This window comes from Jaculus jaculus, chromosome 14 (genome assembly GCF_020740685.1).
Source record: "Jaculus jaculus isolate mJacJac1 chromosome 14, mJacJac1.mat.Y.cur, whole genome shotgun sequence".
Taxonomy (NCBI): domain Eukaryota; kingdom Metazoa; phylum Chordata; class Mammalia; order Rodentia; family Dipodidae; genus Jaculus; species Jaculus jaculus.
In genome coordinates, this window is record NC_059115.1 from 16249077 (window position 1) to 16320112 (window position 71036).

The following is a 71036-nucleotide window of genomic DNA, read 5'->3' on the forward strand; positions in this document are numbered from 1 at the left end:
TGGGTCCTTGGGCTTTGCAGGCATATGCCTTATCTGCTAAGCCATCTTTTCAGCCCATTTCAAGGTATTGGTTTTTTTTGTCGTCGTCGTTTTTCTTCTGGAAATTATCTAATTTTTTTCTCAATCAGACCCTCTTTTATTTTCATATCATGATCTTTTCCTCCCATTATGATGGTCTTGTGTAGGTAGTGTCAGGCACTGTGAGGTCATGGATATCCAGGCCATTTTGTGTCTGGAGGGAGCACGTTGTAAGGAGTCCTACCCTTCCTTTGGCTCTTACATTCTTTCCGCCACCTCTTCCGCAATAGACCCTGAGCCTTGGAAGGTGAGATAGAGATGTTACAGTACTGAGCACTCCTGTCACTTCTTTCCAGCACCATGGTGCCTTCTGAGTCATCCCAAGATCACTGCCATTTGAAAAGAGAAGATTCTCTACCAAAAGCAAGAGTAGCATTAATATAAGGGTATGAACATTAAGAGAAGTGCTTACTGGGCAGTTTGGTAAGCATAGTCTATACATTTACCCAGACAGCAGCAGACTTTACACCCCTAGAGCTCATGACTACCCCTGTTTTAAGTTTTCAGTATCAGGGATGTATTCTCTCCCATGGAGCAGGCCTCCAGTCCAATTAGAAGGCAGTTGGTTTCCACCATGACAGACATGCCACTATTGCACCCATTGGCTCATTTGGCCTGGCTGACCAAATATAAGGTTTGCAGTGTCCACTGTTGAGTATCTTCACTGGTGTTTTCTCTTTCTCTCAGGGTTTTGTTGTTGTTGTTTTTTTTTGTTTTGGTTTTGGTTTTGGTTTTGGTTTTTGTTTTTTGAGGTAGGGTCTCACTCTAGCACAGGCTGACCTGGAATTCACTATGTAGTCTCAGGGTGGCCTTGAACTCATGGTGATCCTCCTACCTCTGCCTCCCGAGTGCTGGGATTAAAGGCATGCGCCACCACACCCAGCCTTTTTTTTTTTTTTTTTTGAGACAGGATCTTATGTAGCTCAGGCTAGCCTCAAACTTGTTATGTAGCTGAGGATGACCTTGAACTTCTGATCCTCCTGTCTCCACCTCTTGAGTTCTGGGATCACAGGCACATGCCACCACACCTGGTTGATGAAGTGCTAAGGATCAAATTCAGGGTTTTGTGCATGCTCAACAAACATTCTATCCACTGAGGCACATCTCTGATCTTACAATTTTTTTTGAGACAAGGTCTCATGGGGCCCAAACAAGACTCAGACTCATGTAGCTGAGGATGACCTTGAACTTCTGACCCTCCTGCCTCTACCTACCAAGTGCTAGGATTGCAGGTATGCACCATGCCTGGCTTCACTTCTATGCAATTTTTAATACTTTTATTAAACAACACCTATTGACAATGTATGGTAATATTTATGCTATAAAAATACATGCAGAAGAGAAAGAAAGGGAGGAGGGTACTTAATAGGTTGATATTGTATATATGTAAGTACAATGATTGTGATGGGGAGGTAATATGATGGAGAATGGAATTTCAAAGGGGAAAGTGTTGGGGGGGAGGGAAGGAATTACCATGGGATATTGTTTTATAATCATGGAAAATGTTAATAAAAATTAAAAATTTTAAAAAAAATACATGCATACCAAAGTGGCAGAGGAGTTCATTTGCAGTGGCAAGAAGATCATTCACTGAGATAAATAATGAATGAATGAATGAATGAATGAATGAATGGGGCTGTAGTGGTTAAAAGCACTTGCGTGCAAAGCCTGAAGGCCCAGGTTCAATTCCCAATACCTACATAAAGCCAGATGCACTAAGTGGCACACGCATCTGTAGTTCATGTGCATGGCAGGAGGCCCTGGTGTGCCCGTACTCACTCTCTGTGTCTCTGTCTCTCACAAATAAATAATTTTTTTAATTTTTTTTAAATTTATTTATTTGAGAGCGACAGACACAGAGAGAAAGACATGTAGAGGGAGAGAGAGAGAATGAGCACGTCAGGGCTTCCAGCCTCTGCAAACGAACTCCAGATGCGTGCACCCCCTTGTGCATCTGGCTAACATGGGACCTGGGGAACCGAGCCTCGAACCGGGGTCCTTAGGCTTCACAGGCAAGCGCTTAACCGCCAAGCCATCTCTCCAGCCCACAAATAAATAAATTTGAAAATAAACTTTTTGGTGGTGTTGTTTTTCCCAGCAGGGTCTCACGCTAGCCAGGGCTGACCTAGAACTCACTAAAAAGCCCCAGGCTGGTCTCAAATTCCTGGTGACCCTACCTCGGCCTCCCAACGGCTGTGATTAAAGGCATGCACCGCCATGCCCAATGGAAATAATAATATTCAAAAATAAGTGAAAAGTACATGCATACATACACATGAAATCTTACACATTCCTTACCATTTCATCTGGAAAAGTGTCTTAAATTAAGTTTTATCCAAGCTGTAGATAAACTGTGGATCTGTTAGGGATCTGATTTTGTGCGCAAGTGTGTGTAGTATACACGCATGTGCATGTGTGTTCATCTATGTGTGAGAGCATGAGCACATGGCACATGTGTGTGCATGCATGTGGTGGCTAGAGGTCAGCATCGGGTGTCCTCCTCAATTTCTTTCTTTCTTTTTTTTTTGTGAGTTTTATTTATTTATTCATTTATTTATTTATTTATTTATTTATTTGAGAGCGACAGACACAGAGAGAAAGACAGATAGAGGGAGAGAGAGAGAATGGGTGCGCCAGGGCTTCCAACCACTGCAAACGAACTCCAGACACATGCGCCCCCTTGTGCATCTGGCTAACGTGGGACCTGGGGAACCGAGCCTCGAACCGGGGTCCTTAGGCTTCACAGGCAAGCGCTTAACCGCTAAGCCATCTCTCCAGCCCCCCCTTTTTTTTTTTGAGATAGGGTCTTGCTCTAGCCCAGGCTGACCCAGAGGTCACAATGTAGTCTCAGGGTGGCCTCAAACTCATAGCGATCCTCCCACCTGTGCCCCCGTGAGTGCTAGAATAAGGACATGTGCCACCATGCCCAGCGGGGGGGGGGGAGAGAATGGGTACACCAGGGCCTCCAGACACATGTGCCACTGTGCATCTGGCTTTACATGGGTATTGGGGAATCAAACCCAGTTTGTAAGGCTTTGCAGTCAAGTGCTTTAACTGCTGAGCCATCTCTCCAGAACAATTGCTCTTTTTCTTTTTTTTGTTTTAAAGACAAGGTCTGTCACTGAATACAGAGCTCAGTGATTGAGTTACAAACTCGTTAGCAGGCCACCAGGATCCTGTCTCTGCCTCCCAGGCACTGTGATTACAGACATGTTCCACCACACCCAGCTGATTATTAGTTTTTGCTGCTGCTGTTGTTTTGTTAAGGAAGGGTCTCACTCTAGCCCAGGCTGACCTTGAGCTCACTGTGGTCCTCCTTCCCCCGCCTCCCAAATGCTGGGATTAAAGATGTGCACCACCATGCCGGGCTTCACACCCAGCTTTTACGTGGGTGCCTGGGATCCAAATTCAGAGTCTCATGATCAGGCACCTTAAAAACTAAGCCGTCTCCCTAGTAGGCTCCAAAGTTTCTATAGGGCAATTTCTACTTCATGTATTCCCTCCTGCATCCTTAGCTTAGTCTAGTCTCTTGGATGGAAGTGACAAAAGGAAAAATTCTACTTAGAGAAACGTACGATTAAAAAAAATAAAAAAGCAAAGCCGGGCGTGGTGGCGCACGCCTTTAATCCCAGCACTCAGGAGGCAGAGGTAGGAGAATCGCTGTGAGTTTGAGGCCATCCTGAGACTACATAGTGAATTCCAGATCAGCCTGAGCTAGAGTGAGACCCTACCTCAAAAAAAGCAGGGCTGGAGAGATGGCTTAGCGGTTAAGGCATTTGCCTGCAAAAACCAAAGGACCCAGGATCCATTTCCCTGGACCTAAGTAAGCCAAATGCACAAAGTGGCGCATGCATCTGGAGTTCATGCGCAGCAGCTGGAGGCCCTGCTGTGCCCATATTCATTCTCCCTCCCTCTCTCCCTCTCTTTCTTTCTCTCTCTCAAATAAATAAAATATAAATGACTTTTCAAAAAATAAATAAAGCAATAAAGCTCATTTTAGGCCTAGAGAGATGGCTCAGTGGTTAAGGTGCTTTCCTGTAAAGCCAAAGGACCTAGGTTCGATTCCCCAGTATCCATGTAAAGCCAGATGCACAAGGTGGCACATAAGTCTGGAGTTCGTTTGCAGTGGCTAGAGGTCCAGGCGTGCCCATTCTCTCTCTCTCTCAATCTCTCTCCCTCTCTCTCCATCTATCTGCCTCTTTCTCTCTCTCTCTCAAATAAAATAAATAAAATATTGTTTCAAAGCTTACAATAAAGAGCGAAGAAGGGATGGGGGAGGAGGAGGGGAATTTTGTCACCAAAGTCAGGAGAAGACAGAGGCACAGAGGCGTTCTCAGATGCCTGCGCCCACATAACCAGGCAGCGCTCAGGCCCTCCTCACACCCCTCCCTCCACTTCCACCTTGCTCTTATGGTTTCCAGACCGGCTGCTCCATGCACCTATGCTGACAGGGCAAGTCCAGGCCTGCAGGCCGACTGCCATTTAGCAAGAGAGGAAAAGTAGTGGGGCTCTCACTTACTAGATCTTTGGTGGGGGGAGCATTCTTGACTACCGTTAGAAGAGAAAACCAACTCATGGGCTGGAGAGATGGCTCAGTGGTTAAAGGAGCTTACTTGCAAAGCTTGTTGGCCAGGGTTCAATTCCCCAGTACTCATATAAAGCTAGATGCACTAAATGGCACATGCACCCAAAATTTGTTTGCAGTGGCAAGAGCCCTGGTCTGCTCATTCTCTCCTCCTCTCCAAGTAAATAAATAAGATAATAAAATATTTTTAAAAAGAAAGAGAGAAAGCCAACTCACAAAAGCATTGACTATTCCAGGTGTGGCGGCACATGCCTTTAATCCCAGCACTCGGGAGGCAGAGGAAGAAGGATCACTGTGAGTTCGAGACCAGCCTGAGACTACATAGTGAATTCCAGGTCAGCCTGGGCTACAGAGAGAATTACCTCAAAAACAAAAAACAACAAAAAAAAAAAAAAAAAAAAAAAAGCCAGACGTGGTAGTGCACATCTTCAATCCCAGCATTTGGGAGACAGAGGTAGGAGAATCACCATGAGTTTGAGGCCACCCTGAGACTACATAGTGAATTCCAGGTCAGCCTAGGCTAGAAGGAGAACCTACCTCGAGAAAAAAATAAAGTGTTGAATACAACAGTAAAAATAATCAAACATTTATCTTTTTAAATTTGTAACCTGTAGTTCATGGCAAGCAGCTGAAAGGAAGTTTCTATGTATTTTACTACAATGGATCTTTAAAGAGGAGAACTTGAATATGCTCCATGTGGTGAGGACAAGCTCCCATCATTAAGAATAACAACATGGGCTGGAGAGATGGCTTAGCGGTTAAGCACTTGCCTGTGAAGCCTAAAGGACCCTGGCTCGAGGCTCGATTCCCCAGGACCCACGTTAGCCAGATGCACAAGGGGGCAAGCATCTGGAGTTCATTTACAGTGGCTGGAAGCCCTGGAGTGCCCATTCTCTCTCTATCTGTCTCTTTCTCTCCCTCTCTCTCTGTCACTCTCAAATAAAGAAATAAAAATGACAAAAAATATTTTTTAAAAAAAGAATAGCAACAGAGGCTGGGAGTGGTGGTGCACACCTTTAATCCCAACACAGGCAGAGGCAGGAGGATCACTATGAGTTCCAGGCCAGCCTAAGACTACATAGTGAATTCCAGGTCAGCTTGGGCTAGAGCGAGACCCTATCTCAACCCCCACCAAAAAAGAACAACAGGGAAGGGTGGCTAAACAACCTGGGTTTGATTCCCCAGTACCCATGCAAAGTCAGATGAGCAGTTACACATGCGCCTGGAGTTTGTTTGAAATGGCTGGAGGCCCTGGCACACCCATTATTCTCTCTTATTCTCTCCTTTCAAATAAATTTTTTTTTGGTTTTTATTTTTAAAGAATAACAGGGCTGGAGAGATTGCCAGTGGTTCAAGGCACCTCCCTGAAAAGGCTGATGGTCTGTAGTGGCAGAGCCCCTGGAGTGCCCACATTCTCTCTCTCTGTCTCCTTCTCTCTCCAGCCCTGTTTTTGGGTTTTCGACCTGGAACTCACTCTGTAATACCAGACTTGCCAGAACTCAGAGCAGTCCTCCTACCTCTGCCTTCCAAGTGCCCCACCACGCCTAGTGATTTCATGTTTGGGTTTTTTTTTTTTTTTCTCTCCTCCATCATCAATGACAAAATGTTGACGGGTCAATATTATACACGTCTTGTGCAGGCAATGACAGTCTGAGGTCAAAAAGGCAATGACCACTTCATGTCAGGCAGACAGCTTTCCAAGACACTCCTGCCCATCCTGTGGCTTTCACATTCTATCTACCTCTCTCCCACAAAGTTCCCCGAGCCTTCAAGGGAGTGCTATAGATGTCTCATTTAGCACTGAGCATCCAACAGCAGTCACTTATTCTCAGCTCTTTCAGTTTTTAGTCTCCCCAGTAGTGGCCACCAATATTTGCAAAAAAAAAAACAGGGGGAACTGGGGAGATGGTTTAGCTGTTAAGGTGCTTGCCTATGAAGCCTAAAGACCCAGGTTTGATTCCCCATTACCCATGTAAGCCAGATGCACAAGATGGCCATGCGTCTAGAATTCATTTACAGTGGCTAGAGGCTCTGGTAGTACATGTATCTGAAGCTTGCTCACAGTGGCTAGAGGCCCTGGCGTGCCCGTTCTCTATCTGCTTCTTTCTCTCTCTCACTGTAATAAATAAAATATTTTTAAAAGTTTTTCTGGGGCTGCAGGGATGGCTTAGCTGTTAAGGTATTTGCCTGCAAAGCCAAAGGACCCAGGTTCAATTCCCCAGGACCCACGTTAGCCAGATGCGTAAGGGGGCACATGTATTGTTTGCAGTGGCTGGAGGTCCTGGTGTGCCCATTCTCTCTCCCTCCCCCCCCCTCTGTCAAATAAACAAATAAATAAAAATTATTTTAAAAAAAAAGTTTCTCTGACCAAAGGAGAGAGCAACACTAATCTATGGGCATAAACATAAATATTTAGAGTTCAACTTGATGGGCACAACATATCCATTTAGCCAAATAACAGTAGTTGGTTCCCCACTGGGGCAGATGACCTTCCCAGGCATAGGTTTCTGATTAACAACTTCATTCATAGCCAGCACACCAGAATCACAGAACAAAAGTCATACAGATTCATACCACACACAGAGACACGCATGCACACACAAACATGGACAGACAGACCAATATCCTATAGCCTGCATTCCCGTACTTACCGTTTCCAAAATCAGAAGCTCTTTTTTTCCTAATATTTTATTTATTTACTCAAGAGAGGAAGAGGCAAATAGAAAGAAAGAGAGGATGGGCACACCAGGGCCCACAGTCACTGCAAACGAACTCCAGATGCATGCATCCCCTTGTGCATCTGGCTTACGTGGGTCCTGGGGAATCAAACTGGGGTCCTTAGGCTTTGCAGGCAAGTGCCGTAATGGCTAAGCAATTTCCCCAGCCCTGAGGGGGTTTTTTTTCCCAAGATAGGCTATCCAGGGTGTGACCTCCGAACCATCACCCCCTCCACCCCTGGACCTGAGAAAGGTTCAGGTCATAAGGGGCTAGGAGAGTGTTTTAGTCCATCTAGGTTTCTGTGACAAAGCATTCATAGATTTTATTGGGCTGAGGAGATGGCTCAGAGGTTAAGGCACTTGCCTGCAAAGCCTGACAACCAGGGTTCCATTCCCCAGTACCCACGCAGAGCCAGGTGCATAAAGTGGCATGTGAACCTGGAGTTTGTTTGCAATGGCTAGAGGCATTGGCACACTCATATTCTCTCTCTGTCTCTCTCCCTCTCTTTCTCTCTCTCTGTCTGCTTGCAAATAAATAAAAACTAAAAAACATTTAAGACAAAATTCAGGGACTGGGGAGTTGGCTCAGTGGTTAAAGGTACTTGCTTGCCACACATCTCCAGCCAACCACATAAAGCAGGACGGCCATGCATTTGCAGCAGCAAGAGACCCCGGCACATCCACAGCTGCCCGCCCACGTGCACATGCATACACACAACCTTTTTTTTTTAAAAAAAAAACGTTATTTCTTTTATTTTTTTTAAACCTAAATTTTTTTTAAAATTATTTATTTATTTATTTGAGAGCGACAGACACAGAGAGAAAGACCGATAGAAGGAGAGAGAGAGAATGGGCGCGCCAGGGCTTCCAGCCTCTGCAAACGAACTCCAGATGCATGCGCCCCCTTGTGCATCTGGCTAACGTGGGACCTGGGGAACCGAGCCTCGAACCGGGGTCCGTAGGCTTCACAGGCAAGCGCTTAACCGCTAAGCCATCTCTCCAGCCCAACTTTTTTTTTTTTTTTTTTTTTGGTTTTTCGAGGTAGGGTCTCACTCTGGCTCAGGCTGACCTGGAATTCACTATGTAGTCTCAGGGTGGCCTCGAACTCTCGGCGATCCTCCTACCTCTGCCTCCCGAGTGCTGGGATTAAAGGTGTGCGCCACCACGCCCGGCTTCCAACTTTTTTTTAAAGAACAAGAAAATTGATTGCCCATATACTGGAGGCTGGAAGCCTGAGATCGAGGAGTGATGGATTCCATGTGCTTGGTTCAAAAGTGGCATCTTTGTGTACTTTTTGGTTGAGACGGGTTCCCACCCTGCACCAGGCTGTTCTGAAAGTGATGATGATCCTCCTGCCTCCCAGCTTCCCAAGAACTGAAATTACAGGCATGAGCCACCACGTCCAACTTCATGCCTGTGTCCTCACATGGTGGAAAGTCTCTAGGGACTCTATTTAGGGGAAAAATGAATATTATATTTATTTTTATTTATTTGCAAGAAGAGAAAGAGAGAGAGAGGAAGGAAGGAAAGAAGGGAGGGAGGGAGGGAGAAAAGAAAGAAAGAGAGAGAGAGAGAGAGAAAGGGCATGCCAGGGCCTCTCGCCACTGCAAATGAACTCCAAATGCACTTGCCCCCTTGTGCACCTGGCTTACATGGATACTGGGGAATCTAACCTGGGTCCTTAGGCTTCACAGGCAAGCGCCATCTCTCTTCAGCCCCCCCCCCCCTTTTTTTTAAGTTTTTTTTGTTTTGGGTTTTTTTGTTTTTGTTTGTTTTGTTTTGTTTTTTTAATTTTTTTTTCTTTATTTATTTGAAAGCGACAGACACAGAGAGAAAGACAGATAGAGGGAGAGAGAGAGAATGGGCGCGCCAGGGCTTCCAGCCTCTGCAAACGAACTCCAGACGCGTGCGCCCCCTTGTGCATCTGGCTAACGTGGGACCTGGGGAACCGAGCCTCGAACCGGGGTCCTTAGGCTTCACAGGCAAGCACTTAACCGCTAAGCCATCTCTCCAGCCCTTGTTTTGTTTTTTGAGGTAGGGTCTCACTCTAGCCTAGGATGACCTGGAACTCACTCTGTAGTCTCAGGCTAGCCTTAAACTCACAAGGATCCTCTCTCTGCCTCATAAGTGCTGGGATTAGAAGTGTGAGCCACTACCTCTGTCTCCCAAGTACTGTGACTAAAGGCGTGCACCACCATGCCTGGGTTTCAGGGCCTCTCTGATAAGGGCACCGATGCCATTGTCCACCAAAGGTCCATCTCTTAACACCCCCACATTGGTAGTTACGTTCCAACATGCAAATGTTGGGGGGGACCCACACACTGGGCTGCAGTCATGCACTGGGTCCTCCAGCTTTATGCAAAAGCTCCAAGAAAGTAGTTCCAAAAGGATCTTCCTTTCTCCCTCCACCCTTCTCCCCCTTCCCCTCCCCCACCCCACCCCTGTCCCCATGAAAAAGTCCAAGGCCCCTCAGGAGGAGTGGGGGGGGGGGCGTGGGGGGACTATGTGCTGCTCCTGCCGCTCTGTGCGGTGATGCTCTTGAAAACTCAGAGCCCTGGGGACCATCTGTGCTGGGCTCGTGGAGGAAGCCGGTGCCCAGAAACACAAGGCTGACTCAGAATCTTTGGGAGGAGGGGGTGGCCATGCCTGCAGCTCCATTCTCTAATTGCCGCCACACACGGCTCCCCGCAGCTGCCTCCATCCACCGTCCTTTCTCTCTTTCTTTTTCATTTTCTTTTTCAAGATAGGGTTTCACTCTAGCCCGGGCTGACCTGGAATTCATTATGCAGTCTCAGGGTGGCCTGGGACTCACAGCGATCCTCCCACCTCTGCCTCCCGAGTGCCCTCCGTCTATCCTTTTTTTTTTTTCTTGTTTCTGTGCTCATTCCTCACCTGTCTTTTTTTTTTCTCAATTTTTATTAACATTTTCCATGATTATAAAAAGTATCCCATGGTAATACCCTCCTTTCCCCCCCTCCACTTCCCCCTTTGAAATTCCACTCTCCATCATATCCCCTCCCCATCTCAGTCAGTCTCTCTTTTATTTTGATGTCATGACCTTTTCCTCCTCTTATGATGGTCTTGGGTAGGTAGTGTCAGGCACTGTGAGGTCATGGATATCCGGGCCATTTTGTGTCTGGAGGGAGCACATTGTAAGGAGTCCTACCCTTCCTTTGGCTCTTACATTCTTTCCACCACCTCTTCCGCAATAGACCCTGAGCCTTGGAAGGTGTGATCGAGCTGTTACTCAGTACTCCAGTCACTTCTTTCCAGCACTATGATACCTTCTGAGTCGTCCCAAAGTCACTACCATCTGAAAAGAGAAGATTCTCTACCCAAAGTGAGAGTAGCATTATTGTAAGGGTATAAATATTAAGAGAAGTGCTTACTGGGCAGTTTGATAAGCACCATCTATCCTTCTTGACCAAAACAAAACAAGCAAGTCTTTTTTTTTTTTTTTGTGGTGTAGCCACTGGAAAGCTGCTCTTGCTCAGGTAAATAACCCCCACCGTTGCTCATGAGAGCGGCCCTAATTAAACTCATTGGGAGCCAGGCGTGGTGGCACATGCCTTTAATCCCAGCACTCGGGAGGCAGAGGTAGGAGGAACATGGTGAGTTCGAGGTCACCCTGACACTTTGTAGTGAATTCCAGGTCAGCCTAGGCTAGAGTAAGACCCTACCTCAAAAAAAATGAGGTACCCAAAGAAAAAAAGACCCCAAGGGGCTGGGGAGATGGCTCAGCAATTAAAAGCCTGAAAGACTGAGTTCTATTTTCCAGTGCCCGTATAAAGCCAGATCCACAAAGTGGGAAATTCATCTGGAGTTCATTTGCAATAACAAGATGCGCTGGTTTGCCCATTTTCTCTCCATCTCCCCCCACTTTCCCTCCCTCCCTCCCCCCCCCCCTCTCCTTGCAAATAAATTAATAAAAAAAATTTTTTTAAGACCTCAAAATACAAGGGACTAGTTGGGAAGAAAGCTCAGCTAGAATGAAAGGTGAGCAACATAGATAATGGAGGTGAATGTGGTGAAAATATAGTTATGCGGGCTAGACAGATGACTCAGTGGTTAAAGGCGCTTGCTTGCCAGGGTTCAATTCCCCAGTACCCACATAAAGCCAGATGTACAAAGTGCACATCTGGAGTTTGTGTGCACTGGTAAGAGGCCCTGGTCTACCCATTCTTTTTCTCTCTCTCTCTCCCTGTTTCTCTCAAATAAATAAAAATACATATCTTAGAGCTGGGTGTGGTGGTGCACGCCTATAATCCCAGTACTCGGAAGGCAGAGGTAGGTGGATCACCAAAAGTTCCAGGCCACCCTGAGATTATGTAGTGAATTCCAGGTCAGCCTGGGCTACAGTAAGATCCTACCTCAAAAAAACAAAACAAAATACCTTTAAAAAATAAGCTGAAGTGGGCTGGAGATATGGCTTAGCAATTAAGGTGCTGGCAAAGGACCTAGGATCAATTCCCCAGTACCCACGTAAAGCCAGATGCACAAGACGGTGCATGTGTCTGGAGTTTGTTTGTGGTGGCAAAAGGCCCTATTGTGCCCATTCTCTCTCTCTCTCTCTCAAATGAATAAATTATTTTTTCAAATTTTTCTTATTAACAACTTCCATGATTATTTTAAAAATCCTATGATAATACCCTCCCCCCCCTACTTTCCCCTTGAAACTCCATTCTCCATCATATCCCCTCCCCATCTCAATCAGTCTCTCTTTTATTTTGATGTCATGATCTTTTCCTCCTCTTATGATGGTCTTGTGTAGGTAGTGTCAGGCACTGTGAGGTCATGGATATCCAGGCCATTTTGTGTCTGGGGAGGAACACATTGTAAGGAGTCCTACCCTTCCTTTGGCTCTTACATTCTTTCCGCCACCTCTTCCACAATAGACCCTGAGCCTTGGAAGGTGTGATAGAGATATTACAGTACTCCAGTCACTTCTTTCCAGCACCATGATGCCTTCCGAGTCATCCCAAGGTCACTGCCATCTGAATAGAGAAGATTCTCTACCAAAAGTGAGAGTAGGGCTGGAGAGATTGCTTAGTGGTCAAGGCACTGGCTTGTGAAGCCTAAGAACCCAGGTTCGATTCTCCAAGACCCACGTAAGCCAGATGCACATGGTAGAGCATGTGTCTGGACTTTGTTTGCAATGGCTAAAGACCCTAGCATGCTCATTCTCTGTCTCTACTTGCTTCTATCTCTCAAATAAATAAACAATAAAATAATTTAAATTTAAAAAAATAAAAGTGAGAGTAGCATTAATATAAGGGTATGAACGTTAAGAGAAGTACTTACTGGGCAGTTTAATAAGCATGGTATATACATTTAGTCAGATAGCAGCAGACATTATACCCCTGGGGCTCATGACTACCCCTATTTAAGTTTTCAGTATCAGGGATGTATTCCCTCCCATGGAGCGGGTCTCCAGTCCAATTAGAGGGCAGTTGGTTTCCACCATGACGGACATGCCACTATTGCACCTGTTGGCTCACTTGGCCTGGATGGCAAAATATAAGGCTTACAGTGTCCACTGTTGAGCATCTTCACTAGTGATTTCTCTTTCTCCCATTGAACTGCATGCAGAATGGCTTCTTCCAGCTTTCGGTCAGCTAATCTACATGGAGGAGGTTATCAGCTCAGTTCTAGCAGGATTCCTCAGTGGCCTTGCAGCCCAAGTATGTGTAGTCTTCAGCAATAGGGTCTTACCATCTATTCCTGGTGGGAAACCAAGGGCCTCAGCAATGGCCTATAATGTTTTGGGGGCTTTAGGGACCTTCCTGGCCAACAACTCACTGGAAGGTATCCCATCTCTGGCATGGAAAATTTTCTAGCAACAATCTATGGCTCCTGAGTGTTTCATTGCCCAAAAAAGTGGGTTTCCATATGATTTATTTATATCCTCTTAGACTTTGATTAGCCCTCCCTCAACCTTTCCTTTACTCAATCTCTTCCCCTGACCTCACTTGGGCCTTTTCACCCCCATTAATCTATTCTTCTACTTACAAATACACAATACCATCCTATTAAGTACCCCCTCCCTTCCTTTCTCTTTCTTTTATATCTCTGTTCTAGCTTACTGGCCTTTGCTACTGAGTTTTCTTCCTACTCACACAGAAGTCCAACCATCTGTAGCTAGGATCCACATATGAGAGAGAACATGCGACACTTGGCTTTCTGGGCCTTGTTACCTCACTTAGTGTGTGTGTGTGTGTGTGTGTGTGTGTGTGTGTGTGTGTTTTTAATAAGGTGAAAAGCTGGGCATGGTGGCACATGCCTTTAATCCCAGCACTCGGGAGGCAGATGTAGGATGATCACCAAGAGTTTGAGGCCACCCTGAGACTACATAGTTGAATTCTAGGTCAGTTTGATCTAGAGTGAGACCCTGTTTCAAAAAAATAAAACAGGGCTGGAGAGATGGCTTAGCGGTTAAGCGCTTGCCTGTGAAGCCTAAGGACCCCGGTTCGAGGCTCGGTTCCCCAGGTCCCACATTAGCCAGATGCATAAGGGGGCACACGCGTCTGGAGTTTGTTTGCAGAGGCTGGAAGCCCTGGCGTGCCCATTCTCTCTCTCTCCCTCTATCTGTCTTTATCTCTGTCTGTCGCTCTCAAATAAAAAAATAAAAATAAAAATAAAATTAAAAAAAAGAGCCAATAATAATAATAATGTGAAGGCTAGGGAAATTGCTCCATAGTTAAGACACCTTGCAAAGCCTGCCAGCATAGTGGTGAAGGCCTTTAATCCAACCACACCACTTGGGAGGCAGAGGTAAGAGGATCACTGCGTGCTCAAGGCCAACCTGAGACTACATAATGAATTCCAGGTCAGTCTGGGCTAGAGAGCAGACTCTAGTTCCAAAAAACAAAATAACAGTAATAATAATAATAAATAATGGGAACAGTGAATGAGAAAGACGCCTGTTATCAACCTCTGATCTCCACACATGTGCACACACACTCATGCACCTACATACGTACCACCACATGCACACCCACACGTGCACATCACAAACACATACACATGCAGAAAGGTCTCTCTTTGTCACCTTACTGTAGAGATACCTGCACACCCGTGTTTCTTGTGACACCCACTACAGCCAGGTTATGGGACCATCTTATCAATGATCGTCATCAATAGATGAATAAAATGTGGTGTGCATTGGCAAGGGAGCTTTATTCAGCCATCAGGAAGAATAAAATGTCATATTACCTGCAGGAAAATGGATGGATCTTGAAAGAATCATGTTAAATGAAGTAAGTCAGACTCAGAAAGACTAGTATTGTATATTTTCTCTCGTATGTGGAGTTTAGGGGGAAAAGAGGCATGCAATTAGGAGTGGGGTTAGAGAGAAGCTCAGCAGTTAAGGGACCTGCCTGCAAAGCCTAAGAACTCAAATCTGACTCCCCAGGACCCATGTCAGCCAGATGTACAAGATGGCACGTGCATCTGGAGTTTGTTTGCAGTGGCTAAAGGCCCTGGCATGCCCATTCTCATGCCCCTCTCCCCCACTTCCCCCCTCCTCTCATAAATAAATTAATTAAACTTTAAAAAAAGGAGTGCTAGCAATGTAGAAAGAGAAACAGGGAGAGACAAGAGAGAGAGTAAAAAGTAAAATGGGAGTGAATATGAGCAAAGTACATTATACGAAGGCATGGAAATGCATTAATAATACCCATTACTTTGTACTTTTTTGTTGGTTTGTTTTTCAAGGTAGGGTCTCGCTGTAGCTCAGGCTGACTTGGAATTCACTGTGCAATCTCAGGCTGGCTTTGAACTCACAGCAATCCTCCTACCATGACCTCCCAAGTGCTTGGATTAAAGGTGGATGCCACCATGCCCAGCCTATTTTCTACATTTTGTAAAGCCCTCAAACTGTGTACTGCTAGCATTTGGGAGGCTGAGACAGGGGATCAGATCATGAGTTGGAGGCCAGCCCGAGTTGCCTAGCAAGTGTGAGGCCAGTCTAAGATACATACAGAGGCCCTGAATCTGAAACCCAAGGGGGTCTGGAAGGGAGCACGCTCTCCCCACGGCGCCTCCTCACAGCCTCCTGCAGAGGCTTGACCAGGACAGAAACACTCATCCACTCTGTCCCCACGTTTGCGGCTATGTAAAAGCGTTTTGTTTTGTTTTTTAACATAGATCACTTTATATTCTGAGATGGCATTTGATTTTTTTCACTTTTTTGACAACTTCCATAAATATAAACAATATAGCATGATCATAGGCCCTCCCACCACCCTCGCTTTTCCCCTTTCCAAATCCCCCTCCACTGAATCCCCTCTTCTTTCCAACTAGTCTCTTCTCTATTTTGACATCTACTTTTTTCCCCTCCTATTATGCAGGTCTTGTGTAGGTAATGTCAGCCACTTATGGAAGTTGTCTCTGTAATGATCTCAGGAGACAACAGAGGGGTCATCAGCCAGCAGGAATCTAAGCAACTTCATACAAGGTCCTCAGAAAACCTACATACACTCCTGACTTCATAAACAAATATACAGAACTGGGGAGATGGCTTAGTGGTTAACACACTTGCCTGCAAAGCCACAGGATCAACGTTTGATTCCCCAGGACTCACATAAAGCCAGATGCACAAGGTGATGCATGTACCTGGAGTTTGTCTATAGCAGTGGACGACCCTGGCACACCCATATTCATATTCTCTCTCCCTCCCTCCCTCCCTCCCTCTTTCTCTCTTTCTCTCTCAAATAAATAAATAAAAATAAAAATATTTTTTAAGAGGGATATATAAAACTAATACCCATGTTCTCATGTATGGAAGCCAATAAGTCAATCTTATAGAAGGAAGGAATGGAATAGTGGAGAAAACAGATGGAGAAGGGTGAGGAGGAAGAAAACAAGTAAGAGGAGCTTTTAGAGACTTCTGGAAGGAAAACAGAAGGGGAAGGAGACCCTGGGTAGAAGAAGAGTGAACGGGCATGAGGAGTGCACATGAAACTATCACGGCAAATGCTATTGATTTATACAACTTGTTGCAGTCCGGTTTGCATTGCTGGTAGAAATCACCCAACCAAGAGCAGCTTCTGGGAAAAAGAGATTTATTTTGGCTTACAGACTCGAGGGGAAGCTCCACGATGGCCGGGAAAAACGATGGCATGAGCAGAGGGTGGATATCACCCCCTGGCCAACATAAGGTGGACCACAGCAACAGGAGGGTGTGCCAAACACTGGCATGGGGAAACTGGCTATAAAACCCTTAAGCCCGCCCCCAACAATACACTCCCTCCAGGAGGCTTTAATTCCCAAATATCCATCAGCTGGGGAGCTAGCATTTAGAACACCTAAGTTTATAGGGGACACCTGAGTCAAACCACCACACAACTGATCTGTGTAAAAATGCAAATTGTTTTTAAAGGAATGTATAAATGTCTCATTTAGGAGAAAGCACATATCAGAAACCCAAGTTTCCCTTTTAAGGATGGTATTAAAAAAAAAAAAAAGAAATCCAGGGCACGCCTTTAATCTCAGCACTGGGGAGGCAGAGGTAGGAGGAGCGCCGTGAGTTCAAGGCCACCCTGAGAATACAGAGTGAATTCCAGGTCAGCCTGGACTAAAGTGAGACTACTTAAAAAACCCAAAACCAAAAAAAAGTCCACCCCCACCCCAATAAATATGCTGAATTTCTAATTCCCAGGACCATACTATGTGATTGTACTTGGAGATAAGGCCCTTGGAGACTGAGAAGTTACAGTGAGGTCTTTTGAGAGAGCTCAAGTCTGACCTGACTGATAAGAAGAGGAAATTCAAACACATAAAAAGATGTCAGGAATGTGTGCAAACAGAATAGAAGCCAAGTGAGGTCGTGGTGGGAAGACTGCAGTCCACAAGCTAAGGACAGGAGACTTTCTTACTCTGTCATTCCTGAGCCAAAAGACAAAAAGAAGAAAGAAGAAGAGGAGGAGGAGGAGGGGGAAGGAAGGAAGGAAGGAAGGAAGGAAACAGGGAGAGAAAGAAAAGAAAATCCCCTCAGAGAACTAGTGACCCTTGACCTCCAACTTCCAGCTTCCAGTGGTGCCAAAAATAAATAAATAAATAAATGTGTCCTGTTTTGTTTTGTTCACTTTCTGAATCTTGCAGGATCTGCTGGAAAAGATGTTTAGAGTTATGGAACTGGAAGAGTCTGGTTTTCAGTGTTGGATAAAAGGTCAGACTCTGAAGATGGATAAATTTCCTTTCAGTCTCTAGAACTTTCTTTTTTATTTTTTTTTTTTATTTTTCTAGAAGTTTCTAATTGTGGAGAGAAGATCTCCAATAGGATTGATGTCAGGAGAGGGGACACATGTCCCTGTCTTCCCAGGACTAGGGGGTGTATATCTGTGTCAGGATATGGGACTTCCTGGGTTTTATTAACATATACTAACTATACATAATAATGGGTGTTATTATAACATTTTCATGCAAGTGTATAACACATTTGTCATTGTTATTTATTTGAGCCATAGTGAGAAAGAGGAAGAGAGAGAATGAGTGTGCCAGGGCCTCTAGCCACTATAAACAAACTCCAGACTCATACACCACCTTGTGCATCTGGCTTTATGTGGGTACTGGGGGATTAAACCCAGGGTCCTTAGGCTTTGCAGGCCAGTGCCTTAACCACTTAGCCATCTCTCCAGCCCTGTAATACATGTTGATCATATTCTCCATTACCCTCTCTCGTCCCTCTCCCACTGATCTCTTTCCCCTTCCCAACTAGTCCTTCTAGTTCTTGTCTCTCAGTGCGTGTGTGTGTGTGTGTGTGTGTGTGTGTTTCAATGAGTCTAACTGCTCACAGGATTCTGACTGAGGAGTTATTTACTGGATCATGAGCTCGGTAATAGTGCTACGTAACTAAAGACTCTACCTCTTTCCCTCGGTCACCATTAAATATCTGTAGATAATTCAGCAAGGAGCAAGGCTTTGTGAGCCTTCCACTGACATTGTTTTTAAGAGAGAAATGAAGGGGGCTGGGCATGGTGACCTATAATTCCAGCACTTAAGAAGCTGAAGTGAGAGGACTGCTGTGAGCTCAAGACCAGCCAGGGCTACAGAGTGAGTTCCAGGTCAGCCTAGGTTAAAGTGAGACCCTGCCTCAAACCCTCCCTGCACCCATCCAAAACCAAATGAGGAATGAGGGATTTGTCAGGACACAGAAGTACAAGGATGGAAAGTTCACCCTCTTCCATCACATCCTAAGATGGAGAGAAGTCCGCAGAAGGCTAAAAACTGGGACCAGCTGAGATGAGGTGATCGCCCCAGCTGTAAAGACGTAGACAGGCCGAACAAAACATAATCCAATCAACAAATGGGCAAATGGACGGAACAGGCTGTTCTCAACAGGAGAGATACAAATGGCCAGTGAGTACATGAAAAATTAGTTCTATGTCCTCAACCACTGGGGAAATACAAAAGTACATTGAAATTCCATCTCATCCCACTTAACATGGCTATCATCCAGAAAACAAATGACAAACGCTGGTGGGGATGACAGGGTCACTGCCCCAGAGGATGTGAACTGGGGCCACCACTGTGGAAATCATACAGAAAGTTCCTCAAAAATAAGTACATAGGAGGGCGAGGTGGCGCAGGCCTTTAATCCCAGCACTGGGGAGGCAGAGGTAGGAGGATAGCTGTGAGTTCCACCCTGGACTAGTGTGAGACCCTACCTCAAGAAAACAAAATAAATAAAAGTCATAATGAAACCCATTATTTTTTGTAGGCTGTCTAAAAAATAAAATAAAATAAAGCACAGATGTGATTATTCCGCTGACTTTTACCCCATTTTCCACTTCCTTGGCCGAGATCTCCCTAGGGGCCACGGGTGGTAAACCCTCACGTCCTTTACAGTCATTGTAAGTCACACATACTTCCAGTCACTTCTGTGTTAGGTGCAAGGGAAGAAAAATCGGTGTCAGCTCAGTGATGGAAATATTTTTGGCAGGTTGCCTGTCACTGCGGAGCGAGAATTGTGAGCTATTTCTTTATTTCCCACCTGGAGCCTCTGCTCCTCTCCTGCTCTCTCACAAGGCTGCAGCTCCTTGGACGCAGCGTCTCATCCTGTTGGTCACCTAAGGACATCTGAATCCTTGGGGCCCAGCTGCGCAGTTCCAGCTTCGGTCTGCAGCGCCACCTCCCACCTCCAGGTGGCGCTCCTGCAAAAGCTATAAGAACCTTCTCGCTGGCTTCTCTCCTCCCCCCCCCCCCACTCCTTCCCCTCTCTCACTATGCTCTCAGAGACTTTAGCCACTATCTTTAGCACTTAATTTGTTCCAGTAACTTCAGTCCCCTGGGCCCTGCCCCTTACCCCAACTGTGCTCTCAATGATCCAGTTGAAGTTTTTCCTTCTCTCAAAGATCTAAAGGAGCAATAAGCCATTCACATCCCAACGTGGAGGGGGGAAGGCACTACAGACAGACAGACACACACACACACACACACACACACACACACACACAGACTTCTAATATCAAAGCCCCTTTCATACCTTCAAGTGGACAAGGGACCACGGGTGCAGAGGAAAACCACGTTTCTGGAACCTTCTTTTGGAGACCCACCTGGGTACCTAAACCTTAGAATCTCTTTTCATTGGCATATAAAAACTGTGGGTCTACTAATATTGAAATGACTCTAATAGTCCAAATGTAGATAATAAAAAAAAAAGAACTTATGTATGAGCAGATTTTTTTAAAAGGAGGGATGCTAGAAGCCCATTTTCAGCCCCGAAACAATCCAACAAGAATTCATGAATGCATGCAAAACATAAAGTGATAATCACCTAAATGTTAATGATTGAAAATTATTTATTTTTAGAACATTTTGATTGTATTTTTAATTTTTTAATTTATTTAAGTATTTGAGCAGGAGAGAGAGGGGCAGATAGACAATGGGTGTGCCAGGGCCTCTAGCCACTGCAAGTGAACGCCAGATGCAAGTTCTACCTTCTGCCCCTGACTTAAAGTGGGTATTGGGGTATCGAACCTGGGTCCTTTGCCTTGAAAGCAAGTGCCTTAACCCCTAAGCCATCTCTCCAGCCCTCTCTTTTATTTTGATTTCATTATATTTTCCTCTCCAATTATACAGGTCTTGTGGAAGTAGTATCAGCTGCTGGGAAGTTATGAATACCGAGGTGACCCTGAACTAATGGACCCGCCAAAAGATTCCATTATTAAACCCATTTGATTGGAGGCTGTCATGATAGCCTCCTGCTCAGGGCCCCAGGGGACCAGGGCAAACTACTATGGAGTCAACTATGCTAAGAGCTGCCATCAAACAAGAGCTTGAAAACAGACTGGTAGGCTGGAGGGATGGCTTAGTGGTAAGGTGCTTGCCTGAAAAACCAAAGGCTCCAAGTTCAAATCCCCAGGACCCACATAAGCCAGATACACAGGGTGGTGCATGCATTGGGAGTTCATTTTGCACTTGCTGGAGGCCTTGGAATGCCCATTCTCTCATTCTTCCCTTTTTTTTTTCTTTTTAAATGTTTGCCAGGGTTCTTTAGCTTTGCAGGCAAACATCTTAACCGCTAAGCCATCCCTCCAGCCCCTCTCTCATTCTGCCCCTCCCTCCCTCCCTCCCTCTCCCTCCCTCTCCCTCTCCCTCCCTCCCTCTCTCTCCCTCTCTCTCCCTCCCTCCCTCTCTCTCTCATAACCAGCCTTTACTGCGCTGTTGTCCTGATCTCCCTGTTCAGCTACATATGCAGTTCAAAGCCAACCTAGGATACATGAGACCCAGACTTTAACAAAAAAAAAAGTGATTCAGGCAGAGTATGGTGGTGCACGCCTTTAATTCCAGCCCTCGGGAAGCAGAGGTAGAAGGAGTTCGAGGCCAGTCTGAGACTATATAGTAAATTCCAGGTCAACCTGGGCTAGAGTGAGACCCTACCTTGAATCCCCCCACCAAAAAAGTGATTTAATTAAAATAATCATTTATTACCTCACCAGAAGACCAGAAATTGGGCAACTGCGGTGTGGATTCATTCAGAAGCTGTACGATGTCATGAAAAGAAAGGGCAAGTTCAGTGAATCTCTTGTATTTCTTCTTCCTCTCTCCATAGAAAGAATAAATGCATTGATTAACTGCAAGGAGAAAAAGAGGGGATGGGAGCACCAGGGCCTCCAGCCACTGCAAGCTCACTCCAGACACAGGCACCACGTTGTGCATCTGCCTTTACATGGGTACTGTGGACTTGAACCTGGGCCATCAGGCCTAGCAAGCAAACACCTTTAACCATTGAGCCATCTCTCCAGCCCCGGAATTTTTATATTTTTATTTACTTGAAAAAGAGAGAGGGTACGTGTATGGGTGCACCAAGGCCTCTAGCCACTGTACACCAACAACAGACACATATACTACTTTGTGCATCTGATTTTACATGGGTACTGGGGAACTGAACCAAGCTGTCAGGCACTGCAAGTAAGTGTCTTTAACCACTGAGCCACCTCTCCAGCCTCTCCCCCTGGAATTTTCCACACTTTGACCAGCATCTGTCCAGCCTGCAGCTCTTCCCCAGCTTCTGGGAACCACCCGTCTACTCTCTGCCTCCCTACAACGTTGGCTTTTTTAGGTTCTACATTTGGATAAGCTCATATGGTATTTCTTTTTCTGTGTTGGCCTTCTTTCACACAACATTATATCCTCAAGGAGCAGCTGTGTTGTTGAAGTGGCAGGATTCCCTTCTTTTTTAAGGCTGAATTATATTTCACTGTACAACACGGTGAGGATAGTTAATACCAACATGACTGTGCCCGTAAAAATTACTAGAAGCAGCCAGGCATAGTGGCGCACACCTGTAATCACAGGCTTGGAAGGCAGAAGCAGGAGGGTGGCAGGCTCAAGGCCAGCCTGGGCAACTGGGTGAGATCTAGTCTCAAAATAAAATTCTAAAGCAAGGCTGACAATGTGGGTCACTCTGGGAAAGAGCCTGCCTAGCATACCTGGTGAGCCCAGCCCTGGCGTTGTCCCAGCCCAGAACTGTGAGTTAAGAAGCTTCCAGACTCCAGGCATTGGACGCTCACAACTTGAATCTCAGCACCTCAAAGGCTGAAGTAGGAGGAGCACTGAGAGTTCGAGGCCAGCCTGGGCTACAGCGTGAGATTAGACCCTGCTGGGGTAGTGAGGGGGAAGATGAAGAAGAAGCTTCCAGATAATTCTAGATAATTCCGGCACCTTACCTTGAGCAGCCATCTTCAGCCATCCCCAGCTGAAACTCCAGAGATCAAGGGGCAGACAATGTCACTTCCGCGTGTTCTTGTCCAAGTTCCTGACCCACAGCATCTGTGAGTATAATGAAATGTAGTTGGTTTTAAAAATATTTTTATTTATTTGCAAGCAGAAAGAGACAGACAAAGAGAATGGGCATACCAGGGCGCCTAGCTTCTGCAAAGGAACTCTTTATGCATGCGCCGCTTTGTGCGTCTGGCTTTATATGGGTATCGGGGAATCGAACCTGGGTCATTAGGGTTTGCAGGCAAGCGCCTTAACCCTTAACTGAGCCGTCTCTCCAGCCCCGGAAGTTGTTGTCTACACTGAGTTTAGGTGGTTGGGCCTAAGTCCACAGATGAGCGGAAGAGAGAAGCTGCACGAGAAGTGACCAGTCTCGACAGGAAAGAGCAAACGGGACCGCCCTTGTTACTGTAGAAGCCCACGCTGCAGGCGGGCGCAGCTTCGCGTCTGCCGGTAGGTGGCGCCGGAGGTCACTTCGGTCCAGCGCGAGCCGCAGGCCTCCCGCCGCTGGCCGCGTCTTGAGGCTGGTGTCCAGCAGGACGTCGCTCAGAAAAATCGTAATCCGGGCTGGAGAGATGGCTTAGCGGTTAAGCGCTTGCCTGTGAAGCCTAACGACCCCGGTTCGAGGCTCGGTTCCCCAGGTCCCACGTTAGCCAGATGCACGAGGGGGCGCACGCGTCTGGAGTTCGTTTGCAGAGGCTGGAAGCCCTGGCGCGCCCATTCTCTCTCTCTCCCTCTATCTGTCTTTCTCTCTGTGTCTGTCGCTCTCAAATAAATAAATAAAATTTAAAAAAAAAAATCGTAATCGTTGTTTCCTCCCAGAAACCCACTGTCGTCGACATCTCCACGCCAGTGCCCTGCCTCCCAACCAGCCAGCCTTTGACCCCAGTCCATGCGTAGGGGCTGGAAAGCAGGCTGCCCTGCTCTGCTGCTTTTTTTTTTTTTTTTTAACGTTTATTTATTTGAGAGAGAGAAAGAGGTAGAGAGAGAGAGAGAACGGGCATGCCAGGGACTTCAGCTACTGCAAAAGAACTCCAGACACATGCGCCAACTTACGCATCTGGCTTCCACGGGTCCTGGGGAATCGAACCTGGGTCCTTGGGCTTTGCAGACAAGTGCCTTTAACAGCTAAGCCGACTCTCCAGCCCTGATGCTGTCTTTTAACCAACAGTTGGTATTTTCTTTAACCCATCAGGAAATGAGGTGATCTCTCTCTCTTTCCCTCTCTCCTTGTAAGTTTTGACTGACTGTTTCGAAGCAGGGTCTCACTCTGGACTGCGCCCTGTAGCCCAGGTTGGCCTTGAGTTCATGGAGATCTTCCTACCTCAGCTTCAGGGTGAGTCACTGCGCCTGGCACCTCACAAAAAAATTGGGGGGGGGGAATAATGCTTTTGAAAGTTTTATAGGAAATATTACATCTTACATATATATTAGTATATTCTACGGTCTGAATATTTTTTGTAATCCAATTGATTCCTTCCTCCACCACCACCCCCCTGTGTTTTTGTTTTTGTTATTGTTGTTTTTGGTATTTCGAGGTGGGGTCTCACTCTGGCTCAGGCTGACCTAGAATTAACTATGTAGTCTCAGGGTGGCGTCGAACTCATGGCGAACCTCCTACCTCTGCCTCCCAAGTGCTGGGATTAAAGGTGTGTGCCACCAGGCCCAGCTCACCCTCTCTTTTTCTCTCGCTGTATCTTTTTTTTTTTTTTTTTCCCTGTCTTTTGAGGTAGGGTTTCACTCTAGCCCAGGCTGACCTGAAATTCACTGTGAAGTCTCCGGGTGGCCTCGAACTCATGGTGATTCTCCTACCTCTGCCTCCCAAGTGCTGGAATTAAAGGTGTGCGCCAGCATGGCCAGCTGTCTCTCTCTTTGTTTTTAGACAGTCTTCAGGCTGTAGTTCTGGCCTGAAGCTCTCACTATGGAAACCAGGCTGTCCTCAAACTTACAGCAATCTTCCAGTCCTTCCTCTGCCTCCCTGAAGGCTAGGATTACAGACATTCACCACCACATCCAAATTTAATCAAATGATTATTTTTCAGTGTTGGGAATTGCTCCTCATGATCCCAGGCAAGCACTCACTTACAGAGCTATATTTCAAGCCCAATCAATTAATTTTTCTTTTTTTTTTTTTTTTTTGAGGCAAGCCGATCAGATTGGCCTTTTTTTTTTTTTTTTTTCTATGTGAGAGCTTGGGGGGCGGGGGGAAGGAGAATGAGAGGGAATTGGTCACAACCAGCCACTGCAATCCAACTTCAGCCAGGGGCGCCCCTTGTGCGCAGGTGCGACCTCGTGTGCTTGTCACCGTGCTTCTGTTCTTCGTGGGGCCTGCGGAGTCGAACGTGAGTCCTTAGGCTTTGCAGGCCAGCGCCCTAACTGCTGAGCCATCTCTCCAGCCTTGATTTTCTTTTTAACTAACAAATAAGAATTGAATATACATTTGGTATACAATATAACATTTGGAAATATGTGACATTCTAGAATGATTAAATCAAGCTGATTAATGCACAATACCTTATCTCTTCTTTTTTTGTGGCAAGAACACTTAAAATCTACTCTCTGAGCAAATTTAAAGAACACAATGCATTGATATTAACTGTAGTCAACATTATGCTTTTAAAGCTATTCCCTGCTGGGCTTTTCTCAATGTTTAGTCATTGATTGACTCAATAAAAGTTCATACATCAAATTCTAACTAAAGTTAGAATTACCACATGGTCCAGTATCCATGTCTGGGTAGAAGCCCAGCATAATTAAAAGCAGACGTTCAAAGAGATATTTCAACACCCATGCTCCCCGCAGAATTATTTACAACCAAGAAGTGGAATCATCCCAAAAGGCCTATTTGTAGCTGAGTGAATAAGTAAAATGGGATCTATGTGGCTTAGTGGGGACAGCGCTTGCCTAGCAAGCATGAGGCCCTGGGTTCAACCCCAACACAGCATAAGCTGGATGTGATGGGGCACCCTTATAATCTCATCACGTGGGAGGTAGAGGCAGGAGGATTAGAAGTTCAGGTTCATCCTTGGCTACCTAGGGAATTTGAGGCCAGCCTGAGCTACATGAGACTCTGTCTTGAAGGAAGAGGAGGAGAGGGGAGGAAGAACAAGAATAGGTAAATAGTAAAAGATGACAGATATAAGGAGATGATACAAATTGATAGATAGACGGCTGGTAGGCATAGACAATGGAAAAATAAAAGAAATTCTAATGCATGCTACAACATAGATGAGCTTTGAAGACTTTAGGATAACAAACACGAACAGACAAGTGCTGCATCATTCTCCTTACATAAGGACCACAGCAGAATGGTGGCGGCAGGGCTGGAGGGAGAGGGGACAACCCTCTTGATGACTCTTGATGAGACTGAATTTCAATGGGCTGGGAGAGATGGCTCAGTGGTTAAAGGCACTTCCTTGACAAGTCTGATGGCCCAGGTTCGATTCCCCAGCACCCACTTAAAGCCAGACGCACAAAGTGGCACATGCATCTAGAGTGCATTTGCAGCAGCCGGAGGCCCTGGCATGCCCATTCTCTCCCTCTCTTCCTCCTCCTATCTCTGCAAATAAATAAATAATTTTTTTAATGGTTGAAATGGCTAGGCATGGTAGCTCACACCTTTGATCCCAGCACCAGGGAGAAAGAGGTAGGAGGATTGCTGTGAATTCAAAGCCAGCCTAAGACTATATAGTGAATTCCAGGTCAGCCTGGGCTAGCGCGAGACCCTAGCTCAAAAAAACAAAAAAAAAAGGAGTGGAGAGATGGCTTAGCGGTTAAGCACTTGCCTGTGAAGCCTAAGGACCCCGGTTCGAGGCTCGGTTCCCCAGGTCCCACGTTAGCCAGATGCACAAGGGGGCGCACGCGTCTGGAGTTCGTTTGCAGAGGCTGGAAGCCCTGGCGCTCTCATTCTCTCTCTCCCTCTATCTGTCTTTCTCTCTGTGTCTGTCACTCTCAAATAAATAAATAAATAATTTTTTTAAAAAAGCCGGGCGTGGTGACGCACGCCTTTAATCCCAGCACTTGGGAGGCAGAGGTAGGAGGATTGCTGTGAGTTCAAGGCCACCCTGAGACTCCATAGTGAATTCCAGGTCAGCCTGAGCTAGAGCAAGACCCTACCTCGAAAAGCCAAAAAAAAAAAAGAAAGAAAGAAAGAAAAAGAAAAAATGGTTGAAATGGACACCATGCCTGGTCCTGTCTCTAATGTCAGGGGATGTAGCCGCTCGCTGTCAGAAAGCTCAGGAGTTCAGAGAAGGGTCCCTGGGACATTTACAGTCACACAGCATCCTTTTGAGAACCCTTGTTTTCTGTTCCTAGGAACCCATGGCACATGGATTATGGTTGCTTTTTGTTGCTGAGTTTGGGGTTTTTGTTTATTGTTCTATTTTTTTTTTTTACATGTGTAGTATGTGTGGTGTAACGTGTGCTTGTGTGTGTATGCGTGATGTATGTACCTCCATGTGCTCACAAGCACACGGAGGCCAGAGGAGACCTTCCTCTATCAGCCATCCATGTTTTTCCTGGAGACAGAGTCTGTGAATGCAAAGCTAAAGTTTTCAGCCCCAGCGGTTCTCTGGTCTTTGTTTCCCACAGGACTAAGGTTACAGGCATGTGTGGTCATACCGCATGTAGGTCCTGAGGAATCGAACTCAGGAGGTCTCAGTTCCCCTCAGGCCCTCATCTTGTGACACATGCTCTTACTGAGCCATCTCCCCAGCCCTCACTCCTGTGTTTTAATTTAAAATATGTTTTTTATTTCTTTCTTTATTTTGAGAGAGGGATGAGAGGTAGAGAGAGTAAGTATGGGTACAGAAGAGCCTCCTGTCATTGCAAAAGAACTCCAGAGACATGTGCCACTCTGTGCATCTGGCTTTACATGGGTACTGGGGAATCGGACCTGGGCCATCAGACTTGGCAAGGAAGTCCCTTTAACCACAGAGCCATCTCCAGCAGCTGGCAAGGATGGCTGTAAGAGGGTCTGTTTGACTGGAGACAACCCTCTAACCCACCGTAGTCATTTCCCTTTGTGAGTGGCAGAGGTACAACCATGGAGGACTCAGATGGTACCTGTGTGTAACAGCCCCAAACTGCAAATGGCCCAAATCTTCCCTAACAGATAAGTGAAAGTAAGCTGTAGTGCACGTACATGAACATGCTTGGCCATGTAAAGCAGAACAAGGAGGCAAGGCTCGTGGAAGGCCCAGCGCTGGCCTCGCTACCGTTCGCCAGCTCGCCTCTCCTGATCCATGGCTTCTTTTGAAGGCTGAGGCCTTTGCTCTTGCGTTTCTGCCTTCTTCAGTTTCAACTCACGGAATTTCTCCATCTCAGCCATATCTGGTCTGTCAGACATGGTTGTGGAGGGTGCCAAGTGAGGTGGGTAAGCTAGAAAAATCCCATCTGCATAGCGGCCACCGCTGAATGAGGAAGGGAATTTAAAAAAATATTACTTATTTATCCTCAAGCAGAGAGAGAAGAGAGACAAAGAGAACGAGTGTGCCAGGGCTTCCAGCCGCTGCAAATGAGCTCCACATGCAGGAACCTCTGCACATCTGGCTTTACGTGGATACTGGAGCATCGAGCCCAGTTTGTTAAGCTTTACACACAAGTGCCTTAACCGCTGAGCCACCCCTCCAGCCCACGAAGAGATTTTCACCATAGATTTAAGCAGGAGAGGTGCTTGGGGAGGAGCGCACACTCAAGAGCAGGTGTGAGCTTCTTCAGAGAGGCACACTTACTAGTCTTTGCGATAACCCAATTTTTTGTATTGACTCCATATTTGGGGACTTCTGACGCTGCATCCCCAAGGGTTGCTAAGGAACCACTCCTGCTTTAGTAAATGAGATTGTAGGTGTCTGAGGTGGGTTCAGTGTGGTGACAGCTGATAAGATAAAACTGTAAGTCACCGGGGAAGTTATGACATGTTTCTACTGTAAGCAAAGCTTACCAGCTTGTTTGTGAGATTCCCAGATATCTGGGAAAGAAATAAGGTCACACTTGAAGGTGATATATGCTCAGGTCTTAACCACGGTTCACTGCTATTTGTTTTTTTTTTTTAATTATATTTTTATTTATTTATTTGAGAAAGAGAGCCAGAGAGAGAGAGACAGAGAGAGAGTGGGCATTCTAGGGCCTCCAGCTGCTGCAAATGAACTCCAGACACATGTGTTGCCTTGTGCATCTGGCTTACGTGGGCCCTGGAGCATTGAACCTAGGTCCTTAGGCTTTGCAGGCAAGTGCCTTAACCGCTAAGCCATCTCGCCAGCCCCACTCTTGGTTTTTATTTGCAAGGAGAGAGAGATTGTGCTTGGGCACACCAGGGCTTCTTGCTGTTGCAAACGAACTTCAGGCACATGTGCCACTTTGTGCATCTAGGGTTGCCAGGCATTGAAAATAAGCCTTCAATCGCTGAGCCAAATTCCCAGCCCCCATCATTCTTATTCCAAATATCTCTACATAGGCAATTTTCACAGCAAATAGTGTTAACTGTGCTAGAATCCTTTTCTTTTTTGAGGTGGTGTGGTCTTGCTCTAGGCCAGGCTGACCTGGAATTCACTCTGTAGTCTCAGGCTGGCCTCAAACTCACAGTGATCCTTCTACCTCTTCTTCTAAAAGTGCTGGGATTAAAGGTGTGCACCACCACACGTGGCTGGAATTCTTAAAAAAAAAAAAAATTATTTTTATTTGAAAGAGGCAGATTGAGAGAAAGAAAGAATGAATGCACCAGAGCCACCAGCCACTGGAAACGAACTCCAGATGTATGCATCACCTTGTGTATCTGGCTCACGTGGGTCCTGGGGGAACCAAACCTGGATTCTTTGGCTTTGCAGGCAAGTGCCTCAACTGCTAAGTCATCTCTCCAGGTCCAGGAATTCTTGATTCTCAGCTGGTGACACTTCAATGAGACTGAGTGAAGGAGTCCTATCCTTTCCCACGTCCCCTTCATTTGCCTTATCTTTCCCATCATGCCTCACTTTCTTTTCTTATTATTATTATGAATAGACTTTGTATGGACACGTGTGTGTTGGCACCATCATTTCCCTCCTCCCTGCCCCCATTCTGCTGGTATTCCCTATGGGGTTGTGGGTTATGCATTGTGGGAGTAGCAGTCAGTTATTGTGGGGAGGGCATGCTGTTCCAAACTGTGGCTCTTACAATCTTTCCACCCCTCTCCCAGCCGTGGTGGATATGTTCTAAGACTACTTCAGTGATGAGCTCTCAGGAGCCTCTGGATTTCTGCTTTGGTATCAATGCCTTTTGGTATCAACGCCTGTCTCCTTCACCCTGGTGCCGACTGTCAGGCTCACCATGGAAGCTGCACTCACCCATTCCTCTGTGATCTCACTGGGCCTTGGCTAAAGTGTGAGGGGTGGTTTATCTCCTCTGGTCTTGCTACCTTCTGAAAAAGAAAAACAGCTTCTCCAATGGAGAATGTAGTTAACATAGGTTAAATGGGATAAGCATTGTTAATTTAGAGAGGTTTTGATGGATGTTACCCCTCTTTTGGCCAAATACTAGTGGGAACTTGGCATTGGAGAACATAATCTTGGTATCTAGAATTCTGGCCTGATTCCCAGTTCCAGCTATGGGTTCCTTTCCACTGAGCAGAACTCTTAGCCATTCAGAAAGTCATTGGTTACCCACCAAGGCTGTGTATCATTGCACTGCCTCCTCCCTCTTCTTTCTCTCTCTCTCTCCTTGCAAATAAATAAATAAATATATTTTAAAAGAAAACCTTGGCTGGAGAGATGGCTTAGTGGTTAAGCGCTTGCCTGTGAAGCCTAAGGACCCGGGTTAGAGGCTCGGTTAAGAAAACCTAGGTAGGCGTGGCGCACGCCTTTAATCCCAACACTTGGGAGGCAGAGGTAGGTGGATCACTGTGAGTTCGTGGCTACCCTGAGACTACATAGTGAATTCCAGATCAGCCTGGACTACAGTGAGGCCCTACCTTGGAAATTAAAAAAAAAAAAAAAAAGAAAAGAGGGAAGGGAGGGAGGGAGGGAGGGAGGGAGGAAAACCTAGGGCTGAAGAGATGGCTCAGCAGTTAAAGGCATTGACCTGTAGGAGCTGGACAGATGACTTAGTGGTTAAGGCACTTGCCTATTATGTCTAATGACCCAGGTTTGATTCTCCAGAACCCATGTAAGCCAGATGCACAAGATGACACATGCATTTGGAGTTCATTTGCAGTGGCTGGAGGCCCTAGTGTGCCCATTCTCTCTCTCTCTCTCTCTTTTTCTCTCTCTCATAAATATATAAATAAAATATTTAATTTTTTTCAAATTAAATAAATAAACGAGTGCTGCTGTCACCTCTAGCCCCAGAACCTTCCCTGTGGAGATGGCAGCAGACACTGAGGAGACTCAAAAGTCATCAAAGCAGAAAATCCGAAGCTGCCAGGAGCTCAACACTAAAGGAGATGTACAGCGCACCCCTCAAGGCTGAGGGAACCTGGGGCTTGGCAGTGTGTGCTGGTAATCTCAGTGCTGGGGAGATGGGGATGGGATCCCTAAAGGCTTGCTGGTCAGCTATAAATCATAGCTATGCATGCTAACACAGGAATACATTGTTGTCAACCATAGTTCTACAAATTAGTGCTTGGATAATGTTCCATAGTGCGTGGCCTCAAAGGGTCTCTCCTCCACTTCTGAGTAATCCATGCACCTTCCTCCTTCCTCCCCTTCCATCTCTCCCATGGGGAACTGAAACCATGACTTCAAGGCCTGGCGTCCACGAAAGGAGGGCTGTCATTTGACTCTTGAGTATCTCCCAAAGACCAGTGTTGAAGGCTTGGTTGTCTGCCTGCACTGCTACTAGAGGGGAGTGGACCATTCCGAAGATCGGGCTTACTGGGAGGAACTGAGGTTGCTGGGGTCTTGTCCTGAAGGGATATTAGCACTCCAGATCCTTCTGGTAATATTTTTGCTTCCTGGCAGCCATGCGGTGAACAGGCCTCCTCTACCACATAATTTATCATGCAGCCCTGTGTCCCCACAAACTCAGAGTCATAGAACCAACTCACCACAGACTGAAACCTCTGAAGGTGTCAGCCAAAATAAAACAGTTCTTTATAAGTTCTGTAAAGATTTTCTTTTCTTCTTCCCTCTACCTTTTTCTCCTTCCCTCCTTCTCTCTCTCTCTCTCATTATTTGGCTAGAGATAAAAGCTCAGTTTTGTACATGCTAGGAAGAACTCTACCACTGAGCGACACCCCAGCCCCTCACTGTGGATTCTAGACAAGTGCTCTACCTCTGAGCCACGCTCCAGCCCCTCACTGTGGGTTCTAGACAAGTGCTGTGCCGCTGATTCATGTCTCCATCCCTTCACTGAGGGATTCTAGATAAGGGTCCTATCACTGAGCTACCTCTCTAGCCCTTGGTTTTCGAGATAAGGTTTTACTATGTAGCCCAGGCTGTGCCAAATTGCCCCACCCGCTTGTTCCAGACACTGTAGCCCTGAGAGGATGGGGGTGCAGCACCACACTCAGCTCCAATTCACTTGTTGTTTGTTTTGGTTGGCTTTTCCCTAGCCCCCATGAGAGGACCCCATCCAGGCTCTTGCACTTGCTGGCCCCAGCACCCAATGTTAGCTGATAATTATCACATGTTTTGTCACAGTGACCAAAAGGTGACTAATCCAGAGAAGCTGTGGTTGGGACAGTCTGGGAGAAGTCACAGACTCCTTTAGCTGTCATACCCAAGGCCAGCCTCTTTCCTGCCCGGATTCCAAGTAGAAAGGACATTTGAAGTGAAGACCCAGTAGACAGAAGCATCCCCCAGGCCCAGAGCCCTTCCCAGGCCCCACAGTACCCGGCTCTCTGGGAGCCCATGAGCCGGCTGGGCAAAGAGTAATGGGGGGAAAAGAGTTGATGATCTCTCTTCCCAGCACTTATCTCAGTTTATAATTACACATTCATTAGTATGATGATGTGATTAATATCTGTTTCCATCGGAAGACTGTCAGCTCTGCAGGGACCCTTCTTTACCCTCTACTGTACGCCAGACCCAAAGTGCCACTTGATAAATAATAATAATAACCACAAAGACAGATGCAGCTACGACCGTGCCAGGCAGCCTCCTTGAAGCTTTGCAGGGATTACTGTCGCATTTACTCCTCACACTGACCCTGGGACGTCGCTGCTGTGCTGTCCGTGAACTGTCCGCCACGCGGACGAAACGGAGGCACGGAGAGATGGGACAAGTTGCCTGGTTATGAATGGTGGGGCCAGGAATTAAGCCAGCCTCTTAAAACAATCATCATCAACATTATATTTATTATATTACAACATGGCATAATTGATTACATAACAATATTATCATCATCATTAGCTTACAAAGTAGTGGGTTTTATGGCATTCTCATATACAGATTGTTTTTTGTTGTTTGTTTTCATTTTCAAAGTAGAGTCTCACTCTAGCCCAGACTGACCTGGAATTCATTATGTAGTCTCAGGGTGGCCTCAAACAGAAATCCTACCTCTGCCTCCTGAGTGCTGGCACTTTTTTTTCTTTTTTGCCTTAAATATTTTATTTTTATTTATTTGAGAGAGAGGGAAAGAGGCAGAGAGAGAGAGAATGGGAATGGGCGCACCAGGGCTCCCAGCCACTTGAAACCAACACCAGACTCATGTGCCACCTTGTGCTTCTGGCTTGAGTGGGTCCCGGGAAGTCAAACTGAGGTCCTTTGGCTTTGCAGGAAAATGCCTTAACCACCAAGCCATCTCTCCAGCCCAGCACTTTTTTTTTTTTTTTTTTTGGAAGCAGGGTCTCACTCTAGCCCAGGCTGGCCTTGAATTCACAGTGATCCTCCAATGTTGGGATCATAGGCATGAGACATGGCTCCTGGCTTTATGCTTTTTGTACAGTCCTCCCTCACCAGCTCCTCTCTCCCATCTCCCTGTACCCCATTCCTGATTGTACCCTTCCACACTCAGCAGTCCCTGCTTGACCTCATAGTGTGTGTTCTATGACCCTCTCTACGAAAACTCCCCGAAAGCCTCCCTCTTTTTAACCAGTCTCTCATTGTCCCCTTCTCATTTCATGGACTCTACACCCATTCATTCTCACATAAATATGCACACATATGTATATACTCATGTGTATTTATGTGAGAATGGATGCATATGTATGTGTATATAGGATTGGGTTACCTCATGTACTATCATTTTTCCAATCCCATTTATTTTTCTGAAAATTTCATAACTTCATTTTTCTTTACAGCTGGTATAGCTCCATTGTGTATATGTGCCACATTTTTGCCCCGGCCAGCGGGGAATCAAACAAAGGAGCGAGGTGAAAATCAACCTGAATGAAAGTAGGCAAACAGACACAAGAAGGAGACCATGCTAGACATTTGTCACCGCCTCAAGAGTTTATTCTTACACGTAGGTTTATATAGGGTTGTAGGGGGAAGGAGACGTGGTCAGGGCAAGGAGTTGTAGGGGGAAGGGGACGTGGCCAGGGCAAGGAGTTGTCAGGAAACCTAGAGGGGTTGTAATTAGGTGTTCATCTAATCTTGCCTCACTGGCTTAACATCCTGACTGCACCAGGTTTCACATCCTGACCATAAACTGGCTTTTTGCAAAAGATAAGATTCTGTAAGTAGTCTGCTGACCGGTTCCAGAAGTACCTAACAGAAAGCTGGATGGACCAGCTTTCTGAGTAATGAGTCAGTTTATGAGCAGGCCCAGGCAAAATGGAGAGGCTTTTGCTCTATGGCTCCTGACACATTTTCATCATCCACACATCAGTTGATGGATATATCTAGGCTGATTCCATTTCTTAACTATTGTGAACAGAGTCGCAATGAACACAGATGTGCAAGTATCTCTGAGGTTGTATATAAACATCCTTAGGGTGTATGCCCAGGGATGGTATAGCTGGATCATATGGTAGTTCAATTTTAGCTTTTTGAAAAACCTCCACAGTGATTTCCATATTGGCTGCATCAGCTTATACCCCCCACTGAGAGAATAAGAGTTCCCCCTTTCCCACACCCTTGCCAGCATTTGTTGGCATTTCAGAGCACCACTTTATTATCATTATCATCATCATCATCATCATCATCAGGGAGATAGAGAGTGGGCATGCCAAAGCTTCCAGCCACTGTAAACGAACTCCACATGCATGTGCCACCTTGTGCATCTTCTGGCCTACATGGGTACTGGGGAATCGAACCTGGGTCCTTTGGCTTTGCCTTAATGGCTAAGCCATCCCTCCAGCCCTCAGAGCACCACTTTTGACCACTCCTCCACTAGCTTATGAAGGATCTGTGTGTCCCAGCTCTCTTTAACCTCAGCGTCCTCAGCCCAGTATTGATGACATGTTCAGAATACACATTCTGAGAGTCAAGGCACACACTCAGCAAACCCAGAAAGGGTCACCCCACATTTCCTAAATGACAGTGATGTCTTCTTAATAAGACAGTCCCTTTCAGCCATGGGACAAGTTATAGTACACATGATTTTTTTGTAGCACCTAAATGTAATTTGCCTATGTAATATACACATATAATAGATGTAATGTATTTTTATTTACAGCTTTTCTCGTCACTGTAACAGCATACCTGGCCAGAAGCAACTTAAGGGAGGAAGAGATTACTTTGGCTTGCAGTTTGAAGGGACCAGGCGAGGAGGTCGCAGCAGTAGGAGCACAAGGCTGCCTGCACATCCACACACTTTTCTTATCTGTCCCAGAAGCATCCCCACTCCTGGTCACCAAAATGTAGCTTCACCTGTTGGGACTGTCATAGCAAATCACACTGTCAGGTGCTTGAACGACAAGCCTGTTAGCCGTGTGGTTCTGGATGCTTGCTGTAAGTGAGAGCCAGGCGTGGGCGTGGCTGGGTCCTTCTGAAACTTGACATGGGAATCTGTCCTGGGGTCCTCCTTGGTGTCCAGATGGTCGTCGTCTTCCTGTGTTCCTTCTGCCACCTTCCCTCAGTCTATACCTGTCTCTGGGTCCCAGTTTCCCTTTTTCATGAAGACATCAGTGATGTTGAGTTAGAACCCACCCTGCTGACCCAATTACCTGTGTAGAGATCTGGTCTCCAGAGCCGGGTGCACTGGTACACATTTGTGATCCCAGCACTTAGGAGGTTGTGGCAGGAGGAAAGCCTGGGCTATATAGTGAGTTCCAAGATAGGACCATCCAGTGAGACCCTATCTCAATCAATCAATAAACAAAATCCTCTCTCCAGATCCAAGCATGGTAGCACATACCTTTAATCCCAGCACTCAAGAGGCTGAGGCAGGAGGATTGAGAATTTGAGGCCAGTCCAGCCTACCTAGCAAAAGCTTGTGTCAAAAAACTAAAATGGGGGCTGGAGAGATGGCTTAGCGGTTAAGCGCTCGCCTGTGAAGCCTAAGGACCCCAGTTCGAGGCTCGGTTCCCCAGGTCCCAAGTAAGCCAGATGCACAAGGGGGTGCACGCGTCTGGAGTTCGTTTGCAGAGGCTGGAAGCCCTGGCGCGCCCATTCTCTCTCTCTCTCCCTCTATCTAGCTTTCTCTCTGTCTCTGTCGCTCTCAAATAAATAAATAAAATATTAACAAAAAAAAACTAAAATGGAAGCTGGGCATGGGGGTGCACGCCTTTAATCCCAGCACTCCGGAGGCAGAGGTTAGAGGTAGGAGGATCGCCGTGAGTTCGAGCCCACCCTGAGTCTACATAGTTAGTTCCAGGTCAGCCTGGACCAGAGTGAGTAAACCAAAAAGAAAAACAAAGACAGCAGAGACAGAAGAGTCCCTGTGGCCCACTAGCCAGCCAGTGTGACGTAGCTGATGAGCTCCTGGCCAAAGAGAGACCCTGTCTCAGAGGAGCTGGATGGTGTTCCTAAGGTAACACACCAGGTTGTCCTCTGGCCTCCACACACACGCCCACACATGTACATGCAACCACACACCTATAAACCCACATACATCCACACACAGACACCCACCCCAACACACACACACACACACACACACGCACGCACGCACGCACGCACGCACGCACGCACAATGGTCACCAAACAAGGTCACATTCCTAGGCACTGGAAGTCAGGCCCCAAGCACATGAACTTTTGTGAGGAATGCAATTCAACCTGTGACAATGTCTGCGTTCTGGACTGTTGTGTTTAACTCGCTCTTGTCTGTCACCACTGTGGGCTTGTGGCCACATGACTCAGGACTGATGGTAGCATGTGGTGGTGGTGGATTGCTTGAAAGGTCCCAGGTCACTTTGTTCCACCCTGGTGAGCATGACCCTAGGACAAGCAAACGCCAAACGACAGCTGTTAGAGTTTCCAACTCTTTAATACCAAGTCAGATCACAGTGAACTCAGACCCAGTTGTTCCCTGTCTGTCCCACCGGGTCATTTAGAGGCTATTTCTCCCGCAAGCCAATTCCCCACAGTCCTGGAGCCCTCCCGCGGGGTCCACACCCTTGTCCGTCTCTCCATCAGGTCCAGATCAGCTTCCCTAGGGAGCCCCCATTTACACAGTCACTTCTCACTGCAACCCAGCAACCCAAATTCAGCCATTAAGAAACACATGTTCACAGAGAGAAAAGGATAAGGGTACAAGAGGCAAGACTGAGGAATCACCGTGGGCCCCCTCACCCCAGAGTGGAAAGGACACTGTCTCTAGCAGAGGGGTGCAAGATCTCGGGGGGAAGAGTTGGAGACGGAGGCAGGGCTTGGAAGACACCGGAAAAGGCTCGCTGTGGTGCTAGGCGGTCGGGCTTCCTCGCTTGGGGCACAGTGACCCCCAAGGCCAGGAGGGCAGGGTAAACAGCAGGAAGCAGCCGCCCCCCACCAGCAGGATCAGGCCAGCTGCTACACCACAGCCCAGGGACCAGGAATACTCATAGGTCAGGCGTGGTGCCTGAGGCTCGGGGACCCCAGACTGGAGCAGGGCGACCACGGAATGCCGGAACACCTCCAGGCTGGCCAGGAGCAGCAGACCTGCGGGGGGAGAGGAGAGTGAGTCCCTCACCCGGGAGACCTTTGGGGACTGTCCCCTCCTTCCGCGCCTTGATCAATCAAAACATTCGGGAGCCCCTCCAATATCTTCCTTCCTTCCTTCCTTTCTCTAATTTGTTTGTTTGGTTGGTTTTGGTTTTTCGAAGTAGGGTTTCGCTCTAGCCCAGGCGGACCTGGAACTCACTCTGTGGCCTCAGGCCATCCTTGAGCTCACGGCCATCCTCCCACCTCTGCCTCCTGAGGTCTGGGATTAAAGGCGTGCGCCACCACGCCCGGCTTGTCATTTTTTCCCTAACTTTGTTTTTCATTTTATTTGTTTGGGAGAAAGAGAATGTGTGCACCAGGGCCTTCAGCAGCTGCAAGTGGACTCCAGACACACGTGCCACCTTGTGCACCTGGCTTACATGGGTGTTGGGGAATCAAACTTGGATCCTTCGGCTTTGCAGGCAAGTGCCTTAACCAATAAGCCGCCTCTCTAGCCCTCGTTTTATATATTATATGTTATGTATGTTAATTATACATAATCATGGGTTTCACTGTGACATTGTCATGTGAATATAATATATGCAGCACCACACCTGGCTCATCACTCTTTATTAGTCATATATAATGACGGGTCTCACTACGACACTTTCATCCATGTATATAACGTGTTTTGACCCTACTTGCCCCGTCGCCCCTCTCATTTCACTCGTCCCCCCACTCTTGCTGATCACCTTGCTCTTGTCAACTAGCACTTCTTTACTGCGTGGTTTTCTTTCTTTTTCTTTTTTATTTTTCCCTTTTGTTTGTTTGAGGTAAGATCTCACTCTAACCCAGGCTGACCTGGAATTCACTAGGTAGTCGCAGGCTGGCCTTGAACTCACAGCGATCCTTCTATCGGCCTCAGGAGTGCTGAGATTAAAGGCGTGCGCCACCACACCTGGCAACAAACTTTGATGATCTGAAAAGCAATGGGGATCAGCAGGCTCCATATGGGAAGCTGGAGATAAACAAGGGACAAAGGCCAGGCCTGGAGGTGCAGTTCGGGAATCCCGGTACTTGGGAGGTGGAGACAGGAAGATTGCTTCCAGAAACATAAAACAAGGAACAAGAAACAAATTCATAGGGACAGAAAGTAGAATGAGGGGTGCCGAGGGACGGTGAGCAGAGCGGAGATGGGCAGTGCGTGTTGGCTGGGACAGAGTGACCACTAAGGAAGATGAAGAGTCCTGGAGATGGGTGTAGTGACCATTGCACAACAGTATAGGTATGATTATTGTTAACAGCTCTCACACTGGAAAATGGTTGAGCGGGTAGCTAGGCATGGCGGTGGACGGCTGTAATTCTGGCACCCAGGAAGCATAGGCAGGAGAATCACTACAAGTTTAAGGCCAGCCTAATTACATAGCAAGTCCCAGACCAGATAGGGCTACATAGACAAGAGCCCTATCTCAAAACAAGAAGAAGAAATAACTATGGTAAGTGTTATATTGTTCATGTTTCCCTCATAAGATTTTTGCTAATCAAACACAACACTAAAGAGGCAGAAAATTAAAGTTAATGTAATCTCAACTTCAGGAAGCTGAAGCAGGAGGGTTGAAAGTTCTAGCGTTGGGGCTGAAGAGATGGCTCAGTGGGTAAGAGGGCTTCCTTGAGGCTGGCTGAAGTCAATTCCCAGCATCCATGTAGACAGCAGAGAGTAGCCATGCATGCCTGTAACCCCAGCCCGTGGGGAGCAGAGACAGGAGAATTGCTGGGGCTCATGAAAACCGCAAGCTCACCTGGGCATAGTGGTGCACGCCTTTAATCCCAGCACTCAGGAGACAGAGGTAGAAGGATCACTGTGAGTTTGAGGCCAGCCTAAGAATATGTACTTAATTTCCAGGTCAGCCTGAGCTAAATTGACACCCTGCCTCAAAAAAACAAACAAACAAAAAAGAAAAACCAAAAGAAGCCAGGTGTGATGGTGCATGCCTATAATCCCAGCACTCAGGAGGCACAGGTAGGAGGATTGCCGTGAGTTCGAGGCCATCCTCAGACTACATAGTGAATTCCAGCTCAGCCCGGGCAAGAATGAGACCCTACCTCGAAAAACCGATATACCTGCAAAGCCAAAGGACTTAGGTTCAATTCCCCAGGACCTATGTAAGCCAGATGCACAAAGGGGCGCATGTGTCAGGAATTCATCTGCAGCGGCTGGCGACCTTGGCATGCCTATTCTCTCTCCCTCTCTTTCTCTCTCTCAAATAAATAAATAAAATATATTTTCAAAAAATTAGCCGGGCGTGGTGGCGCATGCCTTTAATCCCAGCCCTCGGGAGGCAGAGGTAGGAGGATCACTGTGAGTTTGAGGCCACCCTGAGACTCCATAGTGAATTCCAGGTCAGCCTGGGCTAGAGTGAGACCCTAACTCAAAAAACAACAACAAAAAAATTACTTATTTGGGGCTGGAGAGATAGTTTAGCAGTTAAGGCACTTGCCTATGAAGCCAAGGACCCAGGTTCTATTCCCCGGTACCCACATAAGCCAGCTGCACAAGGTGGCACATGCATCTGGAGTTTGTGGTGGCTAGAGGCCCTAACATGCCCATTCTCTCTCTTTCCCTATCTCAAACAAATAAATAAAATAGTTTTAAAAAATGATTTGCAGAAGAGGTGGTGGAAAGAATGTAAGAGCCAAAGGAAGGAGAGGCGTGCTTACAATGCTGTCATCCACACACAAGGTGGCCTTGATATTCATGATCACACAGTGCTGACAGTACCTACACAAGACCTGAAATAGGAGGGGAAATTATGACATCAAAATGGAATAAAAACTAGGGCTGGAGAGATGGCTTAGCAGTTAAGGTGCATTCCTGCAAAGCCTAAGGACCCAGGTTTGATTCCCCACGTCTCACATAAGCCAGATGCACATGGTGGCACATGCGTCTGGAGTTCACTTGCAGTAGCTGGAGGCCCTGGTGCACCCATTTCCTCCCCTCTTCTCTCTTCTCCTCTTCTCTCTCTCTCTGTCACTAATAAATAAATAAAAATAAACCTTTAAAAAATAGAATAAAAACTAGATGGAAAGAAGGGATTCAGTGGACAGGATTTGGTTTTCCCCCCTTTTTAAAAAATTTTTATTTAGCCGGGAGTGGTGGCGCACGCCTTTAATCCCAGCACTCGGGAGGCAGAGGTAGGAGGATCACCATGAGTTCGAGGCCACCCTGAGACTCCATAGTGAATTCCAGGTCAGCCTGGGCTAGAGTGAGACCCTACCTTGAAAAAAGAAAAAAATTTTTTTTTAATTTATTTACTGTCAAGTAGAGAGAGAGAGAGAGAATGGGTACATCAGGGCCTTCTGCCACTACAAACAAACTGCAGATGCATAGGCCACTTTCTGTGGGTACTGGGGAATGAAACCCAGGCTGTTAGGCTTTGCAAGCAAGTGCTTCAACTGCTGAGCCATCTCTCCTGCCTCATGGGAAGGGACTTGGGAAGGGGAAAAAGAAAGTGGTGACAGGACATTTTGATCATGGTACATTGTATATAAAAAGTATATGGAAGTTGTCAATAAAAATTTTTTACAAATTACTTATTTGCACATGTGAGAGAAAAACAGGGAGAAAGAGAGAGAGAGAGATACTGTTCATACACACCAGGGTTTCTTGCCACTCCAAACAAATGCTCCTCTGGCTTTACACTGGTGGCTAAGAAGTTGAACCTGGGCCATCAGGCTTTGTAAGCCAGCCCTCACATCCTAAGTCGTTTTTCTGGTCATCTTGTCATTTTCCTGGTGGTCTACTTGTTATTCATAGCATTCATCACAGATGATAATTACTAATATATCTAAATTTGTATTAGTACTGTCTATCTGGTTGCTTTTGTTTTTCTTTGTGTGTGTGTGGTGTGTGCATGTTCATGTGAGCATGAAACCGTGTGTGGGAGTGTGCATACATGTACACATGTGTGAGTAGAGGCCAGAGTTGACATCAGCTGTCTTCCTTAATTGCCCTCCACCTTTTTATTTTTCGAGATAGAGTTCTGCTCTAGCCCAGGCCAACCTGAAACTCACTATGTAGTCTCAGGGTGGCCTTGAACTCATGGGGATCCTTTTACCTCTGCTTCCTAAGTGCTGGGATTAAAGACACGAACCACCACGCCTGACCTCCAGTTTATTTATTTTATTTTGGTTGTTGTTGTATTGTGTTTTCCGAGGTAGGGTTTCATGCTAGCTCAGGCTGACCTGGAATTCACTACGTAGTCTCAGGGTGGCCTCAAACTCTTGGCAATCCTCCTACCTCTGCCTCCCTAGTGCGGGAATTAAAGGTGTGTGCTACCATGCCTGGCTCCTCGAGTTTATTTTTTTATTTTTTTATTTTTTTTAATTAATTATTTATTTATTTGAGAGTGACAGACACAGAGAGAAGGACAGATAGAGGGAGAGAGAGAGAATGGGCGTGCCAGGGCCTCCAGCCACATGCGCCCCCTTGTGCCTCTGGCTCACGTGGGTCCTGGGGAACCGAGCCTCGAACCAGGGTCCTTAGGCTTCACAGGCAAGCGCTTAACCGCTAAGCCATCTCTCCAGCCCTCGAGTTTATTTTTGAGACAGTATCTCTGTTAGTTTGCTGACACTAATTAGCCAGAGGCCCAAGAGACCCCCTGCCTCTGCCCCTGAGTGCTGGGATTACAGGCGTGCATCACCACACAGCCAGCTAGTTGCCTAATTTCTATTTCTCCTGTGAGAATCAAGCCCATAAAGGCAGAACCTCTATCTGTCTCCTATCCCTAAAACAGAACAACATTTGAAGGACTCAGGAAGCCATAATAAGCCTCAGAATCATCAGTAGGCCTAAGTTTCTGCTTCCCAGCAAGGTCAGTTTCCTGATAAGGGGGAATAGACTGTCTGCACCACGTGTTCCTGTGGTCATAGATAAAGTTTGCTTAAAATAATTTTGTTTAAAGTTCCTCAACTACACATAGCCAATCACAATAAAGGTTACCTAATCTGCTTGGGATCCCCCTAGGCCCCTGCCCACGAGCTTTGCCCACCAGCATCCTAAGCCTATCAGAAAAATACAAGTGCAGTTACTGCTTAAATCAGCCAATCATGTAACCATTCCCCTACTTCTTTGTTCAAATCCCTATAAAAAACCCTGCCCCACTGCTGCTCAGGGCTCTTGTACGGATCCACTGCGCTGGTGAAGTCAAGAGTCTGAGCTTAAGCTCAGAATAAAGCTCTTTGCTGTTGCATATGTGTCTGACTCTCGGTGGTCTTTGGGGACTTCGTGACCTGGGCATAAGACATTGACATGTATATTTCAGACTATTAACTGGACATATCTTATTCTACGGAAACCTCCCAAATCCAATCTCTTCTGCCCCTGGTGTAACTCTAGTAATTACAGCCTCACATCCATTCTCCCCACCACCACCACCCCACTTTCATTTTGGTTGTACAAGCTGCAGAACGTTTGCATTCCAAGACTTTCATCAAGGACTCCGATGGCCACACTTCCATGGCACCCCAGGAAGAGTGTGGGGGTGTGTTCTATAACGACAGCAGCACCAAGTTCCTGCCAGGCTAAAAATTCCACAGGGACAAGGATTATCTGGATCATACTCGCTACTGATTCACCATCTTTGGGCCATGCCAGAAGTACCCAGTGAAACATCTAGCTCTTAGTAGATATTAAAGAAATGCTCTTTGAAAGAACAAAAGGCTGGACAGATGGGCAAATGGATGGAGGGAGGGAGAGAGAGAGGAAGGGAAAGGAGACGCAAAAGACAGGACAGAGCGGGAGGAGACAGCAGAGCATCTGGCAGAGGCCAGACCACACCTGCCTCGGGGTCATGCCAGACTGCGTTAGGAAGAGAGTGTGCTAGTGTGGCTGAGAAAACTGCTGCAGCCTGGACCTGGCAAGGCTCAGACCCAGCATGTCTGCCTTGCAGGATCTCCGGCCAGGATTCTGCCTCACGCGTTAGTTAGTCGTGGCTACCGTGAATACTTGGGCTAGATTTGCCTTGCTCTGACTGTCATTCTGTTCCTCAAACTTGCCAAATGCTTCTCAGCCTTTGCCCATTTTAAGTCACCACCATCACCACTATTGTCACTGTCACTGCCATTCCCACCATGATCATCATCAGCCTATCCACCACCACCACCACTATGACCATTATTGTGCTGGTTTGAATGTGAAATGTCCCCCAGAGCCTCAAATGTTTGTGATTAAACCTTATACTCAAGCCCGGCGTGGTGGAGCACACCTTTAATCCCAGCACTCGGGAGGCAGAGGTAGGAGGATCGCCATGAGTTCGAGGCCAGCCTGAGTAAATTCCAGGTCAGCCTGGGCTAGAGTGAGAACCTACCTTGAAAAACCAAAACACAAACAAACAAACAAAATTCCTTATTAATCCCCAACTGTTGGTGCCTTTGAGAGGGGGAGCCTTATTGGAGGAAATGTGTCACTGGGGGCAGGCCTTGAGGCTTATTAGCCGAGCCCCACTGGGTGTTCAGGGTGAGCAAACTCTGGCTGCTTCCTCCAAGCTGAAGTGACAAGATGTGACAGCCCATCTTTCTGCACTGCCATGCTTGCCCTGCCGTGATAAAGCTTTTCCTCAAAAGCATAAGCTGAAGTAAACCCCTTCCTTAACCTAAGCTGCTTCTGGTCTGGTGTTGTGTCCTAGCAAGGGGAAGGTAATTGCAAGAACCATCGTCGGTGACGTCACTATTATTATCGCCATTACCTCCACACACCACCATCAGTACCACTGTCAGTGCCATTACAATAACCCCTGCCATCAAACATCACTATCATCAACATCACCACCCACCATCACCTCCACCACCATCAGTTCCACTGCCGCCACCATGACCATAACCATGGTCAGCAGCATCACCAGCAACTTCATCGATATCACCACCACCACCATCATCACCATGACTACCATTAGCCCCAACATAATTACCAATGCTGTCACACCACCAACACCGCCATCACCCCTATCCTTACCGACTCCACCACCATCGTTCCCTGCATTGACACCACCACCATTTGCCACCCCAAATGTCACCACCACACTTTGGATAATTCTTATTATCTTTCAAGTTTCATCTTAAATGTCAAGTTCTTGCAGTTTCTCTGCCAGGCACATCCACCACAGTGTCCCCTTAATATTAATTCTCATCACAATTACAGTTGATTTATTATATATGTGACTGTTGGGCCTTGAGAGGCCCAGACGTGAGACCTGGTGGAACTTCCTGAACCTAGCTAATGTTTGGGGACCTGTCTCTGGCCAGCTAGGACTCAGCAGGACGCCTAATGGCCTCTGGCCTGCTACTTCCGCACAGGAGTTAGCGTTCTCGCACGCACGCTCGCTTAGACCAATCATTTCAAAAGTCGCAGTATGCAATTGGTCCTTACACCTCGTCCCCTCCTGAGATCCCGCCCTCGTTCTCCATACTATATAAACACCTGCCTGTTACAATAAAATGAGATCCTGCTTTGATGAGACTCCCTGCGCGGTGAGTTCCTGGCCATCGACACCCACCCTCCTCCTCAACCCCTTGGGAGGAACCAGCAGGCCTGGTCCTTCCTCAGCACTGCCTGCCAGGGGAGCCCAACATGTAATGTTCAGTCTTTCTCTGCCAGAATGGGAGGAATTTGACAGCACACACAGTTCCTGTCTTATGTAATCTGGTATCTCAGTGCTAGCAATTCCTGGAACATAGGTGCTCAAAATGCTCATCAATACACAAAGAATAAACAAATGAAGGTTGTATGACTGCTTTTTTGTAGCCACCATTGAAACATATGATCCAACGAGAAAATAATGGCCCCCAAAATAAAAGGAACTTTCCGAGTATCATACAGTGATTCAGGGCACCCCTATCATAGGGTACCAAGGTAGAGCATGCCTTAGGATAAAACTTACAGCACTTGGCCTTCAGTTATTAATTCATTACATCATACTGTGTTCTGAGCCTATAAAGACCTCACAAGAACATAGTTAGAAAATGCAATGATGGGGTCTGGGAAAGTGGCTCAGTGGGTAAAATGCTTGCCACACAAATGTGAGGACCTGACTTTGGATCTCCAATGCCCATGCAAAAGCCAGGCATGGCACCGTGGGCCTGCAATCTCAGCCTGGGGAGGCAGAGATGGGAAGGTTCCTGAGTCTTGCTGACTGGCTAGAGAGCTCTAGGTTCAGTGAGAGATCCTGTCTCATAAAAAAAAATAAAAAAAATAAAAAAAAAAAGTCCCAGTCTGATGGCACACACCTTTAATCCTAGCACTCAGAAGGCAGATGTAGGAGGATTGCTGTGAGTTGGAAATTAATCTGGGACTACAGAGTGAGTTCCAACCAGCCTAGAGTAAGACCCTACATCAAAGCCTTCTCCCAAAGAAAGAAGACAGAGAACAATTGAGGAAGACAACTACTGTCAATGTCTGGTCTTCACACACACACACACACACACACACACACACACACACACACACAAACTGCAATGACACAGTACAGCAGAAAGGAGACCTGCTATGAAACAAGAAAACCAGCATCTGGGCTGGAGTGATGGCTCCGCAGTTAAGGCGCTTGTCTGCAAAGCCTGAGGATCTGGGTTTGATTCCCAGTACCCACATAAGGCCAGATGCACAAAGTAGCACATGCTTCCAGTGTTTGTTTGCAGTGGCTGGAAGCCCTGACATTCCCATTCTCTCTGTATATCTCTCTTCTTTCTATCTCTTTCTGCTTGCAAATAAATAGATAAATAAATAAATATATTTTTTAAATAGAAAATCAGCATCAAAACCCACCTATACCATCACTGGGCATGTGACTATGACAATTCATTCTACCTTTCCCAGCTTCAGTGTTTTTAATGACAAAGTGAACAAACGTGGGCTAGAGAGATGGTCTGGAAGTTAAGGAGCTTGTCTGCAAAGCCTAAGGACTCATGTTCAACTCAGCAGGACCCACGTAAGCCAGACACACAAGGTGAGGCAAGCACAAGGTTGTGCATGCGCACAAGGTGGCACATGTGTCTGGAGTTTGAGTGCAGTGGCTGGAGGCCCTGGCGCACCAATTTTTCATCTCCCCCCCCCCATAAAAATGTGAAAAAAGCCTGGCATGGTGGCGCATGCCTTTAATCCCAGCTCTTAGGAGGCAGAGCTAGGAGGACCGCCATGAGTCCAAGGACAGCCTGAGACTACATAGTGAATTCCAGATCAGACTAAGCTAGGGTAAGACCCTACCTTGAAAAACCAACAAAAGTTGGCGGGGGGAGAATAAGCAAAAATTGTGAAAAAATAAAAAATGAAGAAATGTAATCTCTACACCTATTATTGAGATTTCACAAGATGTGGTATTTTATTGGGACCTTCAGCTCTGAGAATACAAAAGTCCTTGCAGATTCCAGCCCAAATCTCAAAAACTGTTTTAGAGACCTTCTAATTCCTAGCAACAAAAGTGCTGGGTACTCTCTCATCTTTCAAAAAAAAAAAAAACATATTTTATTTATTTATTTGAGAAAGAAGGAGAGAGAGAGAGAATGGGTGCACTAGGGCCTCCAGCTACTACAAACAAACTCCAGATGCATGCGCCATATTGTGCATCTGACTTATGTGAGTGAATCGAACCTGGGTCCTTAAGGCTTCACAGGCAAGCATCAAAACCACTGATTCATATCTCCAGCACCTCACTCCATCTTTGAAACTACTACAATCCTTAAGCTTCCTTGGCATGCTAGCATGCAATAATTAATATTCAGAGACATTCCTCTACCTCCTGATATACACCAGTGTGGGGAATTCCTGACCCAAATCTAAGAGTGTTTCTCCCCTACTTCTGACACTCCATCATTCTTTAAGCCTGCTGCAACACCCAGGATGTAACTGTTTGGAAATCCTCTACTAGCAGGAAGCAACCCTTAGAAGTTCCAAATCTAAATCTAAAATACTCCGTGCACACCTTCCCATCCCCAGTCACGATAGGGCCAGAATTCTTCTATTGTGCTTCAACCCCATTCCCAGCATGCAGCATGCTTGAAGATCCCACCTCCCAACATGCAACAATATAGAGGTCTTACCTCCCAAAATCCAATGGTGAGTGGAGATTCCCACCTCTCAGCATGCCAGGGTGAGTGGAGAATCCCACCTCTCAGCATGAGAGGGTGAGCAGAGATTCCCATCATGCAGCATGCAAGGGTGAGCAGAGATTCCCATCACGCAGCATGCCAGGGTGAGCGGAGATTCTCACCTCCCGGCATGCAAGGGTGAGCTGAGATTCCCACCTCACGGCATGCGACGTCCTCAGCCTCCATGCTCACAGCCCTCACCTGAGAGGCCAAAGCAGACAGCTCCAACTCGAAGCAGGAACTCTGCGTCTTTACTGAGCACCATGATGATGCAGAGGAAGCCCAGGGCGGCGGCCACCAGGCCGAGCACAGCTACCACGGCAGCCGCCAGGTTCACCTCTGTGTGGAGGGCACGGGGAGAAGCAGAGAGGACGGAGGTGAGGAACACAGAGAACTCTCAGAGAAACCAGAACCAGAGCGCTGGAGGCTTCCGGACCAGAGAGGAGACTTCAGGCAGGTCCTCCTGTCCATGTGTTCCTGACACTGTTGAAGGACACTCAGGAGGGTCAGCTTTAGGTCACTGAGAAAGAGGGGGTAGAACCAGGACTGGAAGACGGGAGGTTCCATTCGGGACTTACCATCTGCCCTCACTACTACAATCCTGGACCGTCCTTGGCCTCTCAGCAGGCACTAATATTCAGAGACCTTCCTTGACCTCCCATTACACACCAGAGTGGGGAATTCCTGGCCAGAATCTAAGAGTGTTGAAATAGGGCATGAGGGAGACAATGACAAAAATGAGCTGTTGTTATGCAATGATCCAAGTTGGACTCCTCCCCATCACTTCTTAGCTGGAAGATCCGAGTAAGGTCTTGAGCCCTTTTCAGCCTTAAGTCCCAGTCTGGAAAATCAGGATCGAAGTCCGCGTCTGTGTCTGTGGAGGCTAACCACTGGTTGTCAACTGTTTGGTTGGTTGGTTTTTAATTACTAAGTAGAAAGTTGTATAGCTACATCATATGTTAGTACCATCATTTCCCTCCTCCCTGCCTCCATTCCACCGAGGGTCCTCCTCAGTGGGATTGCTGGTGCTCCCCCTAGGTTTGCGGGGTACGGATGTGAGAGCATCAGTCAGTCATTGTAAGGGACAATGCCTCTGGGCATTTCCTTCCACTCTGTGGCTCTTATGTTCTTCCTGTCCCCCCTTTCTGCAAAATTCCCTGAGCCACGGCAGGTGTGTTTTAAGTCGACTTTAGTGTTGGACTCTCAGCAGGTTCTGGATTTCTGCTTTGGTGTATTTTGAGTATCCCCAGTGTCTTCTCCATCACCCTGGTACTGGTTGACAGGCTCTCTATTGAAGCAGCGCTCTTGCTCATCTTGCCAGTTCCTCTGTGGTTTGGTTGTCAATTTGACGGGATTTAGAATCACCGTGGAAACACCTGTCTGGACCTGTCTATGAGGGATTTTCTTGACTAGGTTCACTGAGGTAGGAAAACCCACCCTTTAGTGTGGGTGGCACCATTTCATAGGTTAGGGTCCCAGATTGCACAAAAAGGAGAGAGCTGGCTGAGCAGCAGCCTGTGCCCCTCTGCTTCCTCACTGTCCCGAGTGTTACCAGCTGCCCTGGGCTGTTGTCACCGTGCCTTCCCCACCAGGATGGACTGTAACCTTGAACTATCAACAAAATCAACTCTTCCTCCCTAAGTTGTCCTTTGTCAGGCATTTGGTCACAGAGACAAGATAATAACTGATGCACTATCTGGTTGGGCAGTGGTGAAGATTCGAAGTCACTCACGTTGGTGAAGTGCCCAGTGTGGTACTCAGCACACAGTAAGTGGTCCATAATGTACACATGAGGGCATTTCAGCACCCCAGAGGTGCACAGTGACCGGAGCCAGCTCTCACAGCTCAAAGGCAAGAGAAAAAGGAGTGGGAAGATAAGGAGCCACTGCTGACTGAGCACCTACTATGTGCCAGGCTTCACACTGAACATTTCAGCTGCATCATCTCAAATCTTCACCAAAAATCAGGCTAGGGCTGGAGAGATGGCATAGCAGTTAAGGTGCTTGCCTGCGAAGCCTAAGGACCCAGGTTTGATTCCCCATTACCCACCTAAGCCAGATGCACAAGGTGGTGCATGTGTCTGAGTTCATTTGCAGTGGCTAGAGCCCTGGCATACTCATTCTCTCTCTTTCTTTCCCTTAAATAAATAAATAGACAGGGTACTGGAGAAATGGCTGAGCAGTTAGAGCATTTGCCTGTGAAGCCTAAAGACCCAGGTTTGATGCCCCAGGACCCATGTAAGCCAGATGCACAAGGGGGCACATGCATCTGCAGCTCCTATGCAGTGGCTAGAGGCCCTAGCGTGCCCATTCTCTCAATCTGTCTGGTTCTCTCTAATAGATAAATAAATAAAGTACTTTAAAATATATAAATAAATAAATAGACAAAGGCTGGGGAGATGACTTATTGGTTAAGGCGCTTGCCTGCAAAGCCCAACAACCCCAGTTCGATTCCTCAGTGCCCGCAGAAAGCCAGATGCACAAACAGATATACACATCTAGAGTTTGCTGCAGGGGTTGGAGGTCCTGGTGTGCCCATTCTCTCTGTCCCCCTCCTTCTTCTCCTTCTTCCTCTTCTTGTCCTCCTCCTCTTCTTCAGCTTTTCTTTTCTTCTCCTTCTTCCCCTCTCTCCCTCTCTCTCTCTGCTTGCAAATAAATAAATAAAATATTTTTTTAAAAATCACACAAGAGGGCTGGAAAGATGGCTTAGCAATTAAGATATCTGCCTGCAAAGTCAAAGATTCCAAGTTCAATTCTCCAGCACCCACATAAGCCAAATGCACAAGGGGGCGCATGCATCTGTAATTCATTTGCATTGGCTAGAGGCTCTAAGGCACCCATTCTCTCTCTCTTTCTCTCTTTACCTCTCTGCCTCTTTCTCGGTCAAATAAATAAATACATAAAATATATTTTATAAATCAGACAAAGGTGCCAGGTGTGGTGGTGTATGCCTTTAATCCCAGCACTTGGGAGGCAGAGGTAGGAGGATTGCCATGAATTTGAGGCCACCCTGAGATTACATAGTGAATTCCAGGTCAGCCTGGGCTAGAGTGAGACCCTATCTCAAAAACCAGAATAAAAAAAAATCAGACAAAGGCTGGAGAGATTGCTTAGTGGTTAAGGTACTTGCCTGCAAAGCCAAAAGACCAGGTTCAATTCCCTAGTACCCATGGGCACATAGTGGCACATATGTCTGGAGTTTGTTTGCAGTGGCTAAAGGACCTGACGCACCCATTTTTTCTCTCAAATAAATAAATGAAATATTTTTTTTAAGTCAGACATGTAGCTGGGTGTGGCACATACCTATAATCCCAGCACTTATGAAGCAGAAGTAGGAAGATCGCCATGAGTTCAAGGCTACCTTGAAACTACATGGTGAATTCCAGATCAGCCTGAGCTAGAGTGAGACATCTACCTTGAAAAAAAAAAAAAAAATCAGACACAAGTCATGGTGTGGTGGAGATGCTGGGTTAGAGAGAATGGGCAAAGTCTTCCGAGTTCTGTTGCCCAGGAGGGTAGCAGCCCCGAGACACCTGGGACGTTTTTCTTTTAATGGATTGAAATTAGAAGTAAAAATTCATTTCCATCACACCAGCCGCATTCCAAGTACTGCATGATCACATGGAGCTGGAGTCTGCCATCTGGATCCAAGTACAGACAGGACATTTTCATTTTCACAGACAATTCTGTAGAACAACATTCCTTTCTGTCAGATTTATTCAAATTAGAATCTTGCCCTTACCCTTTCCTGGGGGGAAAGAAAAAGACAGTAATTTCAACCATTTCTGGACTTCGTGTTTTTTCACCTGGAAGATAAACTGCAAGTTCATCCGGGCATGGTGGTGCACACTTGGGACCCAGGCAGAGGTAGGAGGTTCGCAGTGAGTTCTAGGCCAGCGTGGCATTACACAGTGAATCCCAGGTCAACCTGCACTACAGTGAGACCTTTCTTGGATGGGGTGGGGGGTGGAGTTAAAATCCCAATCCTGGAGGGTTATGGCGTGGATTAGGGTCCATATTTTCGGTTTCCTTCTTGTGGCTGTGACCAAATACCTGACCAGAGCAATTTAGGGAAAGAAAGAGTTTATTTCTGCTTACAGTTCCAAAGAGTAGATTCCACCACACCAGGCAGAAGCAGGAAACTGGAGTCATATTCTATCTAGCACAGGAAGTGGAGAGGGATGAGCACTGGGGCGCAGCCAACACTCTTCCTTTGACACAGATCAGGACCCCCGCCCACGGAATGATGCCACCCACCTTAATTAACCAAATCAAGCTAATCTCTCACAGACAAGCCCAGAGGCTAACCTAATCTACAGGATCCTAGGGTCCTGTCAAATTGACAGGGAAGGGCTGGAGAGCTGGCCTAGCAGTTAAGATGCTTGCCTGCAAAACCCAACAACCAGAGGTTTGATTTCCTAATAACCCACTAAAGCTGGGGTGTACAAAATAGCACGGGCGTCTGCAATTTGTTTGCAGTGGCTGGAAGCCCTGGTATCCACATTCTCTCCCTCTCTCTCCCTCTCTCTCCCTCTCTCTCCCTCTCTCTTCCTCTCTCTCCTTCTCTCTCTCTCTCTCTGTCGCTCACTCACTCGCTCGCTCTGCTTATAAATAAGTAAAATATAAAAATACGATAAAATTGAGAGTGACTATGAGCCATCAAACTGTATAAGCAAAGCCTCAGGTGTGTGTGGGGGTGCTAAGATAGTTAGGAGTGCCCAGTTGTGAGATGTTACAGTGCTAGCCATATAGAGGGAGTGTAATGTGCCCAAAGCCACATAGAATGGAGCTAAGGGTCAGAGTGTCAGGCACAGGGTCACCCGCTCTGTGTCCTCACCATTAACCCCATCAACACCACTCCCCCAAGATGGGACATGGGCAGATTATAGCAGCTGAGCCCATCCTGGGATAAAGAGGGTACCATGCAATCAGTCACACCTCCATATCATCAGCATCCCCTCCCGCCCCCCCAAGCAGCCCTCCTTTGTCATGGGAAAAAGTCTCACCTTTCTTGGTAGTTCTCTGGAAGATGTGTGTGTTCTCCCCAGTGGTGAAGAATTTAAAGTAGGTGCAGTTTGCTTCTGTGGGGACAGAGAGAAAGGAGGAGGGGAAGTGACCTTCGTGTAAGCTCAGGGCTGGACACTTAGTAGACCCCACAGGGAATGAAAAATACATCTTTTTGTTGTTGTTGTTGTTGTTTGTTTTGTTTTTCGAGGTAGGGTCTCACTCTAGTCCAGGCTGACCTGGAATTCACTATGTAGTCTCAGGGCAGCCTCGAACTAATGGCGATCCTCCTGCCTCTGCCTCCAGAGTGCTGGGATTAAAGGCGTGCACATCTTTGGGAGCCTTGTTAGCACAGTAGGTAGCATGTCCGTCTCATAAAAAATACATCTTGACAATCCTTGGCATACAGAAGAGAGAGGTGACACTCAGTTGCACACCACCTGTGTCCGGGGGCTGAGCTTGTGACCCTGAACTCTGAGGTCTAAGACTGTGGTCTCGGTAGGCCCTCAACCTGTCTGGCCCAGATCTTTGTCTTTCAGTGAGTTGACAATCTCTTTCCTGGCTCCTTCATGTGAGTCTGTGGAGTATGAAGTGGATTAGAAACGGGTTATCATTTTATGCAACAAAGGACACTACGACTCAGTAACAAGAGACTAAGAGACTCAAAAAAAGACTCCTTTCTCCTGTCCTGAATACACAAAGAGCTCCTGCCGATTAGCAGGGGGAGAGAAGTAACCCCATTGAAAAACGGGCAGAGTATATATATGAACAGTTCTTCACGGGAGGGGGAAGCCTGGGTGGCTCGCAACTACATGAAGAGAGACTGCTTCGAAGGAGTCAGACGAGGGCGACCTAAGTCAGCAGGGAGGTACCACTTTTCATCAATTAGACGGGAAAATACCAAAGGGCAAAGTCAAGTGCTAAGTGGATAACAGCTGTGAGCGTAAACTGGGGCTGGTCGCCTTGCAAGGGACTCCGACACACCGTGTCAAATGAACGCAGGAAAGTCGAATGCCACTGGTTCAGCCAGTAGTGGGTCACACATATGATGGAGACCCCGTCACACGATATCACATGGGAACCAGCCCAGTCTGCGTAAGGACACTCTGTGAACGTTTTACCTGAGCATGCATTTCTTAGAATATGTCTCCACTATTAAGTGACACATGAATGTATGTTCATGCCTTACGACACAGCAATTACATGATTGGGTAGTAATAAAAATAAAAAATAAATTCATAAATAAACACTGCATGGACTGGAGAAATGGATCAGCAGTTAAAGGTGCTTGCTTGCAAACCTTGATGGCCCAGTTTGTTTACAGCGGCAGGAGGCTTTGACACACCCGTGCTCACTCTGGCCAGCATGGTTGCACACACTTTTCATACCAGCACTCAGGAGACTGAGGTAGGAGGATCACTGTGGGTTTGAGGCCAGCCTGGGCTATAAAGTGAGTTTCAGGTCAGCCTGGGCTAGAGTTAGAACCTGCTTCAAAAAAGTTGTCTTTTTTTTTTTTTTTAAGTGGGGAATAGGGAGATGGGTCAACAGCTAAAGGTGGCTGCTTTCCAAGTCACATAAAGTCAGATGCACAAAGTGGGGGATACACCGAGTTGGTTTGCAGCAGCAAGAGCCCCTGGTGTGACATACTCACTTCTCTCTCTCTCTCTCTCTCTCTCTCTCTCTCTCTCCCTCTCCCTCTCTCTCTCTCCCTCCCTCTCCCTCTCCCTCTCCCTCTCCCTCTCCCTCCCTCCCTCCCTCCCTCCCTCCCTCCCTCCCTCCCTCTCTCTCTCTCTCTCTCTCTCTCTCTCTCTCTCTCTCAACTTGAAGGAGAGAATATGAAGGAATAAGGAATCTAGCCAAGTCAGAGGGGTCGTGTGGGGCACATTCACGGCAGCCCTAGGACGAGGGCTCGCGGCCTTCCATCAAGAGCCGGGCAGGTATGAGCTGCAGGAGGAGGCAAAGGGAACTGACTGTACCAGAGAGAAGGGGAGGACGCCCTTGGGAGTGGTCAGGGGGTGCTCAGGGCACATTCACCAGAGAAGTGCAGTCCTGAGCAGGGTGTGTTGTCTAGCATCCCATTTTGGCAGCTAATGACAAGGCCTTGTGTCTCTCCACACCCAGAAGATACAAAATATCCCATTTGGAAATCCACAGGTGTGAGGCACTCTCTGACAGCCAAAGGAGGTATGGGCTGTGCTTTGATTCTGAAATGGGAACGATTTCTTGTCGATTACAGAAACATGGGAGGAGGCAGAATTGTTGTATGATGGCAATAGTCCTGTAAGAAGGGTAATGTGTTTGGATCACTGTGAGTTCGAGGCCAGCCGGAGATTACAGAGTGAATTCCAGGATCTCCAGGTCCCATGTAAGCCAGTGATGCAAACATGCAATGTGGCACATGCGCCCAAGGGGGTGCACATGTCTGGAATTCGTTCTCAGAGACTGAAGGCCCCAGCATGCCCATTTTCTCTCCCTCTCTCTCTCAAAGTAAATAAATAAATAAAAGAAGGGTCATGTCCTTCCTTTTTTTTTAACGGTTTTTTGAGGTAGAGTCTCACTCTAGCTCAGGCTGAATGGAATTCACTATGTAGTCTCAGGCGGCCTTGAACTTAACGGTGATCCTCCTACCTCTGCCTCCCGAGCGCTTGGATAAAAGGCGTGCGCCACCACGCCCGGCTTACATATGTTTTCGGTTTTTTGAGATGAGCTGTCATGTCACCCAGACTACATGACCTTGAATTCACTATGCAGCTGAGTCTGGCCTTAACCTCATGATCTTCCTACCCCCACAGAGCTCTCAGAGTGCTGGAGTTACAGGTGTACACACCAGGTTGGGACATGCTTTCTGACAAGTAGTAGAGATGGCAAAAGACATAAGGGACCTCATCATATGCAGTGAGGTGGCGGAGGACAGCACCAAGCCCTGCAAATGAGGATCTTTGGAACCTCTTTATGCAGTGACATACAGGTAGGTATAGCATAGCTGTGAGGAACAGACATGGCCAGGATTCAAACCCCATGGGACTAGGCTGGTTGTACAGACTTCTCTTGCTCCTCACTGTGGATTCTAGACAGGAGCTCTACCACTGAGCCAGGCCCTCAGCCCCTCAGCCCCTCGCTGTGGATTCTAGGAAAGCCCTCTATCACTGAGGTGTATATCTTTTTTTTTTTTTTTTCAAGGTAGGGTCTCCCTCTAGCCTAGTCTGACCTAGAATTCACTATGTAATCTCAGGTTGGCCTAGAACTCACAGTGATCCTCCTTCTCAGCCTCCTGAATACTGGGATTAAAGGCATGTGTCACCCAGCCTGGCAAGTTACATTTTTTGGCTTTTATTTTATTTTCATTTTTCCAGGTAGGGTCTCTCTCTAGCCCAGGCTGACCTGGAGCCTCCAACCTCTGCCTCCTGAGTGCTGGGATGAAAGGTGAGTGCCACCATGCACAGCTGACATTTTATTTTAAACCCAGACTGGGCTTGTACTTAGGACCTTTCTGCTTCAGCCTCCCAAACAGGTGGGATTGCAAGCCTATACCACTAGGCCCAGCTAGTACCTCGTACTTTGATTACTAGGACATGCTATTTTGCAAGAGCTTGGGATTGTCCACCTTGAGATCCTGAGATGTGAGAGACAACAGAAAGGACGTGTTTAAAATAGCTTATCTGGGGCTGGAGAGATGGCTTAGAGGTTAAGGGTCCTGCCTGCAAAGCTTAAGGACCCAGGTTTGATTCTGCAGATCCCATGTAAGCCAGATGCACAAAGGTGAGGCAAGCGTAGGATCACACATGCCCACTAGACTGCACAAGCGTCTGGAGTTGGATTGTAGTGGTTGAGGCCCTAATGTGCCAATTCTCTCTCCCTCCCCCTCTCTCTCTCTCAATAAAAAAAATTAAAATAAAATAACTGATCTGGACAAAGAGTCGCTCAGACCATGAACAGCGCATGGCCTCCCACTTGGCTCATGAGGGCTTGGAGCACCGTATTTTGAATCCTGTCATACCTGGAGAAGCCACTTGTAAAAGAAACCCTACGTGAATCCAGAAGGACAGGAGATAACCCTTGAAGAATGCTGGGCCTATTAGGCACACTCGGGAAAGAATAGTGGAGATCTCACAAAAATCACTAAACATATGATGTCTCAACCAGGCTCTAAAGGCTCTAAAGGGTGGTAGATACTGCCTTGGGGTCAGAAGAGGTCAAATAAGCTCCCATCCAGTTCCCAAAGGGTGCAGAATGTCCTGCTGGTATACGCAAAGGGTATAGCATGTCCTATCAGAGAGCGAGAGGAATGGGATAGCCCCCTGGCACGGCTAGTGTCAAAAAAGAAAACCAAAACACTGGGCAGGAAAATTAGGGCTGTGGAGTTTCTGTAGAAAAAAATAAGAAGAGTCGAAATGTTTACTCTGGACCTTCATTGATGAGAGGGACCGGAAGGAAACATTTCTCAGGAGACACAAGGTCTGCCTGGGATGGAGGGAGGGATGCAGGGAGAACTTCGTTTGCCTGTATCAGCAGAGAGCCAATGAGCACAGACTCTACTTCCGGGTAGAACAGTCTGTCTCCCTGGTGCGTGCTAACAGAATGGGAATGTAGGATGTCTCCAGGCGGGAAAAGCTTCTCAACAAAAGGGCACAGGCTGTCTGTGGGCACACGCACAGGGGCTCAGGCTGTGTGTGGGGTTGGGAAGGGGTGCAGGCAGTTCTAAGAGATGTGGGTTGTCAGGGTGAACACAGGCTGTCTCTAGGGGTACAGGTTGGTGTAAGGAGACAAGCTGGGTTGGTGCTGTCTGTGGAAGCTTAGATTCTCTCTTGGGCACAGGTTGGCCTTAGATACAGGGCACTGTCAGAAAACAAGCTCTGAAGCCAGGCATGGTGGTGCACGCCTTTAATCCCAGCACTCAGGAGGAAGAGGTAGGAGGATCATGAGTTTGAGGCCACCCTGAGACTGCATAGTGAATTCCAGGTCAGCCTGGGCTACAGCCAGACCCTACCTCAAAAAAAAAAAAAAAAAAAGAAAAGAAAAGAAAAGAAAACAAGTTCTGAGGCACACAGGATCTTTGAGGGTTAAGCCAGTTAGGTCAGAGCATTGGCTACAGTCTCTCAGTGTCTGTCTGTCTGTCTCTCCTTTCTGAAAACAGAGATTGATCTGGGCACAGCCTTTTTTAGGGGCACGGTTTTCCCCCCACACACGCCCCCTTCTCTCTCCCGGTCTGTTGGGCACAAGCCTTGGGCTCAAGACAGTCTCACCTCCAGGCAGCTCTGCTGGACCGCAGGTCTCCCTGCCCACAGGCACATCCGCCTGCCACAGTCGCTTGGTGCACACCTTCCACAGCCCCAGATGGGCAGCATCACACACAGCGCTGCTATTGGTTTTGTAGGTATTGAGTTCCACCCAGAACTCAGTGCCCACCGACAGCACGGCCAGCGTGGCTCCCACGGAGGACAGCAGCAATACCAGCTTGATTTTGCCTTCCAGTTCAGGAGTCAGGCCCAGATTCTGCTGCCCTTGGGCACGACGGCGGCTCGCGGCGGCTCGCCGGCGGTCTTCTTCTTGCATGAAGAAATTAGACCACATCATCATGCTGATGGTGATGGGTAGGGCTCAGGCCAGCTTCAAGGAGACAGAGATGCGGAGGAGCCCCAAAAGAGGCAGGAGAAGGGAGCGGCTTGGAGTCTTGAAGGGAGTGGGGGAGGCTCAGGGTGAAATCACGAGCCAAACCTCAAAATGCACAAGTCCAGGCCTCCTCTGGGACTCAGAAGAGGAAAAAACTGGGTTCCTAGGTTGGGGAGATCTGGGAGATTTAAAGGGGTACCACAGGAAGTACACACATTAATTTCACACAGTTTGAAGCCTAGAGAAAAAGCCGCGTTCCTTTGAGGCTGGCCTACGCAGGAAGATTCCAAAAGGAGGCCGGAACACTTGTCCAACCTCTAAGGCCAAGGCTCCAAGTTTGGGGGTCCCCAAGGAGGAGAGACGAAGTCTTCGGTGTGTGTGAGAGAGGTGCCCTGGGTTCCCTTGGGCTCAGAGCTTGGGGGAGGGGGGGTTGAAGTGGGAACACCTGTGGGATATACACAAAGGAGGAAGTGAGGTCCCCAAGGGTGGTTGGAATTCCCCCCAGGTCTCAGAGGGGTAAAGGTACCCTCCAACAGTCAGGGCAGATTTATGAAATCCTCGCAGGAGTTCGGAGGCATTGGGACAGGGCATTGAAGACAAGCTACTCAGAGGAGCGCCCAGACAAGACTCCACTTAAGGCTAAGACTGCAGAGAGTCACTGAGACACGGTGCAGCCCAGGAAGGCAGAGGAGGGTGTCCCTTAGGGCCGAGGAAGGGGGACCTGGGGTCCCCACTGAGGCTCAGACCAAGCACAGTGCTCCGCACACCGCGGCTCAGAAAGCAAGGGCAAAGTACCTTAGGGCTCACCACCCACCGGACCATGGGCACCCCTTGGGATCGATCCCTCGCCTCTTCCTCCCCACTCCCCGCGCCCGGACTCGCAGGGCCTGCCCGGCAGCAATCGCTCCAGGCTGGGCTGCGGGCCTCGAGCAGCCCTCGGCCGTCCCACCCCGGGCAGGGGCCCCGCGCTCTCCTGCCTGCGCGCCGCGCCGCGCCGGCCCCAGCTCCGCCAGCCTCCCAAGCGTCCGCCTGTGCCGCCGGCGCCCGCCCGCAGCCCGCCGGACCCTCGGCGCCCGCTGCCCCGGGCCTCGCCCCATCCGCCTACCCCCTCACCCCACCGGCTATTTCGGGCTCGACCCGTAAATAACACCCGCACCTGTCGCGGGTGCCTGTTACCATAGGGATCCCGGGTATTTTAAGTGGACGGAGGAGGGGAAGGGAGGGGAGGGGAGGGGAGGGGAGGGGAGGGGTGGGAGGCCGCTGGGGAGGGGCTGGGGGCCTGGTCTTCTGCAGGCTGGGGCTTGATAGACTTTTCTTTCCTGCATGGTCCAGAGTGACGCGGACAGTCTATAAACTCCAGAATCTCACACAGCAAAGCCAACGCGGATCTGGATTTCTGTCCTGAAATGGGCTGGGCAGGGAATCTGAAGTGCTGGGTTGCCAGGGGGGAAGGGCTGAGCTGTGCACTCCTGGGTCTAAGAGAGATGGGCCAGGGTCTGCACTCCCAGGTCTGGGATCTGGACTCCCGGGTCTGAGGGAGGAGGGCTGGGGTCTGCAATCCCGGGTCTGAGGGAGGAGGACTGGGGTCTGGACTCCCGGGTCTGAGGGAGGAGGACTGGGGTCTGCACTCCCGGGTCTGAGGGAGGAGGGCTGGGGTCTGGACTTCTGGGTCTGAGGGAGGAGGGTGGGCCTGCATTCCTAGAAGAATGTCTGGAAACCTCCACTGGTGGGTCTGGGAAAGGACAATGAGGTCAGATTCCTGGGTCTTAAAGGACAGAGGGATGAACTGTGGTGTTGGAATCTGCGGTCCCCAGGAGGTAGGAAAGGCAGCGAGGTGGGGACAGTAAACATAAACCGGAGCAGTAGCCCTCCTCATTGAATTTATTCGAGGGAGCACTCCTGAAGGACTCTCCATGCAGCCTCAGCTCTCCCAGGGGCAGGGCCTAATCCCTTGCTCCTTTGCTCAGCCCTCCTGCAAACTACCCAGGTGGGACCCATCATTTACCAACTCCTCCCGTACATGGCTGCTCCAGATAACTCTGGGACCAACATATGCTGGACAGCTCTGCCTCCTCCGCCCCAACCTTGGACTTTTCCATTGGAACGCTAACCTCTGAGCCATCTCCTCAGCCCCAGAGCAGGATTTCCCTGGGACGTGATTGCTTGTGCGTCTTGCTCTCCCACCAAACTGGGGCAGGAACCAAGGTCCTCACCACTATCTAGTTCAAGGCCAGGTGTACAAGAAGCCTTAGACACTATGCATTAGGTGATATTAGCGAATGAATGAATAAGTGAATGAATGAATGAATGAATGAATGAATGAGAAAAAAAAGGCTTGGTGAGGTGAGATGGCAGTCACACAGACAGCTCCCCTCCCAAACCCTGGGAAATATGGCTTCCTTTCCTTCATGTCTGTGTGGCTCACCACACTGCCCTTTCCTGGCTCTGCCTGGCTTTGCTACCTGTTGCCCCACAGGCAGAGGCAGCATGGCCATACCTCTCAGAAGGCCCAGCCTGGCACCTCATAGTCTGAAGACTGAGTGAATTGTCCTTCTGAAAACACATGGAGGAAGCCGTCCTTCACCCTGCTGGATCTTCCTGAGTCTTGACAGGCTCCAGAGGGGAAACCCCAGACCAAGCTTTGAGGCGGACAACAGCAGAGGAGAGAAGCTGAGCGGAGCAGCCTCAGCCCAGGCCTCTCCAGAACCCCTCCTTCCTCCTCCCTGCCCAGGAGTCTCCGGGACACTTGAAATAGTTCAGGCTTTGTTTTCTGTCTCCTTCATTCTGTCTGTATGTTACATTTCCCTTTCTCCTTCCTACATCTTTCCTGCTCTTCTTCCTTCCTTCCTTTTTGCCTGTCCATCCTTACCATCCCTCCTTATTTTGGTTTTTGAGTCAGGGTTTCAGGCAAGCAAGGCTGTCTTCAAACCTGGCTATATAGCTGAGAATGGCTTTGAACTTCTGATCTTCCTGTATCCACTTTCTGGGTGTTAGGATTACTTGTATGGGCCATCACACCAAGTTAAGCCAGGACTGGGATCAAACCCAGGGCTTGGTGCATGCGAGGCAAACTCTCTACCCACTGAGCTTCTTCACAGCTTGCCTCCCTCCTTCTCTCTCTCTCTTTCCTTCCTTCCTTTCCTTTCTTTCTTCTTTCTCTCTGTATTTGAAGACAAGATCTCCACAGCCCAGACTGCCCTGGAATTTGAAGCAATCCTCCTGCTTCAATCTCTTGAGTTCTAGAATTATAGGCATGAACTACAATGTCCAGCTCTGTATCCTTTACATATTAAACAATCATAATAAATTCTTGGATTTTCTTTCCCTCTTCTTCCATCCTCTTCCCCGCACTTGAGCAGAGTTTCATCTCTGTCATCAGACTGGAATGACCTCTTGTCAAGGGTCACCCATGTCCACATTAGCAAAGCCAATGGTCACTTTGCTCCTACACCTGTTTCCAGGTCGCAATAACAACAGACATACTTTATCATCTTCTTGCATCTTTAATCTTTTATGTTTTGTGTTGGTACTGGACTTTCTGCATTACTATGCCTACTGGCTAATGCTCTACTGCTGAGCCACGCCCCCAGCCCTCACTGTAGATTCTAGACAGGAGCTCTACTGCTGAGCCACGCCCCCAGCCCTCACTGTGGATTCTAGACAGGAGCTCTACCTCTGAGCCAGCCCCCAGCCCTCACTGTGGATTCTAGACAGGAGCTCTACCTCTGAGCCAGCCCCCAGCCCTCACTGTGGATTCTAGACAGGAGCTCTACCTCTGAGCCATGCCCCCAGCCCTCACTGTGATTCTAGGCAGCTCTACTGCTGAGCCACGCCCCCAGCCCTCACTGTGGATTCTGGGCAGGAGCTCTACCTCTGAGTCACACCCCAGCCCTCACTGTGGGTTCTAGACAGGAGCTCTACCTCTGAGCCACGCCCCCAGCCCTCACTGTGATTCTAGGCAGGAGCTCTACTGCTGAGCCACGCCCCCAGCCCTCACTGTGGGTTCTAGACAGGAGCTGTACCTCTGAGCCACACCCCCCAGCCTTCACTGTGGGTTCTAGACAGGAGCTCTACCTCTGAGCCACACCCCCAGCCCTCACTGTGGATTCTAGACAGGAGCTCTACCTCAGAGCCACACCCCCCAGCCCTCACTGTGGACTCTAGACAAGTGCTCTACCTCGGAGCCCTCCCACCCTCCTGAGCTTCACCCCAGGCCATTGCCTAGTGAGAGGCTCCATGTTTCTGCCTACCTTCAGGTCACTCCATCTACTTTGTTCTCTTTACCTTATCATGTAAATGTCCCCAAACCTCTGGCCAGGTCACTTTCTACATTCTCTCATTCTGGGTTTTTGTTGTTGTTGTTTTGTGGTAGAGTTTCACTCTAGCTCAGGCTGACCTGGAATTCACTATGGTCTCAGGGTGGCCTCGAACTCATGGCGATCCTCCTACCTCTGCCTCCCGAGTGATGGGATTAAAGGTGTGCGCCACCACGCCCAGCAATTCTCTCATTCTGTAGCTTTAAATGTGTCCTAGGAGTTGACGTTTCCAAAACTCTCAAGCCACGCCTTCTCCAGTACTGGAATCTCGGGTATCCAACCCTGCCTGATACTCAAGGGCATTGCCAACTGGCTGCATCCTAAAGAGAATGCTTGACTCCTCCACACAAATCCTCTTTCCAATATGCAATAGCACAAAACCAGGATGCAACTCCAACTCAGATTTCTGTCTTCCCCCTACCTTGGCTTCTTGGTTACTAGCCCCCAAAATGCAAGACATTATTACTGTAGACACGATCTGCAAAAATCCATCTCTAGCCAGGCGTGGTGGCACAGGCCTTTAATCCCAGCACTCGGGAGACTGAGACAGGAGGATTGCGCTGTGTTCAAGGCCAGCCTGAGGGTACATAGTAAATTCCAGGTCAGCCTAGGCTAGAGTGAGACCCTACCTCAAAAAAAAAAAAAAATCTATCTCTAATGCTCATTTTCCATTTTTCACTCTTTGAGCCCAGGATGGCCTCAAACTCTCTACATAGCGAAGGATGACCTTGAACTTCTGATCCTACTGCCTCCATCTCCCAAATTCGGTAACCACAGGCCTTTGCCGTCACCACCAGGGCACCCTTGACTTTCAAAATATATTTCCAGCACAGTAACAGGATTCTGTTTCCATTTTCTTTAAATAAAGCTGTGACCCCGTCACGTCTGCACTCAAAACTCTCCAAGAATTTCCCATCAGATCAAGAATAAAACACAAGCTTCTTCCCAAGGCTACCAGGCCTCCTTTGCTTCCTGCTCTTGGACCTTGTGAGCAACCCGCCCCTCTGTCTTCACTCTGCTGTCTCCAAGCAGCTTGCCTAAAACGGGTCCTGGTCCGTGCTCTGTCATGGAGTGATCACACCCGCCTAGCTTATTTTTCTTTTTTCACTTTACTTTTTTTCCCCTTCTTTTCTTTCTTTTAAAAAAAATTTTAGTTACTTATTTAAGAGAGAGGAAAAAGAAGGGGTGGAGATGGGTGGGGGCACCAGGGCCTCCTGCCACTGCAGATGAACTGCAGGTGCATGCACCACTTTGTGCATCTGCCTTTCCATGGGTACTGGGGAATTGAACCCAGGCCGTCAGGCTTTGCAAGCAAGGGTTGAGCCGTTTCTCCAGCCCCTGCCTCCTGTTTTGAGGCTGCCTCTCACTGTAGCTCAGGCTGACCTGGAACTCACTCTGTAATCCAGACTGGCCTGGAATTCATGATCCTCCTGCCTCGGCTTCACGAGTGCTGGGATTATGTTGGGCACCACCATATCCAGTTCCCATTCAGCTTTTTAAAAAGACATGTCTGACAAAATGGCCTGCATATCCATGACCTCACAATGCCTGACGCTACCTACACAAGACCATCATAATAGGAGGAAAAGATCATGACATTAAAATAAAAAAGAGACTGATGGAGAGGGGGAGGGGATATGATGGAGAGTGAGTGGAGTTTCAAAGTGTGGGGGGAAGGGAATCAACATGGGATATTGTGTACAGTCATGGAAGTTGTCAATAAAAAATAAAATAAATAAATAGATGTGTCTGCACGTACACATGCACACACGCGTGCATGCACACACACGCAAACAGGCATCACATGTACCTCAGCACATTTGTGAAGATGATCAGACAACTTTCAGGTCTGTTCTCTACCTTTCCACCTCATTTGTCACAGCGTTTCTCACTCAGTCCCGCTCTGGAGTCTCGCTCTGCTCACTGAGCTTCAGGGAAAGGCTCCTGTCTCCACCTCCCATTTTGCCATTAGCATCAGCATTGGCATACTGGGATTACAGAAACCCACCATGGCTCTGGCTTTTTTTTTTTTTTTTTTTGGTTAAAGCAAGGTCTCACTTTAGCCCAGACTGATCTGGAATTCATTATGTAGTCTGAGTGACCTCAAACTCACAGCAATCCTCCTATCTCTGCCTCCTGAATGCTGGGATTAAAGGCAAGTGCCACCATGCTTGGCCTTTTATAGTTTTTTTAAATGGGGCCTGGGGTGGAATTTGGGGACTCCAGCTTCAGCTGTGAGCACTTTATCCACTCAGCCATCTCCCCGGTCCCCCATTTAGCCTTATAATTTTATTATTATCATTATTATTTTTCTTATGGGGTGTGTGCGTGTGTGTGTGGTGTGTATACACATGAATGTGTGACCCCATGAAATCGCCTGTGGCAGGGGTCTCTCACCTCCAGTGGCCACTTGCCACTTGCTTTTCTGACTATTCTTTTTTAAATTATTTTAAATATTTAATTTAATTAATTTATTTATTTGAAAGAGAGAGAAATACAGAAATGAGCAGGTAGAGAGAGAGAGAGAGAGAGAGAGAATGGGCACGCCAGGGACTCCAGCCACTGCAAACAAACTCCAGATGTGTGCACCCCCTTGTGCATCTGGCTTATGTGGATCCTGGGGAGTCGAACCTGGGTCCTTTGCCTTTGCAGGCAAGCACCTTAACCGCTAAGCCATCTCTCCAGCCCTAGCCTATTCTTTTAAAAAAATATTTTATTTAAACCAGGCATGATGGCACATGCTTTTAATCCCAGCACTTGGGAGGCAGAAGTAGGAGGATCACCATGAGTTTCAAGGCCAGCCTGAGATTACAGAGTGAATTCCAGTCAGCCTGGGCTACAGCGAGACCTTACCTTGAAAAACCAAATATACATACATATATATATATATACCTATATATATGTGTGTGGTGTGTGTGTATACACACAATTTATTTTCAAGGAGGGGAGAGTGAGAGAGAATAAATGGACACACCATGGCTTCCTGCCACTGCAAAAGAACTCCAGACACATGCGCCACTTTGTGCATCTGGCTTTAGGTGGGTACTGGGGAATTGAACTCAGATCTTAGGCTTTACAAGCAAGCACCTTAACTACTGAGCCATCTCTCTAGCGGTCCTGCCTATTCTTTTTTGTTTTTAAGAGAGGGAGGGAGGGAGAGAATTGGCACACCAGGGCCTCAGCCACTGACATCAAATTCCAGACACTTGCACCACCTTGTGGGCATGTGCAACCTTGTGCTTGCCTCACCTTTGTGTGTGTCTGACTTAGGTGGGATCTGGAGCGTCAAACATGGATCATTAGGCTTCCCCCTGCTTGTTCTTTTTGAGCCAGAATCTCTTAATGATCCCGGAACTTGCCAGGGGTCTTGTTGTTTTGTCTTGTGCTTTTTCTGGGAGTTCCAGCAATTCCCATGTCTCGGCTCCACTGCAGTACTGTGATTACAGGTGTTGTGGGACCATACCCAGCTATTTATGTGAATTCTGGGGATTCAAATTTAAGCACTCTCTGACCCCCTCAGGCCCTCATACTGGGTCTGGAAGGGCATTTGACTTTTGTGGCAGCTCACCAGTACCTTCACCCCACTATTTAGCATATAAAGCACCATTCAGTGACTAGATGGATTTTAGCAGTCATTGACCCTCATGGGGAGGTCCCAGGACAGCCGGCCTTTGTCTGTCTGCTTACCACCTGTTAGAGTTTATATGTTTTGTTTTATTTTATTTTTTGATTTTTCAAGTAGGATCTCACTCTAGTCCAGGCTGACCTGGAATTCACTATGTAGTCTCAGGCTGGCCTTGAACTCACAGCGATCCTCCTACCTCAGCATCCCAAGTGCTGGGATTACCATCCCAAGGGCATGCGTTACCACACCCAGCTGGGTTTTTTTTTTTAATGTGGGTACTCTGGATTGAAGTTAGTTGCTCATGCTTGCAAGGTAAGCACTTTACCAGCTGAGCTCTCTCTTTGGCCCCCTGTTATAGTTTAAATATAGAATGTCCCCCATGGGAGCAGAGGCTGGGCTTCTGCAGTTGCCGCCCATAAAACCCTCCTTGAACTAGATCTGTGACTTTCAGGTACCCAGCTTCACAGCTAGGAAGAAAGCCCCTTCTGGCAAGCTAGAGCAATTGGGAAACTTGAGACATTTGAGGAGAGGGATTTACTGAAATGTAAAGCCTTCACAGTCACAAGACAAGTGGGTTTAAACTGGAATGCTCATCTAGTGCTCATGGAGATATAAAGTGGTGCAGTGACTCTCGGGGTTTTAATCTGAGCTGTTTCCCGAAGGACCACAGGTGGAAAGCTTGGTTGCTGGCTGCTGGGATTCTGGAAAGTGATTAGACCCTGAGGGCTCTGTCCTCACTGACAGGATCATTCCTTCATGGATCCGTGATATGATGGCATCACTGGGAGGCGGTGGTGAAAAGTAGGAGGTAAGGATTAGTTGAAGTAGGGAACTAGGTGCATGCCCTTAAGGACTATGTATTGTCCCACCCCAGCCCCACCACCGCCACTTCCTATTAAGAGGTAAATAATCCCCTGATGATGGGTCTGAGTGCTTAGGACTAGGATACATGGACTGAGTGCTCTAAAACAATGAGCTGAAACAAACGCTGCCTTCTTTTAAGTTGTTCTCCTAGGAATTTTGGCCACAGCTATAACAAAAGTAACCCATACACCAGCACATTGGGCCCAGATGTTCTAGAACATGTTGGAACTGAGGGTTTCTTTTGTTTATATGGCTCTAGGGATTAAACCCAGAGCCTCGTACATGACAGACATGGCACTTCACCACTGAACTACATACCTTGTCCTCTATTTACTTTTGTTGTTGCTGCGGGGGGGGGGGGTGATTTGTCTAGGTAGGTTTTCAGTCTAGCCCAGGTTGACCATGGAATTCACCATGTAGTCTCAGAGTGGCCTTGAACTCACGGTGATACTCCTACCTCTGCCTCCTAAGTGCTGGGATTAAAGGAGTGCACCACCACACCCAGCTATTTTTTGAGAGTCTCCCTTAGATTTCCCAGGTTGATCTTATGTTTGCCTGGTAGCTCAGGCAGTCCCTGGAACTATCCATTCTTCTGTTCCAGCCACTGTGGTAGCGGGGATTATAGGCCTGCACCACCAGGCCCTGCTATTTATTTTTATTTTATTTATTTATTTTTGAGAGGGAGAGAATGGGCATGCTGGGGCCTTCAACTACCATAAATGAATTCCAGACGCATGTGCCACCTTGTGCATCTGGCTTATGTGGGTCCTGAGGAATTAAACCATGGTCCTTTGGCTTTGCAGGCAAGCCCCTTAACTGCTAAACCATCTCTTAACCCCCTTTTTTGTTTTTTAATTTTTTTTTTCAAGGTAGGGTCTCACTCTAGCCTAGGCTGACCTGGAACTTATTGTGTAGTCCTAGACTGGCCTTGAACTTAAAGTGACCCTCCTACCTCTACCTCCTGAGTGCTGGGATTAAAGGCGTGCACCACCACACCGGAAGCTCCTTTTTTTAATACGTATGTGTATGCAGTGTACCTGTTCATGTGTGTATGCAAGCATATCAGCACATGCTTATGCATACATGTGGAGGCCAGAGGTTGATGTCAGAAGCGCTCCACTATATTCTTTGAGAGAGTCTCCCACTGAAACTGGGGCTCACCAATGTGATAGATTAGCTAGAGAGCCTCGGATCACAGGCATGCACCTCCACGCTCAGTATCGTTACATGGGTGCTGGTGACCTAAACTCAGGTCCTCATGCTCACCCAAGTAAGCATTTTACCTCTGAGCCATCTCCCCCATCTCCTTACTGTTTCTTAAAATTGGAACAGTATAAAAAATAGATGATTGCCCTATGCCTCAAAATTCGGTTTATCTGTCTCTGTGGGGTTTGGGTTTTGCTTTTTGTGTCTTTGCCATTTCTCTCCTTTCGTTTGTACATTCGTTCATCAGCCTCCCGTTTCTTCTCCTCCCCTTTCTGGATCACCTTCTAGTGTCTTTGACTTTGGCCTGTGTCCAGGACTCACCTGGCTGTGGTCTCCTCTGCCCTCCAGCTCCTTCCATCTGTCTTTCTCCAGCCCCCCCACACACCCCCACCCCTCCACCCCCGCCTCCAAGTCGGTTTTTTGCCTCTGGCCTTGGCCTTGAGACTGAGGCACTTTCCTTGGGTCAGGGTGACCTCTTTTTACACACGTCTTTTTCACCTCCACCTCTCACTGTCTCTAAGCTCTCCATGAAATATCCCCTACACTGTCTGCTCCAACCCCACTCGTTATATCGTCTTTTCCTCGGATTTTCTAGTATTTCTCCCTGAAGCTGCCCTCACTGAACTCCTTCAAGCCTCCTCCCCTTTCCAGTAGCCCTTCCACCCAAGTCCCGGAAGCAAAATTCCCTTGGCATTTTTTTGTTTTGTTGTAAAGACAGGGTCTCATGTAGCTCAGGCTAACCTCAAACTCACTCTGCAGCCAAGGGACACTTTGAATTTCAACTTCTGATCCTCCTGCCTCCACCTCTGAAGTGCTGGGATGGCAGGTGTGTGCTACCTTGTGTTGAGGATCAAACTAAGGGCTTTGTGCATGCTGGGCAGGCACTCTACCAGCTGACTTACATCCCCAGCCAAATCTCTTTTTTATTTTTGTGATTTTTGATAGGGTCTAGTTACATAGCCCAAGCTGGCCTCCAAATTATAATCTTCCTGCAGTCCTGGGATAACAGGTATGTCCAAGAAGCATCCCAGGAGGAAAAAAAAAAAAATTGAGGCAAGCTCAACAGACTGACCCCCCCCCCCCTTTTTTTTGAGAGAGAGAATTGAAACGCCTGGGCCTCCAACCACTGTAATGGAACTCCAGATGCGTGCGCCACCTGGTGCGCATGTGCGACTTTGCACTCTTGCGTCACCTTGTGCGTCTGGCTTATATGGGGCCTGGAGAGTCAAACGTGGGTTCTTAGGCTTCGCAAACAAGGGCCTTAACCGCTAAGCCATCTCTCCAGCCCCAGGAGAAAAGTTTTAACACCCAGCTCTGATGCCTTCCTTCCTCACTCTCACTTCATCAGCTGCCATGTTTCCAAGGTAACCAGGAGCAGTCCCATTGCTAACCACTCCCTCCCTTGTGCATGTCTGTCTTCCTTGGAGATAGGAAGCCCCTGGAGGGCAGGGCAGGAAGGAAAGCATGCTTATATTCACTCCATCACTGATCAGAAGGGTGACAATGAAATTACTAACCACCACCATTCTCTGCCTTCTTAGTGACCTTCAAGTTTATCCATCCCACCCATCCCTCAGACCTTACCCCACTCAATTCAACTGTCCTTCTCTCCTGCTCCCCTCAGAATAAAGCCCAAGGCCCTCACCCTAGAACCCAAGCACTATTAAGGTTCTGATTGCAAAACCTTTGCTGCTTCACCTTGTAACCCTGCACGTGGACTTCAGCACACAGGAGCCATTATCATGATCCCCCACACACACCCAGTACCTTATACTGTCTCACTTGCCTGCATTTCTGCCCGTTTTTCTTCCCAGAAAGCCTTTCTCAATCCCGTCAGGATGCAGCAGGCACCTCTCAATCCTTTAAGGCCCAGACTGGGCACCACATTCTTCTCCCATGCGCATCTGGCAATCGCTCTCTCTGCCCTCTGTTCCCTGGTGACCACTGTGACTTTGTTAGCACCCCAATTTCCCTACCTGGTTTCAGGGATGGGGTTGCATGTGTACACCGGTTCATATGTGTGTCGATGAACACACATGTGTGCATCTGGAGGCCAGAGGTCAACACTGGGTGTTTTCACCTTCCCTCCGCCTTGTTCTTTGAGACAGGTTCTCTCCGTGAAACTATAGCTCACCCACTCTGCTGGACTGGCTAGCCAGTGAGCTGCAGGTATCCTGTCTCCATCTCCCCAGCCCTAGGATTGCAAGCATACACCCAGAATTTCACGTGGGTTCCGGGGATTTGAACTTAGGTCCTTATGCTTGTATAACAAGCACTTTACTCACTGAGTGATCTCCCTGGCCCTAGATTGTGTGGTTTGGATTTGTGCCCTTTCTGAAAGCAGGCTAGGGTCTGTCCCCTCAGAATCCTGATCCTAACTCACACTGCCTGGTACGTTAGCAGTCACTCGTGGCGGAATGAATGAATGAATCAGCCTTCTGATTCCATGCAACAGATGCCCAGATGCCTGGCCTGGACTTTAGTTTCTGCAAGAGCGCACTCGCTCCGGCGTCTAAGCCTGTATTCCATCCATGCTGCATTTTAGCCACCTCTGCCTCTAGCTCTTAACCCTGAGATCTTGTCTTCACTCTGACCACCAGTCACGCTACACTCCTGCTTATAACCAACCCCTTCCCTCAGAATATAACTCACCCAAGAGTCCTGCACCAACTGCTCTGTCTGCAGCCTCTTCTGGCCACTCCTGGCTCACTGTAACTCAGCACACCCCAGAAGCTCCTTTCTGCCCCGAGATCTTGGCGCA

General features: G+C 47.7%; 2 protein-coding genes across 4 annotated transcripts; both read right to left on the bottom strand.

Moving 5' to 3' along the window:
- Window positions 1-23007: 23007 nt before the first annotated feature.
- On the bottom strand, window positions 23008-27949 carry LOC105945000 (thymosin beta-4-like). The gene is made up of 2 exons (XM_045133339.1): window positions 27819-27949; window positions 23008-23119 (listed from the first exon to the last, which is right to left on the bottom strand). Exons 1-2 carry the CDS (start codon window positions 27947-27949, stop codon window positions 23008-23010), a joined length of 243 nt encoding a protein of 80 aa, XP_044989274.1.
- A 9022-nt stretch (window positions 27950-36971) lies between these two features.
- Cacng6 (calcium voltage-gated channel auxiliary subunit gamma 6) lies at window positions 36972-58228 on the bottom strand. 3 transcript variants are annotated; one of them, XM_004671571.2, is made up of 4 exons: window positions 57898-58228; window positions 52657-52731; window positions 47853-47990; window positions 36972-37535 (listed from the first exon to the last, which is right to left on the bottom strand). In XM_004671571.2, exons 1-4 carry the CDS (start codon window positions 58226-58228, stop codon window positions 37300-37302), a joined length of 780 nt encoding a protein of 259 aa, XP_004671628.1. In that variant the 3' UTR covers window positions 36972-37299. The 3 variants fall into 3 exon arrangements, with proteins under 3 accessions (XP_004671628.1, XP_044990468.1, XP_044990470.1); XM_045134533.1 differs by lacking the exon at window positions 47853-47990; XM_045134535.1 differs by lacking the exons at window positions 47853-47990; window positions 52657-52731.
- Between the last annotated feature and the right edge of the window lie 12808 nt (window positions 58229-71036).

Coding starts and splice junctions, on each gene's coding strand:
- LOC105945000 (XM_045133339.1), bottom strand. CDS start 27,949: ATGTCTGACAGACCAGATATGGCTGAGATGGAGAAATTCCGTGAGTTG. Junction 23,120..27,818: donor GAGAGGCGAGCTGGCGAACG/GTAGCGAGGCCA, acceptor ACCAGCCTCAAG/ACGCGGCCAGCGGCGGGAGG.
- Cacng6 (XM_004671571.2), bottom strand. CDS start 58,228: ATGATGTGGTCTAATTTCTTCATGCAAGAAGAAGACCGCCGGCGAGCC. Junction 52,732..57,897: donor TCCAGCAGAGCTGCCTGGAG/GTGAGACTGTCT, acceptor CTGTCCCCACAG/AAGCAAACTGCACCTACTTT. Junction 47,991..52,656: donor CCAGAGAACTACCAAGAAAG/GTGAGACTTTTT, acceptor CCCTCCACACAG/AGGTGAACCTGGCGGCTGCC.